Raw genomic sequence first — 72,089 nt, forward strand, 5'->3', positions numbered from 1 at the left:
ACTGAATACAAGTAGCATAATGACAGTTATTAACACGATATTCAGGAAGCTCCCACCTACATGTATAGATTGGATTTTCAGCTTTCCTGATCCAAGGGAAGCTACCTGGGAGAATCTATGCCTAGAATGAGAACAAATGAGACAATTATTTTTGAACTTAGCATATCAATAAATACTCCTGAACAAGCTGTGTCTCATTTCTGTGTTCAAATCCCTGCAGAAAGATCAGAAATTGCATGTAAACTGGTAAAATGTGCCAATATTGAGTTTGGGGAGGATGTGGGTTCTGTGGTAACACCTTTTTCCTCCCCAATTTAAAACCAAATCTCTACTCTCTAGTCTGAAAGTGGGGGGTGGTAAGTGGCTGTTAGGTTAACACCTTTTAAGTAGCCCTTTTAAAATCAAAAGAGCCTTGAAATAGAACACTAAGTATAATACAATGTCTCTAGACCTTACAATTTGGTTTCAGTATTGAACTACTGGGATTCATTCAACAACTCAGTTCTCAAACCTTGGTTAGAGACTTTGCAAGGTCAAGAGCCATACCTTTGCTCTTTTTCCACCTGAGGTAAATTACTTCTTCAAGAAATAACTTTTATTTTTTGGCATGTAACCCCCTGAGAGGCTAAAAAAACTAAAAACAAAACTGGAACTTAGAAATAGATAATTCACCTCAGATGGACTATGCTATTTATTTCCAGAAACCAGTTTAAATTTTTTTTCTTTACTCTGACTATTGGGACAAATCCTTATTAATAAAATGTGTGCTACTGGAAAGGAAAAACACCTTTGTTACTTAATACATGTGTGGCCATTTATATTTGGCACACATAAATGTCATGAAGAACAGGAAAAAATATAATTCATGACCAAAACTCATTTTTATGCTACTGTCCCCTTGCCAAATTAAGTATTTTGGTCGGAAATTTAGGGTGGAGGCTCACTTTGGAAAAAAAGAAATCAAATTGTCCTGAGAATTTGCTTTCATCATCAAAGGACTTTCATGCATTTGGATGGATCATCAATTCCTGATTTGCTAGTAAAGAATATTCTTACTTTGCACAACTACTATGGAATTGGTTAAAACTCCTTCTTTGACTAGAAACTTCTTTCTCATTTTTTTTTAATATTCAACTTTGAGGCAGTCAAAATAGAATGGAAAAATCCACTGTCTACATCAGAAACAAAGCTTCTTGAACTTACCTAAATGATGCTCTCTTAATGGGCTTTTCCTGTCCAAATCTATTTATGAAGATTCATTAATCTTCAGATTTTAAGACAGAGAGGAAAATTACAATAGTTGATTTTTTTAAGTGATGAGAAAATGCCTGAAATTTATTTGTCATTAGCTTTCTTATAAGGACAGTGTTGTTCTACCATAGGCATTTAGGAGCTGAACATAGGTACCAGGGGCCCTGTTGGAAAGTCCCACTTAGTTCAAAAGACAAACAAACAAACAAAAACCAACTTTTATTTCACAATTTTTTTTGCTGAATGTATTAAATATTAAAGTTGCTTTTTTTTTTACTTTGGAAGAAAAAAACAAAAGACATGATTTTATTTCTATACATGTATCCTATGGTGACAAAATTTGATATAGGACAACAAGAAATATTTATTAGATTTAGTAGTTGTTTTATATCTAAGTTAACAGCCTCTATTCATTGCATTTTGCTTAGTGAGTCATAAGGAATTTTCTATGATGAAAAGTCAACATAAAAGTATTTCCTTCAACTTGTTAGATTCTTCTTCTAAGTATATTCTCATCATAGTGCCATATAGCAAATTCACTTTTGAAGATTTCCCCTATGGTCAGTATTGGCTGTACATGTTGTGTGATTGAAGAGATTAAAACTCCATTCCCAATAAAGAGTATATCTTTACAGTTGTTCTGCAAGACAACAAAAAAAAAGTATTTCCTTCACTGTTCTCATGCGTTCTGCAGATATTCACAGACCTTTTTAGGCTCTTTAAAAGGAAAAGTATGGTGGGAAGTCAACAAATTCATCACTATTATATGATGTAGAAGTTGCCTTTCATCTACATCTATCTTTATGTCCAAGGTCAAACCACTCCCATTGAAACTCCCAAACTGCACACCAAAAAAACCAAAAAAAAACAAAAAACAACCCCAAACCAAACTCAAACAAACCATTGCAAGAGCTTGAAATGTGTTTTAAAAACATCTGGGTGGGGATTGCATTGAATCTGTAGATTGCTTTGGGTAGTATAGTCATTTTCACCATGTTGATTCTTCCAATCCAAGAACATGGTATATCTCTCCATCTGTTTGTATCATCTTTAATTACCAATGGCATTTTTCACAGAAGTAGAACAAAAAATTTCACAATTTGTATGGAAACACAAAAGACCCCGAAGAGCCAAAGCAATCTTGAAAAAGAAAAACTGAGCTGGAGGAATCAGGCTCCATGACTTCACACTATACTACAAAGCTACAGTAATCAAGACAGTATGGTACTGGCACAAAAACAGAAATATAGATCAATGGAACAGGATAGAAAACCCAGAGATAAACCCACACACATATGATCACCTTATTTTTGATAAAGGAGGTAAGAATATACAATGGAGAAAAGACAGCCTCTTCAATAGTTGGTGCCAGGAAAACTGGACAGGTACATGTAAAAGAATGAAATTAGAACACTCCTTAACACCATACACAAAAATAAACTCAAAATGGATTAAAGACCTAAATGTAAGGCCAGACACTAAAAAACTCTTAGAGGAAAACCTAGGCAGAACACTCTATGACATCAATCACAGCAAGATCCTTTTTGACCCACCTCCTAGAGAAATGGAAATAAAAACACAAATAATGGGACCTAATGAAAACAGATGGGACCTAATGAAACTTAAAAGCTTTTGCACAGCAAAGGAAACCATAAACAAGATGAAAAGACAACTCTCAGAATAGGAGACAATATTTGCAAATGAAGCAACTGACAAAGGATTAATCTCCAAAATTTACAAGCAGCACATGCAGCTCAATATCAAAAAAACTAACAACCCAATCCAAAAATGGGCAGAAGACCTAAGTAGACATTTTTCCAAAGAAAACATACAGATGGCCAACAAACACATGAAAGGATGCTCAATCTCCCTAATCATGAGAGAACTGCATATCAAAGCTACAATGAGGTATCACCTCACACCGGTCAGAATGGCCATCATCAAAAAATCTAGAAACAATAAATCCTGGAGAGGGTGTGGAGAAAAGGGAACCCTCTTGCACTGCTGGTGGGAATGTAAATTGATACAGCCACTATGGAGAACAGTATGGAGGTTCCTTAAAAAAACTAAAAATAGAACTACCATATGACCCAGCAGTCCCAATACTGGGCATATACCCTGAGAAAACCATAATTCAAAAAGAGTCACGTACCACAATGTTCATTGAAGTACTATTTACAATAGCCAGGACATGGAAGCAACCTAAGTGTCCATCGACAGATGAATGGGTAAAGAAGATGTGGCACATATATACAATGGGATATTGCTCAGCTATAAAAAAAAATGAAATTGAGTTATTTGTAGTGAGGTGGATGGACCTAGAGTCTGTCATGCAGAGTGAAGAAAGTCAGAAAGATAAAAACAAATACGATATGCTAACACATATATAGGGAATCTTAAAAAAAAAAAAAAAAGAAGTTCTAAAGAACCTAGGGGCAGGACAGGAATAAAGATGCAGATGTAGAGAATGGACTTGAGGACATGGGGAGGGAGAAGGGTAAGCTGGGACGAAGTGAGAGAGTGGCATGGACATATATACACTACCAAACGTAAAATAGATAGTGGGAAGCAGCCGCATAGCACAGGGAGATCAGCTCAGTGCTTTGTGTCCACCTAGAGGGGTGGGATAGGGAGGGCAGGAGGGAGACACAAGAGAGAGGAGATTTGGGGATATATGTATATGTATACCTGATTCACTTTGTTATAAAGTAGAAACTAACACACCACTGTAAAGCACTTTTACTCCAATAAAGATGTTAAAAAGAAAAAAAAAACATCTGGGTGACCCTTTCTCTTCTCCCCAGCTATGCTCTAATCTTGTCACTTATTATTCATATAAATTGTGACCAAGGTTGGGTGTCTAATATTTCTTTCTGGGCCCTGTGTTATGCACATATGATTTTTGCCCAAGTATTCATCACCATAGTGCTGTATGATAAGAAAAATACATTTAAATTTGCTATGCCTCAGTTACATTTTCTATTATACAAGATGATAGTACCTGCTTTAATTATCTTAGGGCTTATTATGAGGATAAAAAAATTTCTTTTTAAAAAAGAAGCATATAGAGAAAACAAACACAAACACCAACCCATTAAGCAAATTTTTATTCATGGCATGCAAAATTGTATCCGATGAGCTTGGACTTAATGTGATCATGCTTTTACCACCAGAACTCTCATTGTCATGGGTAATGTAATCCAAATATTTTAGTTCTCAGCGAAAGAGTCAGGAATAAATAACATAAACACTGCATGTTAATTCCGGCCATGGAGTCTCAGCATAACAGACATTTTAATGAGAAAATCTGGTTTGGTGTGAAGCCCAATAAAATGAAGAGATGTTTGTTGATGCGATGTGTTCCCTGCTGAGAGAGTAGTTTGATTTTGGACAAAATAATATTCAGCTTCAGTTTCTTTTTGGATTTGTTATTGCTCCTGGATTCTCTCTAATTTGAACCTTGTAGGGGTCATTTGTGCCTTTGTCATGTCTAATACTCTGCACTTCAGGGAATCATACTTTCATGCTGCCAGGATGACCACCCAGAAGTCCTGCTTATGTAGCACTTGGCTTTTGCAGAGAAGTTCGTCTTAAGTCCTGAACAGCTGAGTTGGGAGTTCCACAACGGTCTCCTGTTTGTTTCTGGGCATGGATGGAAAAATGGTCATTCCGACTGATAACCAGCCGGAAGTTCATCTGTTGGAATTCTCTTCTTCTCGCTGCATACACTGGATGGTGCTATAGTGGGCACACATTTTCTACATCATGCAAGCCAATCTACATATGAATAAGGGAGTTGAGATGTAAAGGCTCCAGAAATAATCCATCAGCCAATTTCAACCTCTAATTTACACCTTGTTGCTGTTCCTTCTACTCTTTCTATTTGATTTTATAGCCTTACTATTTAAACCACTAAAATATTAGAGAACAAATGGGCCCTGATTGGTTAAGTCAATCATGATGATACTTTAAGATCTGGGGAAGAGTGTAGAAAATTTTGAAATGAATAGAAGAGATTATTGAATATCCTTTCAATGAAATGCAAGAGCCTTTGGAGATTATGTAATCCTAGAGGGGAAGTGTGTCTTTATCTTTAATTATGTTCTTTTATAACTCAGTAGAGATAGAATCTAACTTGTATAAATTAATAGAAATGGAAATAGATCCTGTCCATGAAAATGCAGATTGTGTTCCTTGTAATGCAGTTGATGCCCCTGTAGATGTTGAGCAGTTTTGCCAGTTTGCACCCATTTGTAAATTTATTTCAGCATTTCTACCATAAATGTGTGGTCCTCTGAGTTCTTTGAAACTGTTATAACATCTAATTTGTTCCCTCATTATTTTAATGAGTTAAATAAAATCTTTGACACATATCCATTTTATATTTGTATGGGAATCATAATTTTATATTATTTTAAATTTCATCCTTATAAAAAAATATATATATATATATATCTCAAGCTCTCCATCAGTTTTCTATAACAGATATTAATTTATTATAACAGTTATTTGATAGTTTCAAGATGAGGTTCAAGATAAGTGTCAGAGGGCTTCCCTGGTGGCGCAGTGGTTGAGAGTCCACCTGCTGATGCAGGGGACACTGGTTCGTGCCCCGATCCAGGAAGATCCCACATGCCACGGAGCGCCTGGGCCTGTGAGCTATGGCCGCTGAGCCTGTGGGTCTGGAGCCTGTGCTCCGCAATGGGAAAGATAAGTATCAGGGAGATAAAGATGAGAGAAGGATAACATGACACTGTCAGCCATGATTGTCAGAAGGCCACCTTCAGGGGCAGAGATGATGAAGCTTCTAGAATTGACCTATAGAAGTTTTGAGGCCTGAAGGGGAATAGCTGGAGTAGAAGAAGGGACTAGTAAATTGATAAGGCACCAAAAGTAAATTTAATATCATAATATCACTTTTAGCAGACCCCATGTATTCAAGTATGATATACATTTTAAATTTAAACAAACTTAACTTTTAAAATTTGATTTGGCTGTATTTCTCCTTTATAATATCTAGGGTAGCAGACTGTATTTTCCCAAATGACTTCAACGATATCTCCTATTTCACGTGCTTTGCTCACAATGTGATGCTGACAACTGTCCCATTGAGAGGTGGGGGATCTATTTCCCTTTCCTTCCTTTGAATCTGATCTAGGTGAACCTATGACAATGACTTCCAAGGCTATGTCGTAAAAGGCATTCTCTTGACACTATTACTCTTGAAATCTAACTACCATGTTGTGAGGAAGCCCAAGTAGCTAGACAGAGGCCCAGCTGGAGAGGTCCATGTGAAGAGGAATAACCCAAGGCCTCAGATGAGTTCCCAGCTGATAGCCAGCATCAGCTTCCCAGTAGTTTGGGTAATCCGTCTTGGAAGTGGTTCCTCAGGTTCTGAGTATTAGCTGACACCTCACAGAGCAGAGATGAGCCTGTCCTGTGAAGATTTGCCCAAACTGCAGATTTATGAGCTAATAAAATAATCGTTGTTTTAAGTCACTACATTTTTAGGTGGTTTGTTTGTAGCAACAAACAACCAACATGTCTTGCTATATCACATTTCTGAAAATTTGCATTTTGAATCTTTCTAATGAATTAAAACTTCTCTAGTAAAGTATTAGGAAATGACTATAATGTATCAAATTTACCCATATGAATTGAGAAACAGTATACTTCTGAGTTCAGTTGGAGTTCAATAAATGTTTTTCTGACTATAATCATATGGCCATTTAAAGAGCAAATTTGGAAGGATTGTTTGCAGTCACCACTATTATTCATGAATAAATATTTAGTGGAAAATTCTTACGCGTGTTTTTGTGTGGGTGTATCCTCTGCGGGGCTTATGCTACTCACTACGATGTGTACTTTGGCTCACCTAGTTCTTACTGGCTCAGCATACAGATGCTATCATTGTCCTGAGACCCTCAAGGTTCTCATTCAGCAAATTTCTTTATCTCCTTCCAATATTAGCCCCGGTCTAATCATCTTTCTCTTCCTAAATTCAGGAAGTCTTTGCCTAACTCTGATAGCTACTAATTTTCCTCAGTCCCTATTGCAAGCTCACTTGCCTGCCCAGAAAATAGGTACTTTTTTATGGTGGTAAAATATACCACACAAAATTTACCATTTTAATCATTTTTAAGTATATAGTTCAGTGACATTAAGTACATTCACATTATTGTGCAAACATCCATCTCCAGGACTTTTTAATCATCTCAAACAGAAACTCTGTACCCACAAAGCAATAACTCTTTGTTGCCTCCTTCCCCCTATCCTTAGTGACCACCATTATACTTTCTATCTCTATGAATTTTTCTGTTCAGAGTACCTCACATAAGTGGAATCATACAATATTTGACTTCATATCTGGCTTATTTCACTTAGCATTATGTGCATAAGGTTCATCCATGTTGTAGCATATATCAGAATTTCATTCCTCTTTGTGGTTGAATAATATTCCATCATATGTATACACCATGTTTTGTTCATTTGTTCATCCACTGATGAACGTTTGTATTGTTTCTACATTTTGGCTCTTGTGCATAATGCTGCTATGAATGTTAGCGTACTAATATCTGTTAGAGCCCTTTCTTTCAATTCTTTTCAGTATTGAAGTGGAATTGCTGGATCATACAGCAAATATGTCTGGTTTTGGAGGAACCATCATACTGGAAAAGAGGTACTTTGAAGAAGGAGCAGCCTCCTAGTGAATATATTATTTGGTGACACAAAAATGATGTAGTTTTTCTTTTTTTTCTAATGGTTGTGTTTTATCCACCTTATGTTAATGTCTAACATGAATTGTTTGATCCTAGACCAATCCATCAGTACCTGTATTAGAGCTGAAGACTATTTGCTCACTAGTTTCCACTTCCAATTAACTTTATTTCTGATCATGCTTTGAAATGAATTTTCCATTCCAAGGAAAAGAAGACAAAACAAAAAACAGCCCAACCAAACACATCTGAACATTTGATGAAGTTCTTCACATGCGGAGATTTGTTTGCTGCTTCCATCTGTCACAACATTCTCTATATCAACCTAGTTCATAGTTGTGTTAGTCAGGGTTTCCAGAGAAGAGAACCAATAGGATGTGTGTGTGTGTGTGTGTGTGTGTGTGTGTGTGTGTATGTGCGTGTGTGTATTTTTCATATATAGAGAGAAAGAAAGCCAGAAAGACAGAAACAGATATTTTAAGGAATTGGCTCATGTGATTATAGAGGCTGGCACTTCCAAAATCTGCATAGCAGGCCAGCAGGTTGGAGACCCATGGAAGAGTTGGTGTTGCAGTCCAAGTCTGAAGGTGGTCTGTAGGCAAACTTTCTTCATCTTTGGGGGATGTCAGTCTTTTTCATAAGGCCTTCAGCAGATTGGATGAGGCCCACTGATTTAAATGTTAGTCACATCTAAAAAATACCTTCACAGAAGCATCCAAGTACGTATGATCAAATATTTGAGTACTGTGGCCTAGCCAAGTTGACACATAAAACTAACCATCATAAAAATGCACTTCCTTAAAAAAACAGGATGGATTTATAGAAAACTTAAATTCTGCAACTTCTTTGGTTCATCATTTCCCAGCTTCTGATTTATCTTAGCCATTAATCAGGTTTCATATTACTCTTTTTTGTATGTGTTTCCAAGTATTTTGAGCCTAACTTTTATCTAGACAATTATCTTGACACTTTCCTTTAAGCTTGGGTCAAGATTTATTTTCTTTTAATATCCTACCAATACCACCTTATAGCTCTCAGACAATAGTCAGTGTTTAGCAAATACTGATATGCAGCCCCTGAAGCCTCAAGTTAATGCTGACTCCCTTCCTGTTGTCTCCAGGACACCGCCTATGGAATCCATCAGGTTTTCATGCAATCCTTATTGCTTTCAGTTATTATCTCCATTCTATCCCAAGCCTAGAATGGTTTAATGAGCTACTTTTTACCTTTTCTCTTCATGATTTCCCTAAAAGAAACTCCTGTCCTAAACTCATTTCTACTTCTAAGATCTTGCTTCAGTTTCTGCCATACCTCTAGGAATGACTTTCTAGGCCTATCCCAATCCCACCCATAGTTTAGGGCATAGTTCAAATTCCTTTTCTTCTGCAAAGACTTTCTCAAGCATCCCACTCTGTATTAACTGTCTCTTCTCTCCAATGTCCATTTTATCTGTTTACTCTAATGCCCATTTTATCTGTAACTCTTACTGTGGTAGCAAAGCGTGTACTACATTTTATTGTTCGGCGATTTTATCTGAAGTTGACTTCCCAAAGGAGAACAGAAGTGTGGAGTAACTCACTCTTTTGTCTGCCTCTTCTATCCCTTAAAAGTAAATCAAAGGCTTTATACAGGATATAAAATTAGTAAATATTTTCAAAAGGATGAATAAAATAAAACATATTATAATCCTGCTCAGTCTAAGATCAATCCTGTGTATTTCTTAACTTTATCTTGATTTTGTAGTAAAATGTATGTGTTAGGTAAGTGCTTTAGTCTTTATGTTTATGTGTGTCTTTGGGAACAACTTTTTCTCATTTTGAATTACTGCCGTTTTAATGGCCATGTCAAAACCTTATCTTCTGAGCATTTTTTCCCACTTGAATTCAGAGCTGTTTCATTTGAACACAGGGTTTACCAAGCTAAAGAGTCCATGTCCTCTTGGACAATCTCCAACCAGAGTTATCTATAAATGATACCTTAGGGATCCTCTTTACAGACTCAATCTGGTTTTTGTTCTACAACACAAATAAAGCCATAAATTAAAGTATGTGGAAAAACATGTGATCTAAAGTAATTCGGCAGAGAACTCATGTACAGCTGCAGACCTTAAATCTCTGCAGACCTTTAGGTTCCGTTCACTGTCTTGTTATTATTATTTTGTATAACCTTCCTCCAGCCATTTCTTCTTGTCAAGTTGGCCTCATATTTCAGGCAGTACATTGCAGTGTTTATCATTTTGTTTGTGGCTGGGATAATGATACAGCACTTCAACACTGCTTTCATGTCCCAGGATGTCAAACAATGTATAAATGTCAAGTATTTTTAGTCTCTGCATCATCCTTGTTACAGGATTCCAGAGTCCCAGTGCACATTTCATCCCCAGGGTACAAAATCACAGTGAGTCATTTCACTAGGGAATAAAAGAGTTTTTGATCCAAATGATGATTTAGTTTTCAAACTGTATGTTAAATTCCCTAAACCATTTACAATCAAAACAACTGTTTTTTTCAAATTTTATGTATGTATCATATATATATTCATTTTCATTGCTAAGTATTTAATATAAAGAGGTAGTGAAAGTTACTAACTGCTCAAGAGGTAAATATGCAGGTTTTTAAAAGTTATTAAAAACCCCTACATTTTCTAGGAAAGAATTGGTTAGTGTGATGAAGTTAGAACAAGGAATCAGGGGGACAGTTCCCACTTTCCTCCACTAGAGGTCTCAGTTTATATTATTATTTTTTTTTCAGGGAAAGCTAAAACACTGCTGTTGTGGATGCTTTGATAGCAAAATATTTCTAAAAGCACAATCACCATAGAAATAACAGTACTTTTTAGAATCCAATATAAATAAAAACAATTTCTAGTAGCTTTCTTTCTTCCATGGTTTAAACTTTTGCTGTACATTTCCCCTCACAATAACATCATCATCATAAAGACAAAACAAAAAAACCTTTTAAAAAAATCACAATACTTTTTGTGTATATGAACAAATAGCGATAACATTATTTTGTTGTATGTGAAAAAATTCACAATAAGTGAGAAATGTATTTTGGGTCATTTCTAATGAACTTAAAAAAATAAACCACAGACTCACTCTTTCTTATGACTATGACTTGATATTTCTAGGAGCTCTGGCTTTCTGTCATCAGTCTGATTGATTAAGAGTGTGTGCTGTTTATTTCATAATTTATTCTGAAGTGTGAACCAAGGAAAGGGGGAACATGGAAATTTTATTTCAAGCACTTCATATAAGTCATAGTTCAGGACCTTGGTCATCTAAGACAACCATTGCCACCATCAAAATAGTCCCAATTATAAGGAAAGTAAGATTCCACAAAAGGTTGTTTATGAAGTTGGGAATTGGTCAAGTTTAATAGTAAAGCAAAAATGTTTTTACTCTTAATTTAATACCTAGAAAATAGATTTACCCTGTATAGTAGAACTTGCCACTCATATTGCTTGTTGTCAATGTATCACACTCCAGGGCATGGATAACTCTAATTTGTCTATGCTTTGTTTGGAGCTGAGAAACTTGTTAGTTTCTAGAAGCTTCCGAAGGCCAATTTAAGTCAGATCAGTTCTTATTACAGAGGAACTTTCTGAAATAACTGAGTTGTTGTGTCCAACAGTCAGGTTGGAGTTGGAGTCCAGCTGCTCCAGATATTAATAATCAATAAGAATAATAATATTTCTTTGGTGTGCTAGAAGCTTTATGTATAAAATCTCATTTATTGAAGAGCCATCCTTAGATAGATCTTCATTTACAAATGAGGAAACTAAAACTCAAAGAGCTTAGGTAATATGCAAGCTTCCAAAGAAATTTAGAACCACAGGTAAGTCCACTTCAGTAGCAGCAAGGGTGCAGAGTCCCCTGTAAGATTACTTTAGCCATAGGTGCTGTAAATATTTGAAACCATGGCTGCTCTTTGCAGGAAGTCCGTATGTTTGCCAGTGAGTAAAACTTTAACTGAGTTTCTATTATGTGTGGACTACAATTCTAGGAACTCTATAGGAAGGAGAGATATAAAAGAAAAAGGTGTGGTTAAGAAACAGAGAGAGACAGAAAAAAGCATAAAATCCAGATGAACACTTTTATGGGGAATGCATGCCTGCTAGAGGGCTTAGCCCATGAAAAACGATGTAACTGAAAGTGAAAACCTTCAAGTAATTCTATGCTAAGTAAAGGTCATTTAAACCCAATCTGATATTTCTATGTTAGTACACAATTAAAATGACAGTATAATGGGGAGAAATTGGATTAAAAAAACAAAACAAAACAGGGTTTCCCTGGTGGCGCATTGGTTGAGAGTCCCTCTGCCGATGCAGGGGACACGGGTTCGTGCCCCTGTCCAGGAAGATCCCACGTGCCGCGGAGCGGCTGGGCCCGTGAGCCATGGCCGCTGAGCCTGCGCGTCTGGAGCCTGTGCCCCGCAGCGGGAGAGGCCACAACAGTGAGAGGCCCGTGTACCGCAAAAAAAAAAAAAAAAGACAAAACAAAAAAGCTTTAAAGGAAATTGCCTGGGCCGTCACAGTGATATCTCCCTCTGTGTGCATCTTTGTGAGTTGAAGCTCAGTATCAGGATATAATGAATTACAGATGGCTTTCCAAGTCGTCCTCCAGTGACATGAGATATTAAGAGAGAAAAAGATTTTAGACCACAAAGATAAGCTAATCCAATGCTCTAACCTTGTTGAAGAAATAACTGAGATCTGGAGTAATTAAGTGACTCGTTCAAGGTCACATATTTAATGAATAAAAGATCCAGGACTTCAAACCCATTGACTGCAAACAGAAAGGAACTGAAGAATAGCTTGTTTTTAATATGTTAAATTCTAGCATGAAAGTGTGGCAAGATCTTCATGATGGGAAACTGTACTAGCAGACAAAGTAAACTAGTACATACAAGGACTGACTGTTTCTTTCTAACTAGATTTTGAGGAGATTGTGCATTTACTACCTAGAGCTTTAATAAGCGCCGGGTTATAGGGGAAAACAAACAATTTAATGCATACATCTAAGGGTCTCTGGGTTCTTTGTGGCTTCTACCTCCGTCTCCTTCTAGTGCAGATACAGCGATATGCGTGTATATTATGCATTCTCTAAATAAACTCTCTCTGTCCACAAATTTATACTGTTATTTGGTTGGACCAAAGAGATGTTTTAGATGTAGATTTTGTTGTCAAGCTGAAACACATCAGTCAGTATGGAGAGCATAGTCCAGAAATGCAGATGGTTCCTTGAGAAGAAGCATACAGTCAATCATGGTGAAAAGAGTTGTATGTAACTGGTAACAAAGCTGGTGTCAAACGTCTTTGTCAACAGGACAGAGTATGTACATCATTAAGTACTCCACTGTCTTCACATTAATCTTTTCTTGGAAATACTTTCTGATGCCATAACTGTTACTTTAATATCTACCACCACCTGAGGATTAGTACTGTTTACTATGTACCAGGTACCCAATTCTGTAATTTTGCAGGTATTACAGAATTGCATCCTTATGCAAACTGTGTGAAGTTAGTTACTTTTACCATTTTATAGATGGAACATTGAGGTAAGGCAGTTAAGGGTAAGGCAAGTAAATGGAACAGCTGAGATCCAAAGCCAAGCAGTGTGATTCCAGATTTTGCATGTTCAGCCAGTATGTCAAACAACCTCTCAATATGACTGAATCTTTTTCAACAGACAAAACAGTATGCTCACTCCAAAGCACTCTGGCCCTTTAAGGCTGTTATTTGGGAAGTACATACTCCTTTCCTAGTCATGCTACCATGCTTTAATATTTCTGGAATGGATCCATTGGAATTACCTTTAGAGCCTGCAGCTCATTCTTCAAATATCTCTTGTGGTGGCAAATCTCTCTTTGCAGGAGGATTTTATTTTGGATGCAACCAAAGTCCTTTCCAGACAAGTACCATGACTAAGGTGGGTGTCGAAGCTGGGTGATGCCATTTTTGGTCAAAAATGAAACATGGCTGGGAGGCAATGAGACAGGTTGCTTTTCTGAATTCGATCTGAAGACTGTTCCAAGGAGGAACTCTAGTCCTTGAAGCAGTGGCTGCTCTGGGCTCATGACTTGCTGTCCAAAGTGATTAGACTTGGGGGAGGAGGATGTCAATTTAGATATGTGAGTTTAGGCATATTTATCTTCAAAGATCACATCATTTGCCTCTGTAATTTGGATTCATTTTTAAATTTATAATATCCAAATATTTAATAATTTCCCTAGGTAACTTTTTAACAAGTTAAGTTGACCTATATAGTTGAGTGAATTAGAATGAAGCTACAAGGCAGGAAGCATTTTTCAGGGTCTACTACACACAGTTTTTATTCTTTGCTCCATGCTGGAAATGTTTCCTGCTCTTCACTCTACCAAATCCAACTAGTGGTATTAGGTATGCATGCCACTTGCCATTATGAGGAGCTGGAACAGACTAGAACACATGGATCTGGAGTACATCTGCAATGGTCCGAATGTTTATTTCTACCCATGTTAAAATCCTAACCCTCAATGAGATGAGGCTTTCAGGAAGTAATTATGTCATGAAGGTAGAGCACTCAGGAAGGGATTAGTGACCTTTTAAAAGGGACCCTAAAGTGTGCTCTTGCCCTCTTGCTGCCATGTGAAAATACAATAGGAAGCTAGTCTGCAACGCAAAAGAGAGCTCTCACAGAACTCAATTGTGCCGGCACTCTGATCTCAGATTGACAGTTTTCAGAACTGTGAGAAAAAACTTTTTGTTGTTATAAACTATGCAGTGTATGGTACTTTGCCATAGCAGCCCGAACTAAGACAAGGTCCCCTGCCTGTTTCAATTCCATTCATCCTGTTTCATGTTTATGTCTCCATTCCTTCCCTGAAATCTTCCTTGACCCTTTGACCTGCAGTAACCTCTCTCTTCTGTATTTCTGAACCCAGATTGTGCATACAGCTCATTGGACTCACTTTCTTGTCTTGCTAATTAACTTTTCACATGTAAACATTTTATTTCTCCAGCTATATTGTAAGCCTGAAGGTAAGGTTGTCTTTTCTTCTATCCTCCCTTTCTCCCTCCAGCCCTTTCTTCCATCCTTTTATCTTTTCTTTCTCTCTTTTTTCTTTCTTATGTGTCTTTCTCAGTTCCTCAGACAGGGCTTTGTTCAAAATAGGGGCTCAGGGATATTTACTGATTCTTATCTGCATTTATTATAGCAGCAGAATGATGATCTAATACCACTTATTCTGCAGATTTGTCTTTTTATTACGTTTCTTAAGAAAATATGGTTGTTCTTTTCTTCTTTTTGTTTTTGTCTTTTTTTGAGCATATACATCTTGAAGGATGTGTAATCATATTTCAGGGAATGATGGCCTGAATTAAACATTTTTATTATTTGTTCAAAGTGATTAAGTCCAAATATATTGCTGAGAATGGACTCTATATTCTTTTTTTTTAACATCTTTATTGGAGTATAATTGCTTTACAATGGTGTGTTAGTTTCTGCTTTATAACAAAGTGAATCAGTTATACATATATCCCCATATCGCCACCCTCTTGCGTCTCCCTCCCACCCTCCCTATCCCAACCCTCTAGGTGGACACAAAGTGCCAAGCTGATCTCCCTGTGCTATGTGGCTGCTTCCCGCTAGCTATTTTATATTTGGTAGTGTGTATATGGCCATGCCACTCTCTCACTTCGTCCCAGCTTACCCTTCCCCCTCCCTATGTCCTCAAGTCCATTCTCTACGTCTACGTCTTTATCCCTGTCCTGCTCCTAAGTTCTTCATAACCATTTTCTTTTTTTTTAGATTCCATGTATATGTGTTAGCATACGGTACTTGTTTTTATCTTTCTGACTTACTTCACTCTGCATGACAGACTCTAGGTCCATCCACCTCACTATAAATAACACAATTTCATTTCTTTTTATGTCTGAGTAATATTCCATTGTATATATGTGCCACATCTTCTTTACCCATTCATCTGTCGATGGACACTTAGGTTGCTTCCGTGTCCTGGCTACTGTAAACAGAGCTGCAATGAACATTGAGGTACATGACTCTTTTTGAAATATGGTTTTCTCAGAGTATATGCCCAGTAGTGGGATTGCTGGGTCGTATGGTAGTTCTAGTTTTAGTTTTTTTAAGGAACCTCCATACTGTTCACCATAGTGGCTGTATCAATTTACATTCCCACCAACAGTGCAAGAGGGTTCCCGTTTCTCCACATCCTCTCCAGCATTTACTGTTTGTGGATTTTTTGATGATGGCCATTCTGACTGGTGTGAGGTGATACCTCACTGTAGTTTTGATTTGCATTTCTCTAATAATTAGTGATGTTGAGCATCCTTTCATGTGTTTGTTGGTAATCTGTATATCTTCTTTGCAGAAATGTCTATTTAGGTCTTCTGCCCGTTTTTGGATTGGGTTGTTTATCTATTTGATATGGAGCTGCATGAGCTGCTTGTAAATTTTGGAGCTTAATCCTCTGTCAGTTGCTTCATTTGCAAATAATTTCTGCCATTCTGAGGGTTGTCTTTTCATCTTGTTTATGGTTTCCTTTGCTGTGCAAAAGCTTTTAAGTTTCATCCGTGTACACTATATTCTTAAGGAGCGCTGTTTTTCTTAAAGATGTGCTGTTAGAATACAATGGCCTGTTCCTGCTCCATAAAACCTTTGGGGTTGACAGTTTGATACTTCAGCAGAGTCGCTGTCAAAATATGACTTAAAAGTAAGCATTTGTTTTAACAGTATTAGTTTCCTTTCTCCTCTGGGTTCTGAATATGAATAAGTGTAATATCCAGCAACCTGAAGACAGACTTTATTATTATTGAGGCTCTGTAATTAACAAATTTTCACATTTTGATTGTATCCTTTTTGTGGTTATTGATAATTTAAGTCAGATATGTTAGAAAGAATTAATGGTATGTTACTTTTCTCCCCTGAAGTCCCACCATTATGGATGGCAAAATCCCTCAGAGAAATAAATGTTCAGTTCTCTAATTCTGGACTCTCAACAATGCCTTTATTTTTCTTTTGTAAAATTATATGTTTTGCCTTCTTCCCATCATGCTTAGAACTGAGTATTACTGTGTTGCAATTGTCCCTGCAATTTTTAGTGTAGCCCAGTTTTTTGACTGTTTACAACTCTATGGGATCAAAAGCTTTTCCATGTGTTCAGCTTTGTTTACAGTTTAATCTTTTAATGTTTTACATGCATATGGTTCTTAAAGAAAAAAAATACAAAACTGTTATGAGTTTTGGTAGAAAAGCCAATGGCTTTTGTCTTAAGAAAGGAAAAAGGGAGCATAGACTCAAAAATAAACAGGATATTCTGTGATTTCTTTAGCAATCTTGCATAGTTGTGTCTTCAATTCAGAGTTCCAACCTAAAGTTGCACTGAAGGTCCATACAAGGAAATTCTATTATCACTACTGCTTTCTTATAGGATATTAAAAATGTAGAGTATTAGAATATTAGTGCTAGTGTAAGAGCATTTTAATTAGAAAAGCACAGGATTTAACTAATACCCAACTTCTGAAAGAAATTGTCCTAGTGCCACGGAGAACACTCCAGAATACCTTGTACTTTGATAACTAGATATCACCTCTGTGATCTGTAGCAGCAAAGGACCTTGCCCACAGACTCGGAGATCTAGCTTTTCAGATTGCATGTCCTTATTGTTTGTGTGTCCTTATTGTTTGAGATAGAAGCCTCCAGCCAACTTCCATTTATTCAGAATTTGTTTATCTAGCTGATGGATGGTCCATGCCCCTGCTCGTCTTCCCTTTCCCCTCAAGGTTCCTTTGGAATGAGTCCCATTTTTATCATTACCTCTGGCATGCTCTGAGAAGTTGGGAGATGAAAGCCAAGCCTGACAATTCTACTCTTGTTAACAACTTTGGTGAAAATTTTGAAGGTGAAAGGTTCTGGAACATTCAGAACTGAGTAAATCAACTTGAAATAAGTGAAAAACCAGAACAATATTATAAAGGCCCTTACTTCTGGCAGCTGCTCAGCCCCTCTGTTTGTTATTTGGTCAGCTTCTCTGCTTTTATGCAAGATGCAGCAGGGAACTGGTAAACCCTTAGCTCTCTTTAAAGAAGAAAAATGGAGAGAAACTCTGTACTCAACTAATCTAATACATCTGGTGAAGAGCTTCAGCTAGAAATCAGAGATCTTTGATCCTTGCCTATTGATCTAATCTTTCAGCTGAACTCCCTCATCTGCAACTTCAAGGTTGCCAAATGTGACCTTTATCTGGGCCGACCATTGTGTTCCTGCTTCACCAATGGTCCTGTCTCCCTCAGCTTGAGGAACTGAGAAATCCCTGAGTGTCTTCATATTAATTCCTTTCTCTTTACTCAGCTTTTCTTTCAAATATACCAAAAAAAAAAAAAAATATATATATATATATATGCTTTACATATGTATATATATACATTATATATTTAAAATCCTTTGGTATGTACTTCATTAGCCATCATAATTTTTTTAATCCTTAATATTGAATTCTGAATATATGCAATATATGCATTTTCACTCTCTCTGCTTAGTTTACTTCTTGGTGCAAAATAGAAGTTCTAGGAGTCTATACTATAAAGTAGTAAAATTTTTATAGCCTATGATAATATTTAAATCAGGCCTTTGTAGAAAAAGTGAAAAATTCACAGCCTTTTATAACAGAAAACTCATTTAATTGTTCTATTTTTTATAGCACTGCAAATAAAAAGAATGCCTTTCTCCCCCACTCCCCAATTCCCTCCTTCCGTCTTCTTTCCTTCCTTCCTTCCTTCCTTCCTTTCTTTCTTTCTCTCCTTCTTTCTTCCTCCTTCCCTCCCTCCCTCCCTCCCCTCCTTCCTTCCTTTCTTTCTTTCCTTGCTTCTTTCTGTTACAGATTTGCTCTTGTGTTCCGTATCAAGCTGTTTTAAGGAGTGCTTCTGTGTTCTTAAGTGTGGGTACTTTACATACATTTATTCTCTGTCCCCCCAAACATGTGGAAGAGTAGAAAAGGACACTAATGTAAATCATATCTTAAATTATTTCAAGTACTGACATTGATTTGTAAGTCGGATAAAAGAACTACAACTTCTCTTCAGTTTTTCGGTTTTTCTATTTTACTTTACACAGAAGCAGAGAACAAAGTATAATGAGTCTCTATCCATCACTCAGCTTTAATGATTATCATCATTTTCCTGACTTAGTTTCTTCTATCCCCACCTTTTCTATTTTTGCTTGAAAATTTTAAATTCCAGATGTATCATTTTACTTCAGTACCTAGCTTGACTTTTTGAAAAAAGAGACAACTTTAGAAATATCTACCCTGGTTATGAGGTGACAGTACCTTTTTACTGATGTGCTGTTCAAGGAAATAAACACCACTGCATTCATAGACCATTATTCCATCCTAACATGTTACTATGTTAGTGCTTATTAGACATTCTCTCCTTCTTACTTAAAGGAAAAGCATTTCTCTGCCCCTCTGGCAGTTTCCATAAGGAAAATGAGAGCAACTGGAAAGGACAGTTGATTTTAAAAAGTAATTTTCACAAAACTTCCGTAATAAAGAGGAATAACATTGTCACACCTTGGCTTTATTCTTTATACATTTATCTACCAGGAAGATGGTAGTTTATTGTTTTGCTCTTCGTTTTGGTGAGTCCTTTTGTTTCATAGATAGTCTCAAAATACTGAGAATGTCAGTGTGGAGCTTGGGTCCAGCCTTTCCTCAGTGCTGACATTTGGCTACTTTTGCACCCTAGACAGCTATGAATTACAGGACTTAATAATGCAATGAACCTCACATATGTAGATACACAATCTCTGTGGCTTTTATGCCTAATAGGAATTTATGAGTTTGATTCTCCTGGCTCTCCTCTGGTCGCTAGGTACACACTTTAAAAAAATAAAATAAAGTGTTAATAACTCTAAATTCTTAAAGATTTACTGTTCATTTATACTTTTCACTGAGAATAGGGACAGAGAGGTAGAAAAATATAAAATGTTGGAAAACTCAGATTTGAATTTGAAATGTGATTTTAGTACTTTTAGTGATAGATAGTATATATATATATACATATATACACATATATATATATACATATATACACATATATATATATACACATATATCCTCGGAAAATAATTTGTATACTTAAATTAGAATATGAAGTTGCTTAGTAATCAACAGACCAATTTATTCATCTTGACTTCTGTCTCCATGCTTGGAAAGGCCATCATCATACAAACACCAACAAAACTGACTTTCTTTTATGATACGGTGCTGCAAAAGTGCTTCAGCTTTTTAAAGTGTTCTTACTGGGGACAAATTAAACAAAAACAGAAGCTGTTTATAATTTCTGGAAATTTCTGGTTAGGAAGAATTCACCCAGTGAAAACCACTCTAATTAGGATTTTCCTACCCTTTAAAAGTCATTTTTTTCTGATTATAAAAATGATATGGTTGTTTTTTTGGTAAAAATTTGGAAAATACATAAACGTACAAAGAAGAAAATAAAAATAGCCAGGTAGGTTATTTTTGTGTATATACATTGTTAAGTGTGAGTGTGTGTGTATGTGTGTGTACAACTTGGTAGCATAATATGGCATAATGCTTAAGAGTGTAGAGGCTACAGGCTCTCAAGTTTGGATGTCTGGGTTGGAATCCTTGCTGAGCTGCTTGCTAACTGTCCTACCTCAACCAAGCAGTTCAATTTCTCTTTGCCAAGTTTCCTTACCTATAAAGTAGGAATAATGATAATACCTACATCATAGTTGGGGTGGGGGTTGAGTATTAATTGAATTATCATGAAAAATACACAGTGAACTTCCAGGACTGTTGGTCCTCATTATCACTAATCTGAGATTCAAGTTTTGCTTGTTATTAAATTTTTTGGCCACACTGCGCAGCGGCACATGGGATCTTAGTTCCCTAACCAGGGATTGAACCCGTGCCCCCTGCAGTGGAAGCCTGGAGTCCTAATCACTGTACCTCCAGGGAATTCCCTGAGATTCAAGTTTTGTTATGTCATAAGTAGTCGTCAGTGTACTTCTTTTGTGGCTGCATTCAGATTTATGTAACATTCATATACAAATCTTTGTGAACTTTCTGGATTATTTATTTAGCATGGATTCTTAGGGGTAGAACTATCTATATGCAATAGTTTGACTACTTTTAAGGGTTATTCATTAAATAAATATAACATTTGCACACACACAGTTCTAAACGCTGGGAAAATAATATCGAGCAAAACAAATGCAGAGCTAAAAAGAGTATATGATTTCTGTGAAAAGTGACAAGACAAGAAAGTGCAGGGTGTTTTAAGAGCTAATCTAGCCTGAGGGATTTAGGAAGGGTTTCCCTGGAAAAGTGACATTTACTTTGAGATCTAAAGGATGACCAGCGGTTAATTGGGTGGCCATTTGGAATCCTGGAGTGAAACCAATGGCCTCTGGGAAAGCTCTGAGGGAAGCTTGGTTGTCTTTTGTGTTTCATGAAAATACTCTTTTTTTTTCTCACATTTTTTAAAAGACTCTTCTGAAACACAGAAGTCTGAAGTTTTTACGCCAATCAAAGCAATTCATTTATGTGTGTGTGTCTTGGTTGTTTAATACCTTTCATTATTTCTGTGTTCAGATTTCCTCTCCCATTCAGAGATCAGATAAATATTTCTCTATATTTGCTAATCAGGGTTGCATTTAAATCTTTTAACTTTTTGTATATCTGGAATTTAAGTTTATAAATAATCTGAAAGAAAGGTCTAAAATTTTTTTTTTCCAAGTAAATTTCTAGTTTTTAATTTAAGGCTCTGCTTGGAATGATTATTTTTTACTCACAGACTTATGTTGCTACCTTCATTATATTCTAATATTTTGTAGTTATGATTACTAAGGTTTATTTGTGACCTATATTTCTCACATATAAATATACTTGTCAATAATTCTACAAGTACTGCTTTTTTTTTTCATTGTAATTTTACGGTGCATTTTCAAAGCCAGTTGAACAGGTATCTTACATTACACTGTGTTTTTCAGTTGTATTTCCCTTTATTTTATCTTCACCAAATTTATTTCTTCAGAACTTTAGAATTATGTTATCAAGTTCCAAAAATTTATGAATGGCTAATGATTGGAATTTCATCAAATCTACTACTTATTTTTGGACAAAATAGGTGGTTTATGACTTACTGTAAAAGAAATTTGCATGTCTCTTGCTTTACTCAAGTCTTTTTTTATGTCTTTGTAAAGTTTTACCTTTTTTAATTTTCTTACATTTTTGGTCTTCCTTGACCTAGAGAGAGGTTTTAAAGACAAATAGAATAATCCTTACATGTTGATAATTCTTTGTATTTTTAACAATTTAAGATTGATATATAGATGTTCTATTACCAGGGACACATATTTCTTATTGTAGATTCTACCTTTTTTTTTTTTTTTTTTAGATTCTACCTTTAATCCACAAGATATGTTAATTTTTATTTTGCTTAGTGCTTTTCCATCTTAAATACATTTTTGGCTGATTTCATATTCTATTCCTACTTTTTTACTACTCTTTGCCTGATAAATCTTTGGACTTCTTTGAAGAAATGTCATTTTGATTTAGTTAGTTCCCTTTTATTTATCATGTCAATGGATTTTATTTTTAAACACATCCTGAAGATATTTGTCTTTTAATAGGAAAGTTTAAACAATGTGTTGTCATGATAATGTGGTTGGAATTCTGTTACCTTATTATTTGCTTTCCATTCTTTTATTTATGAGTTATATTTTGCACACATCCTCTCTCTATGAAGAGACATTTTTTGGGTTTTTGTTTTTAAGAAATATCATTCATCTATACTTACGCTATTACCAAGTTCAAGAATAAGATGATGTCCTTTAATAACTCCTAACATAAGAAATTTCTATTTTACTCTTATGATTTTGTCAATATGACATACGGTTTTAGACTTGAATTATTTTTATGAAAATATTTTACATTATATATCTTCTCTTTAACTACTATTCTACATTTCCAGTTAATTTTGAAACCATAATTTCAACAATTACTTATATTTACCTATAGGTTTAACTGGTTTCAATACTTACGAAAAATCCTGTATTTTTAATTTACGTTGGTCTTTAAGTAGAGTGTAGTATGCATCAATGTTGCACAGAACACTCTTTCCCCACCAAAAAACAGAAAAGCAAAAAAAAACCCAGACTCATTCATGACATTTTTTCCCCCATTCACATCTATATCCATCTGCAAATATCAAAGTCCTGAACTGCAGAATTTGACCTCCTTCACCTCCTCTATGGCTATCACCCTAGTTCAGACCATTATTATCGTTCATTGCAATTATTGCAATAGTTTCCTATCTGGCTCCTGTCTGGTCTCCTTCCAGTTTAAAATGTTAAGTCAGACCATGTTTCTCCTTTGCTCTGTTCCTTCCACTGGCTCCTCGTCTCACTCAGAACAAAACCCAAATATACTTCCTACTTTTGCTGAGCAAGCTCTCTGCCCTTCACTGGCCTCTTCCCTTTCCCCCTCTCCTTAGTGCTCCAGCCACACTGACCTCTTGCTGTCCCCTCCAAGAAGTTGAGCTTACTCCCACCTGTGCAGACCCCTGTCTATTGTAATCTCATCCCTTGAGAGCTGTCCCCTTGTGTCCCTCTTTCTCCCAAAGATCTCATTGAAAAAGCCTTCCTGTATTATTCTACATAAAATTGCCCTCAATCTCCTTCTGACCCCAGCAAGTAAATGGTTTATAACTCCTTTTAAGAGATGTAGAACATAAAGGAAAAGAAATTCTTTTTCTTTTTCCTAAAGGAAAAGATATTAAGATAGCTAACAGAATATGCTAAATTACAAATGGCTGTTTGTAATTATACAAACTTACCCTAAAACAAGGGCAATGTGATTAATAGAAGGGGCTGTAAGGAAAAGTTCAGGCTTTTGAATTATGAATACGAGAGCAAACTGAACACAGACCACATTAGGAACTTCCAAGATGCAGACCAAATGGAGACAACTGGCATGAGTGGAGATTCTGCATAGTTCTGTATGCCTCTGTGCCACGCCATGTTCATGACTTAGTATATTTTCTGTTCCGCTGCTCTTAAGAGAAGGCACTAAACATTTATTGGCTGGGAAAACTTGTTGATGAACCAAAGCATCTTCTACATTGTACTGTTTCCATTCTGCCAGTGTCCTATGAACTCATTCATGTCACAGAAGTATGCATATGACATAACACACGACACTTCTATACTGGAGTAGCTTTGGTCCATTTCTTTGGTAGGTCTATCACACCCAACCTTTATATTAACGTTTTTGTTTTTCTTTTTTTTTTGGAAAACCAACGAGATTAGCAAATTGTAGCTGTTATCTGTTGTTCCTAAGTTACCTTAAGATCTACAGAACCCTCTTCTGGAAGACAAATTAAACAAAAGCGAAAGTTGGAAACGATTTTTGCTCTGATGCAAATATTGTGCTTGCATGGTGGTTATTGAAATACTAGAGAAAGAAAGTGCCTGCAGAATGTTCTGAAAATTAGATGTTTGAATGAGTCCTCAATATCACGCCAGCTCATCATTTGTACCTGCAACAGAAGTGAGCACAAAATCTTTCCTCTTTTAAGCAGGTCAAGCTCACAGAACCGGATGTGTATTTTAAGCTAAACTCTCTTTGCTGCCAAAATAGAGTATTTTAAACAGATCCATTGATTGATAAAAGGGAAATCTCCCCAGCGGGTGGCTGAAGAAAATAATGTGGCAACTTAGAAAGTTGTTTGGCATTACCTTGAGCTGAGAATAAAGAGAGTAGTGGAAAATCTTTCTGCTATTTTTATCACTTTGTGTCCTGAATTTCATTCTCCTTGCTTACTACATCAAATCAATGTAAGCCTTTGAAAAGGAAAAAAACTCATCAGAGATTTAGGCAAGATCTGAAAATGACTTCTTTTTATTATGAGTTATCATTCTAGGTACATTTATCTCATTTTATCAAATAGCTTATATAGTAATTGAGGAGAAGGGCCTTTTGAGTGTGCATGTGTGTGTGTGTGTGTGTGTGTGTGTGTGTGTGTGTGTGTGTGTCTTCCATGTCACTTACTGTGGGGATTTGTACCTTAATAATGTGGCCAAACAAATAATTATGGGAGAGGTTATTGGTGCAAAGAGCATGTTAGGGCACTGAATTGCATGACCAAATTCTATGTTTAACTGAGTTATATGGGGCCATTGCCCATGGTGTGAGATTTGACTTTCACCTTTCAGTCTGGTGGCCAATAGGTAGGAAAAAACTTAACCACAGACTAACATGCCTTTCCTCTCTTCTGCCCCACTTTCTGCTCCATGCACCTGGCTCCTGAATATCTTAAATTCAACTGCTCAGGGGAAGAACACTGAGTAATTCTGAGGGCAAATTAGAATTATCGTTGGAATCTAAAATTAGCATATTATATAGAACTACTTGAGAAAGGAGGGTGAAAACAAGGATGAAAATATAAAGTTGGAAATGTCTGTGGTTAACCACATAATCCGAGTCTTCTAGCAAATAAGCTATTTCCTGAGAGAAATGTAGTTACTTTGGAAGCGGTCTGAACTTCTAAAGTCACTGATGTACCATTACTATTTAAAATAGAGTGACTTACAAAAGGCTACTGAGAGGGTGGCCTGGGTGCTCCGAGGTTTCTCCAAAACACCCCGTGTATTCCTGAAGAGCACATGAAATATTTGGAGGGCTTGGCTCACCAAGCATGTCTATCCCAAATGTAATTTATGAGGCATTGTTTTCTACTCATTAGCTTAAATACTTTCAAAAAACTTTACTTACGTGATATAATTGAAGAAGAGACATGAATTCAAAATGTATCCAGAATCCCATCTTTTTCCATTTTATATGTTATACATCAGAGGTTGGCAAACTATGACCACAGAACAAATTTGGCCCACTGTTTCATAAGTAAAGTTTTATTAGAACACCACCATGCCCATTCATCTCTGTATTGTCTATTGCTGTTTTCATGCTACAACAGCACTGTTCAGTAGTTGTGACAGAGATAGTATGACCCACAAAACCTATTTACTATTTGGCTCTTTACAGAAAAATTTGGCCAACCACTGGTGTATATTATTACATTAGTAACAAACCTATCTATCACCAAAGATATAATAGATTTCTTTCTTTGTAGCAATCACATACCCCAAGGATACATAAAATAATTTCATTAGAATGAAATCATACTTCCAAAGAATTGAAGAAAATATTCTCTCTTCAAATTCAATATCTGTTCCATCGACAGATGAATGGATAAAGATGTGGCTCATATATACAATGGAATATTACTCAGTCATAAAAAGAAACAAAACTGAGTTATTTGTAGTGAGGTGAATGGACCTAGAGTCTGTCATACAGAGTGAAGTAAGTCAGAAAGAGAAAAACAAATACCCTATGCTAACACATATATACGGAATCTAAAAAAAAAAAAAATGGTTATGAAGAACCTAGGGCCTAGACGGGAATAAAGACACAGACCTACTAGAGAATGGACTTGAGGATACGAGGAGGGGGTAGGGTAAGCTGGGACAAAATGAGAGAGTGGCATGGCCATATACACACTACCAAATGTAAAATAGCTAGCTAGTGGGAAGCAGCCGCATAGCACAGGGAGATCAGCTCAGTGCTTTGTGACCACTTAGAGGGGTGGGATAGGGAGGGTGGGAGGGAGACGCAAGAGGGAGGAGATATGGGGATATATGTATATGTATAGCTGATTCACTTTGTTATAAAGCAGCAATTAACACATTATTGTAAAGCAATTATACTTCAATAAAGATGTTTTTTAAAAAAATGTATGCAATGAAACATTTTTATCAGTGTTAAAAAAGTAATAAACCAGACATTTTTTAAACAAAACAAACAAAAGTTCAACATCTGAGTTTCAGATTTCCTACCCAGGAATTAATTCCCATTAAAAAAAATAGACACATGTTCAAAAAGTGTCCTTTTATTATTTCCTAGTAACATATATTGTATAAATACTCTATTTTTATATGACCTTTTACAAAAGCGATATAACTTAAAAGTTTTATCATTAGAAAGAAATGTATAAAAATAAATATGTTATTATAGGCATTTATTACAAACTATAGTCCTTCTTAGAAGGAACACACAGACCAATACTTATAAAGTACATAGAATTTATAGTAACATATTTTACTATATACATATGGAAAAAAGTCATTTTCTTTCATAGTAGAAGAGCTGAACAGACATTCACCAGGATATGACTGTTGGACCAGCTGCTGGGGATGGACCCGCTACCCCTCAGTAGCCTCCCCACCGTGAGATGTGTGATCTCAATGTCCCCAAACACTGGGGACCCTGTTGTACACACCCCATTCTTGTTCTGGCATTACATTCTTTTTGTGTGATCTTACTGACTTTCTTTAGACACAAACTGTTTTTTGTTTTTTTTTCCACATCCACATTCCTTAAGTAGGCTTACCTCAGGAGGAAAGAAATGTAGGAGGTACCCAGATCAACGGGCCTCCCCTAGCTTTTACCAGCATCTGATACATCACTGCTTTTCTTCCCCTTGTAGACTTAATGCTGTTTTTACAAATACATGGAATTGTTTCTTCGTCAAAATGAATTCACAAATAAAGACACAATAACGGCACAAGAAAGGAAAGATGGAGTCATTTGAGTCACTGGATGTTGCTAAGCATTTCTCATGCTGGACTGAATTCTTAACTCTCAGCAGAAGAGATGGCATAAACATTCTCTGAAACCACAGCAGTTAGGAACAGTGATGGTCAAAGATCCTATGTGTATTCCTTTCTCCCTCCATAGGTAGTGAGGTAAAGTAAGCCACATCTTAAACCAAAAACCTCATCTTCCTCCTGCTTTTCATTTCCCAACCTCCATGATACAAAGCATTTCATCTGTACCAGGAAACAGGGATTGTAGTATTTCTCACACTTACTTTGACAAATGTTTCTATTTTTGTAAAAACTTGTCACAGACTTAACAAAAGAAATAATAACGCCCTGGGGCTTTCTCATGCTATATTATTGGTCAGCTATTAATGATCCTCATAAACTACCCTATCAATTTTGTAACTGGCAGGAAATTCTGATGATCTAACTTCTTTTCTACCTACCTGTACCTCCCAACTCATCGGCACACCTCATTGATCACCGGCAAGGTGCACTGGATTCCTCCAGCCTTCTTGATTTCAGTGCATCAGCCCTTCCCCACTGCCCTTTTCCCTCAACACCGCCCCTGCTTAACTGCATTCTGCCATTGTGCAAAAGTCTATGTAATGTTTAGGTTTCTTTAAAGGATCGCAGCTCTCATGAGACAACACACCCCCATCATGGGACAGACACTGCAAGGTTCTCTTTTTGTAACCCTTCCCGCAAGTCTTGGAACATGGCGACCAATCCCCCAGCTGCCAGAGGGGACAAGGCAGGTCCGCACAAGGTCTGGTGCTGGCTGGCTTCACTTCCTTTGCACACTCTGAAGCGGGCTGCCCGTTGAGGTCTCGGCACTCCACCAGCCTTCTCTGCACACCCTGTCCACATGACTTGGAACATTCGCCCCACTCTTCAATGACCCATTCGGAGAAAGTAGGGATGGCGTTGAAAGATTCCTTCTTCTTCTTCACGAAATAGGTGTATTTAATTTTCGGTCGAAGGGCATTGCCCACTGTCAGGACTTGGATGGTTAAGGGCTCCTTGAGAGGGCTAAAGCTTCTAATTCTTTCCAACGCTGCAGAGGAGCCACTGTATCTCAAGACACTACCTTTGTACGTGATGTCTTGCTCTAAGGTGGACAAGGTGAAGTCGCCATTCAGGATATATGTGCCATCGGCAGCTTTGATGGCAAGGTAGCTTCCATTATTTCTGGATCCCCTCTGATTCCGTTGTTTCACTTCAATGTTTGTGGCTCCGGTTGGAATTGTGACGATATCCTGGTAGCCAGGTCTGCAGACAAGGAAAACAGATATAAAAATCTCTCATTCACCAGCTAATCATATAATCAATACTTAGCTTAAAACACCAGGTAATCATTTAAGAATGTAATTTTTACCAGACCTGTAAAAAGTTACATTGAAATGATAAGACCTTCAGGATTATGGCATTTTAACACTTACTTTGCACTAGTAACTGATCCTGATATTTTCTTGCATGTAGATCCATTTCCTCCACAAATGCCACATTTATCGAACTTCTTTTTGGAGTCTATGATGCGATCACAACCAGCTTTTACACACTGTCCTTGCACGCAGACAGAGGTGGAATCTGGGCTACAAGGAGTGCCATCTACCACCTGAAAAAGGAAGGGCACGTACCTGGTGTTACACATTAACAAGGGCAAGAGATGACGCTAGGATAGTTCTGAAAGTTTTCTTTGTTAACATTACATCTTTGCTTTCCTGACTATCAAAATTAAAATAGTACTTTATAACACGGCACACACTATCCTTCTCTTTGGCTTTTTTTTCCATCTGAAAATATTATAAATTTTTTGATTATTTGTATCCTATCTCACTTTTACCTAAGGTCAACAAAAGCAGAGCTTTTTGTCAATTTGTTTACTGCTGTATCCCCAGTATCTAGACTACTACCTGGCAATAACAGGTGCTGAATAAATCACTTGAATGTTGAATCTGCAACTGGAGACTGTTTTCATAGCCTACAGTGATAATGACACATGATAATTTCAACCAAATTCAATTCTATTTTCTACCTCAGAGCCAGATTTATCTCCTCAGCAAAACAATGCTTCCATTAGTTCAGTATATGTTCTCAAACACAAGAGTTCTCAATGCTCAGACTTTCATTTTAATAAGTCCATTTGCACATACTACTGCTAGTCACCCAGTAACAAGTACTTCGGGCCACACCTAAACTATTTTCCAAAACCACTGGATGGTTTCCATGTTAACACATAATTTACCTAACCATGTGTAAAGGGCTTTTCTTCGCATATAGGAGTAATAATAAACCATTGCAAGAATCATAAGCACTGGATTCAAGCTTCATTCATAGCCCAAAACAGCACCAAACTCAAAGCAAGCAGTTGCCAATGTATCTAGAAGCAAAGCAGTTCTAACTTGAAATTGAACACGTTAATATATAAATTAGGGCTTCCCTGGTGGCGCAGTGGTTAAGAATCCGCCTGCCAATGGAGGGGACATGGGTTCGAGCCCTGGTCCAGGAAGATCCCACATGCCGTGGAGCAACTAAACTTGTGCGCCACAACTACTGAGCCTGCACTCTAGAGCCTGCGAGCCACAACTACTGAAACCCGCATGCCACAACTACTGAAGCTCTCGTGCCTAGAGTCCATGCTTCGCAACAAGAGAAGCCACTGCAATGAGAAACCCGCGCACCGCAACGAAGAGTAGCCCCTGCTCGCTGCAACTAGAGAAAGCCCGCGTGCAGCAACGAAGACCCAACGCAGCCATAAATAATAAATAAATAAACTAAAATCTCAGCTTTATATATATATATATATATATATATATATAAAAATTAAAGGAAGTACAACAGAGCTGGCATGAAAAGGGAGCAAACTAAGGCCTTGTTTCTTAGGCAAAAAGTCTGAAGAAAAGTCACTACCTTGGGCTGCAAAACGAAGAAGTAGCCAATGCCTTTGGCTTGACAGATGAGCTTGCACCTGTCCTTGGGTGAGACTCCTGCGTACTTGGGTGTCCACTCCACTGCGGGCCCGCTCCCAAAGGAAGCTTTGGAGAATTCATTGTGTGCCTCACACTGTTCCTCTCTAAAGGTTTTTCCTGGAAAGAGAAGGAGATGATGATGTTCTCCGTTTCCGGCCTTCAACCACCCATTTGCAGTGCATCCTTTTCACCTTCTCTCTACTCACCATTATTCTCTGGACAGTCCTCAATATTGCAGGACCTGTAGCGCACGCGCTTGCCCTCGCAGTACTTCCCTCCGTTCTTTGGGACTGGGTTGTCGCACTCCCTCATCGTATACTGAACTCCTCCACCACACGTTCTTGAACAGTCTCCCCAGGGCCCCCACGGACCCCAGCTTCCGTGAACAGGAGTCTAAATGGAGACACAAATGATCAGCGTTAGAAACCTCTACGGAGATCTTTTCAGGAAATACAAGAGAAAGACATGGAACAAAGAATCAATAATACGACTCTATCCTGTATCCCTGCGAGAGCCCACAGGTCGGGATGCTAACGCGGTATCGCACGTTTTAGCATCACTTGGTCTCCTTCAATTCTGAATCTTAAAGGAGCGTGTGTTGCAGTGGAAAACTCACATCAAAATGCTTCTTGTCAGTCTTGTTCACACACTTGCCGTTGACACACCATTTCCCTTCTCCACAGCTGGTGCCGTCGGCCCAGGGGAAGTGTTTGGTCTGGCACACCAGCAATCCGCCAGAGGTGCCTGTGCACCAGAGGGTCGTGCACGTGCTGGCCGCGTCCGGGCAGTGTTTGGACTCATCCCCAAATGTAAACTGGCACTGCCGGTTGGCATCGTACAAGGTCCCGGGGAGATCAGAGGGGAGCTGTATGGGGCTCTGGGGCTTGTCCATCAAACATTCGCCTGCAAGGAAAAATGCCAATGAATATTAAGAAATAGCAAATTAAAGCATGCGATTTCAGAAAATACTTACCAAAAGTGATAATATATAGCAAAGCAATTTGAAAGCTGAAGAGTTTGGGGGGAAAATGCCAGAGATATTTAAACTATCATTAAGATATTATTCTTAATGGGATATTTCTGTATTAACAATGACAGGAAATCATTGTCCTGCTAAAAACTCAAGTTAATGTACTCTGGGAGCTACCTGACCAGAAGCACCATCTTCTACTGGAAATTAAGATCTAAAAATGCACGCGGTTGACAGTGAAAGTCATTTTGAAGGAGGGAAAATAAAAAGAACAGAAAAGAAAGAAAGAGCTGGTTTCATTAGTACCCTACATGTGGACGGTTGGGTAACATCTAGAAAGAGTAGCTGGAGCATCTTACCATGACCATTATCCAGAAATGATGTAATCATGTAAGCACTGCAAGGAGACCAGGGCTGGCTGCGGTCCAAGTTGGAAAGCATTGACGCCATCATGTGGGAATCCCGGTCGACACCATTAATGCTGGCACATTGCTTTGCATCATCATGTGGCATGTTAAACACATGGCCTAAGAAGACATCCGAAACCCACATTAGAATACAGGTCATTTGCAGCATTTTTTTTCCCCAACAGGGATTCATTTGCCTCAAAGTGATATTTCTAGAGGAAGAAATGTGTTTTAGAGATAATCTATTTTAGAGACAATGTCTACTTTTCACAGGGTGTAAGCAAACGTAAATTTCCAAATACATCCATAGCTCCTACTACCTTACTTTGAATTCTAATAAAAAGGACCATGTTGAGAAGAGTGGAAAAATATTTTCTGCAGTTGCTAGGGAGCTCTGGCACCTTAAAATAGCAATATAACCTGAAGACTCTGCCTCCTAAATTAATACATAGTTTATCAATTTGAATTCATGAATTGGGCTAACTCTCACTCTAAAACAGACTTACCTAATTCGTGGGCTGTGGTGAAGGCAGCTTGTAAGCCATCATCCTCTATGACCGAGCAGCTTCTGCTGGGATCACATACAGTTCCAACATCTGCCATCCCAAGAGTATCACATGTCTGGGCGCCACACAGGTCCTACAAGGAGCAAAGGTATGTCCGTATTAACAGAGACAGAGCACGAACCTTGTGATCTCACTTTTTGGCAGGGTGTAACTTCACATGTGCTTTAGGGCATCTACATTCATTGTTGTTGAGTAGTTCTTTTAGGAGTACTTTGTGTGACTTTAAGATTTTCCCTAAGGCCATTCAAAAAAGACTGTGAAACTTGAGATATTAAAATATTAAAAGAAATAAGGAAGATTAATCATGCTAGCCAATTAAAAAATATAAGTGCCAAAATATTGGTAAAATGCCTTACATACATCTGCTTATTACAAAACTGATTCCCAAGAGAATACTCTCATCATTGGCAATGTCTTCCTCTCACCTGTCTGGTGAAAAGAATCGCAGTGTCATAGTGCTCTGCATCCCGGTCACTGGGCGGGTTGTGCTGCTTTTGCCAGTTGCAGAAGTTCCGCAGAGTGAGGGCAGCGTTGGAAGTCACTTCTGGCCCCTTCTGTTCCTCATAGATGACCAGGATCTTCACTACCACCAGGCTAACTGAATTCCGAATGCTGGGGTGTTTGTATAACCGGGCCGCCACCGAGAACAAGGTGAGAAGGTAGTGCTTTAGCCCACTGCCGTGGAACTCTGCCATGGACTGGTCGGCCACAAGCATAGTTTCCACATAGCGGGGGCTGGACACAAATCGCTTCTTTCTTAGGCTTCTAGTTCCTGTAAAGACACAAGGAAGATAGTTTGTTCAGGGGCAGTCTAGCCAAGGATAGTTACCTTCCCAGAGTATATAAAGAAAGCCTAACCAGTCAAAGAAAACAATACAAAAATACACCCGGAGCAACAATAACAAAAATATTTGCATTTCTTTTCACTGAAAATGTTATTTTTAAAGTTTTCTCCTTTACTGTAAATAAAAAAAAGACCATGTGCTCCTGTGAGGGGTGTCAGGCTTTTTTTTTTTTTTTTTTTTAAACAGGATTTCTTTTGTCCTCTCTGAGATCACACAATCTGAAAAAGGCAGTGTGCGCAACCATTCTCCCCAGCTGTAGTAAAATCTTGGAGCAAGGGGGGCAGGCAGAGCCCTGAGTCACTCTTTCACAGGCCAGGAATCAAATCCTGAATGAGATCATCGGGCTCCACGTGGAAGGCCCAGGGCAGGGCTGTGGCCTCTGCCGAGGGGCCGGGCCTGAAGAAATCTCAGCCTGCACTGCTCTGCTCGCTCGTTCCACGGGTCCCTGCGGTGCTCTGCTCTTGCCAAATCCGGGCACAAGGACCACCCAGTCTGCCAAGAAGCCGACTGCCCCACTCCCACCGCCCCAGGGAAATAAGTTCCTGCTTCGGACCACGGGGCCACGGCTGATTGTTTCGAAAAGAGCCCTCTGACTCCTGACTGAGACCCGGCCCCCAGGGAAGTTCTACGCTGGGCTCTGAGCACGTAACCGCTTCAAGGAGCGGACGTACAGGGGAGAAGAGGAAAATTTTACAAGCCACGTGAGAAAGTTCAAAAAAGAAACAAGGCACCCCAGTGAGTGACAGAATGAAAAGAACTAGACAGGAAGCACTGCGCACAACAGAGAGAAACAGGGGAAGGCGGAGCAGGAAGGATCACCGGTGACTAACTTTCAACAGTGCTTCCGAGCGGAATTATGGCCGCGAGGGGGAGCGCAAAGTGGGAGGCTGGTGGGAGGCGCGGAGAGGCGGGGCGAGCTGGGCAGAGACCTCCCAAGCAGGTTCTGCAGAGGGGCCCCGCCACTGCCAGCCGGTCGGGGTCAGACTCTTAAAGGGGGGAAGGGAACAGAGGCCAGCAGAACAGGAATCGTAGCGCAGCTGTCCAGGCTCGCGGGCTGCACATTCTGAGGTCACTATCCCTCCTCCGCCCTCCATCTCTGCCCTCCTCTGGGCTCAGGGTGCGCGAAACAGGCAGCGGTTACAAAACTAAGCGCGAAGCTGCAACTCGACCAAAGGACACATGCATAATTGTTAAAAAGAAATTAACAAAGTGGAAATAAGTCGCACAAGCTCACATTCAACTAAAGTGGGAGGCATTGGGTTACCAGCTCTCCCTTCCGGATCGGAACGCTTCTCCTTAGCAGAAACATCATTGATAACGTCTGTCCTCTCTTGATCATTCATTATTAGGGCAAATGGAATTAACTGCTCCAGCAGGCTTTGGTTAGTTCACCAACCCAAATCTTAAGCCGCATTCCCTCCACACCACGTCTCCGTCCTGTCCGCAGACATAGGCTTGCGTCTGCGAACAGGACTCTACCCTCAAGTCGCGCAGCACAGAGAAGGTAGGGAGAGGGAGATGAATGGAGAGACAAGTGGGAACCACTCTTCTGGGAATGATACCTGTTGGCTGTCCCATGCGCTGTGTCGCTCGGTCCCGCGGCGGCCCCTGCGCCGTGGCGTGCTCGCCCTCCGACCCCGCTCCCCCCGCGAGCTGCGTCTCGTCGTCCAGGACCCCGCACCTGGCGCCGCCGCCACCCCGCCGCCTCCGCCGCAAGAGATGGAACTGGGGCCGCGTCGGAGGCTCCTCCTCGGCTGCGGCGGCGGGCGCAGGCTGGATGAAGTACTCCTCGCCCTGCAGGTAGAAGGCGCCGCGCACGCCCTCGCAGAGGCTGAGAGCGGCGGCGGAGCTGGGGTCGCCGTTCACCGTGCCAGAGTAGAAGCAGTGCGCCAGATCGCCAACGGGATCAGAACGCGACGCGTCGGGCCCGGGTCTGCGCCCCACCGTTTGGAGCGTGAAGCCGGGGGCCAGGAAGCCGCGGTCCGGCTGCAGCTCTAGCAGCAGCTGCCGGCCGAAGGCGTCCAGGCGGAGGTGCGTGGTCCTGTGTCCTGGGTCGCTCTCCGGTGCCAGCAGCACCAGCTCCTCGTCTTCCTCGGTGGGGCGCCCGCGCACGCCCGGCACGACCAGCAGCGCTGAGGCCGCGGCGAGCAGCAGCCGCAGCAGCACGGGCGCAGGCTGCGAGCCGCGAGACCGTCGCGCCGTGTTCCCCATGTCGCCTCCTGCCGTGCGCCTTCCGAACCCCGCGGGGACCGCTCGCGGCACCCGAGTCCCGGGAGGCACCGCGCGCCGCCGCGCACTGAGCGAAGGGGCTATTGTTCGGGTCTGGAGCGCAGAGCCTCGCTGGCCTGCCTCGGGATTGTTAAAATTAACAATTACTATGATTCTTGGAAAGTGCGCGCAGAGCCAGCCGCAGATGGGGCTCCCGGAGTCACTAGAGAGGAGGCGCTGCAGTTCTGCCGGCGCGCGGGAAGTTTTTCTTCTAGCGAAGAGCTGGAGGCACCGCGCAGCAGGCTTTGGTGGGGTGGCTGATGCGGAGACACGGAGCGCCCTGGGACGCCTCCGGGAGAGGGGCCTTGAGCCACACGAGGATCGGCGCCTGGAGCTCCCCGCTTCGGTCTCCGCCTCGGTCGCGGTGCACCTCGCTCTGCGCAGGGCTCTGTCCTCTCGGCCCTACTGCGCGCCCTGGCTATGCAAAGGCCCCAGGCTCTGAGCCGCTTTCCAGCGAGTGCAAGAACGGGGCAGCCCGGGCCGCCTTTTTATAGTCTTTAAAAATGTCTCCGCCCACCTCCCCCCCCCCTTACCCCCTTTCTCCTCCCTCTTGGCCGCCTTTCTATCCCCGGGACGCCGCCCCCTGAACTCAGTCGGAGCGAAACCGCGCTATGCGCCGCGGGCCTGGGCGGGGGGGCGGCCCCGCTCTGGCTCGGCGCCACTGGCTCGTCAGTCTGGGGGCGGAAGGCGCAGGAGAGGCGCTGTGAGCAGCACTTTGTACGTCTGGGGCTGCTGCTGGGAGAAGGTACTCCCTGCCACCGCGCTCTCCCCCCGCCGTCTTCCCGGACTACCGTCCCTTCCCACCGTCCCTCTCTTGCGGGAGCGCAGTTCGCGCGTGGGGCTGCATTTTCCAGAAGGGACGGTCGGGGTGGAGAGCGGAGTCCTTTCTCGAAGATTTCCCTGCCGGGGTCTGTCCCTATGCCGGCCCCCTCTCTCACCGCATCCCACCCCCGCCAGCGCCCGCCTCTTCAATCTGGGAGATGAGCCAGGGCTCCCCTTTCTAGAAAAATACCCCACTCCACCTCTCCATCTCCCTGGCCTGCCACAGGCCGGTTTGCTGCAGCGTGCTCTCTCTTCGCCCCAACTTTTCTCGGGAAAGCTCGATAGGGCCCGCGCGTCCCCTAGAAAGCGTGCCTGCGTGAGGAAGCCAGGAGACACATTCCAGGCCATTGACTTTAAAATGGGTTTAAATTTTAAACCTTCGCCCTTCCCCCTTCCACCATCATCTCCCCACCCCACCCCCCGACCCCCTCCGGCCCCAGCCTTAGAGACTTCTCAGTGGGAACCCGGGTTCACACTTCCGGAATAGGTGATCTGGAACGCGCGGTTCAATTCCCCGGAGCCTAGGGAGGGAACTGCGCATTCTCTTCATTCGAGAAATAATCAACTCCCGCCCAGTTTGCCTTCTTCCACCCACTAGCAGCTGCAGGACGTAGGCCAGGTTTGGCACAAACGTCAAGGAACCCCACTTTTGCACCCAGGGAGCGGCGGCATCGATGGGACTAGAAAGTGTACAGTGGGGAAATTAAGCAGTCGGTTTCCTTCCCCGACCCCTCCCTCTTCTTCCCCGAGGAAGGGAAAAGGCTGCCTCCGCGTTAGGAAAGCGAGAAAAGTTGAACCTTTCCACCTAGATAGGTCCCTAAGCAAAAGCGGAGCAGCTCTTCCATCGAAAAAGAGGGAGGGGTTCAATGACACAGAGGAAGGAAATGTTTCATAACGTTTCCCCAGGCGGAAAACCACGGGGACAATGGTGAGAACGACCGCCCCAAACCCGGGGCAGACCCGTGTCCCTCACACTCGCGCGCTCCCACTTCCTCGCCCGGCCCTGTCTCCTGCCTCGCCGCTCCCGCCCCTCAGTTTTCACCAAGTTTGATCTCGTCCCTTTCATTACTCCTCCCCAGATCTTCCCAACTTCATTCTTTTCTAGCCAAAAGCGTCCCCTGCAAGTCCTCCAACGCGTCCTTCTTACAACTTTTGCTTTCAGAAAACCTCTCCAACTTCCTCTTTTCTCTCGGAGTTCTAGATCGCCGACTTGAAAAACAAAAACAAAATCTTTGCTTCCCACTCTTTAGGAAAGATCAAATCAGAAAGAATGGCACAGAGAAGGAAAGCGTTTAAAACAACCCCTGGTCCCCATACACTTAGGTGTGGATGCTTTCTTAAGCGTAATTGTCCTTTCCTAAGGTCATTGTAATAGATAAATGCTGAATGAGTAACCGAGAAATTACATATATTTTAACAGCAGGTTAAAGTAACTCAATGACTAGTTTTTTTCTTTGCTCCTCCATTCTCCCACCATCTAACCATTTGACCCTGTTTCTGCCCACCCCCTTTCACCCAGTCTCTCACCCCATTCCATTATTCCTTCCAATTTAATATTGACATACACATTAATGAGTGGCCCCATTCATTTCTATACTGTCTAGCCTAACTCATTCTGCTGTTCTTTGAACTAAGATTTATTCCTCTTTGCTTCACAGGTTTCATTTCCCAAATATCCCTACTCCTCAGTTTGATTTCCAGACCTTTTTTTTTTTTACATACATTTCCCCCCTCTGTTACAGTATTTTTTAATGTTATTATTACTATTATTTTTTCATTTCATTTGTTCTTTCTGTCCAGCTAGATGAAAGATGAGATTCTTAGGGGAGCATTTGAGGAAAAGTCACTTTGCACTTACAAGATCTTGACTATGGAATCATGGAAACATGACGACAAAGCCATCAATAAATTTTCACATTTCTTGCTCAGAAGAGGGTTCTGGAAACAACACACGGTGACCAGCAGTTGGGTCCTCAGACTTGCTTTGAGATGGAGATTTCAAACACTTGAGGTGGCCTAGGGTCTGAGAGGCCTAACACATCCATAAGGGAAAAATGTGATTCTCTTGAATTGGTACAGGATGGGAAATTCAAAAGACCAGCAGAAAATGTGTAGTTTTCTAAAAACTCATGTAATGCATTCCAATCTGTCAACTCCCCTACATAAACTTTAGCTTTTAAAATGTATTAATGCAAGTTTGGCCTTTAGTTCATTTCTGCCTCCAGTGCATTCTGGTTGGAGTTTGTTTAATTCAAGGCATACATTGCTAATCTTGAATGGCTTACTTCAACTCTATTATAATTTTTACGTATTTCATGTTGTATATCCAAATAGAGCTGAAAAAAACAGAGAGCTAAAGGCAAAAGTGGCCAGGAACATGGCTTTTTTTATTCACTGGGTTTCTCTCCAGATTTCTGTTCTTTTGCATAATGATTCCAATCTGTTGTGCACCTGTAGTTCTGGGAAATGATTCTTTTTTAATCACTTCAACAGAGGCATGGATGTAGGAGTTGCCAATTACTAAGCTTGAAAAACTTCATCCATGCTCAGAAGAACATTTAATCTGCTTACTTTTTTTTTTTTTTTAAAGATCGGCACTCTTTATACATTTGTGGTAACACACAACTATATACACATAACATATATGTATATTTATAAAGAAAATAGTGAATTGAAAAAATAACTCGCTGTAGAAACAAGACCAACAGAGCAGAATTTGTGCATGGCACTAGTAAAAGTGATATGAAATACTGGGTCCTTGTAAATAAGTTTCACACTCTCACACTTATAAAATGATTGCTCTTTGATTTAAACATGCATCCAAAAGATCTCATGCTGTTCTAAACTCTGCCGTATTTCTGATTTTCTTTTTCTAGACTACGTATAAGTTTATATAAATGTAAATCTTGATATGTTTTAATATACTGACCTTAACCAATTTTGATTATTTGTAGAGATTACCTAATAAAAGTTAAAATATTTGACATAAAAATATTCTTACAACAAACAGTTTGACCTTTTAAAAGCTTTCTTGTCTCCTGTTAACAGAGAAAAGTTTCACACATTTTAAAGACACAATACTGGATTGATAATTCTCGAGAATTCTATGCCAAGTATTCAACAAGTAGCCATGAAATGAGAGAATCTGGTCATATACATGAGCTGTTAGCATTGTTTTAGTGTAAACATTGTGTACAGAAATGATTAATGTACCTGTTTCATAAACATGTAATGCTATTTATTCATATTTTCATGCCATGGGATTTACCAATTAGACATAGGAAAACTGTTTACCATTAGTGCTTCTTCTGGGGACATATAGCCTAAAATGATGGACAAATGGATATTTTATTTGATTATAAATGAGAAAATAGAAAACATCTCTTTCAAGCAGGTTATAAACCCAGAACTATAACAAATATTGAAAACAGAAAAATGAATGTATGTTGCATTTGGACTTACAATTGCTATGATCCCAAAGTCCTGCGTTTGCAAGAGTCTGTCCAATCCACTTCCTTTGCTTGGCAGATGTGGAATTGAACCTCAAAGTGGTTGTTATTGCCTAGGATGGTATAGCCAAATTGGGGGCTAAGAAATGACTCTGACTCATATTTTTTAATCAAATTCCTTTTGGAATTTAATTATCTAATTGTTTGGTTGGTAAGTATGTTGTCAGACTTGTTATTGATGTTGTTTCCAATTATTGCATTTAATTTAAATTCCGAGTAGGAGTTTTCTATCAATAAAAAATTCCACCTTAAAAGATTCACAGCCTATAGCACTTCTTTCTCAATCCACGAGGTGGCGATGGTCTACAGCAAATGATGTAGAGCTCAGGTTTTGCTCTTTTGTTTTTTTCCCCTAATACAGTAGTTCTTCAGGAATTTGCAAAGGTTTTACACTTTTTCAATCATATTTCATAAATTTTTACCAAATCTTAACTTTTGTGTCATAGAAAATATCTTTTAAACGTTGTAACTTAAATGTATTTGCATTCTTAAAATAATAATAAAATGCCTTAGCCGACTTTTTCCATTCATGTAGTTCTATTAGCTTAAACCAAAAATCAATTAAACTTAAGAAAAGAAAGAAAACTACCTCTAAGCTAATACTGTGGATCACTTTTATTCATCATATGAGAGCTTTATGTAATTCAAATGAAAAAAATCATACATTACAATTCACTAAAACAAATTAGAATTCATTCATTAAATATATTTATTAAGTGTTTACATGCTTAGTCTGCATCAATACTTGACTTCAATGCTAAAGTTTAATACTTGACTACCAATGCTAAAGTTAACTCATTTTCTCGGTTAAGAAATTTTCCTTACCACCAACAAAAGAAAACTTAAAGTGCAAAAAAAAGAGACGTGAGAAAATGTTCTACCACCAGGTGGTGACAAAAGATAAAATTTTAAATGGCTCTTAAGTGCGTGTACTTGTAAATGTTTGGCTGCTCTCAATAAAAGTGACTTCCTAGAGTCATGTGAATTTAAAACCGTATTCTGGGGATAACTTAAAATGAATTAACACTATATCTTTAGCTTAATAAAGTCTAAAATTGGAAGTGGACACTTTTAGGCAGCAGGAGGCACATGAGACCACAGAAGAAGAAATTTGAAACAAAATTTCTCCCACTTAGCTCACAACATATTGAATAGTTGATTGAGAGAGGAACTGGTCCTTCCCCCTCCTCCCCTCCCTCCATAATGCAGCTGTTTGAACAGAGGCTGGAAGTCAATTTTCCAGATATTTTGGAAGTGATTATTGCAAATGGTAAAGAGCAGTATCTGATGATTTCTAAGCTTCCTCCCTACAAGAAGAATTTAAGACTACACAAAGCTCCTTTGTATCTATGGATAGGGAATGACTGAGTTACTATATTTTGCAGTTCATTGGCAATCCACTAGGACAATTAGAATGGAGAGCTCAGAATCTCTGACATTTGCGTATCTTCAGAATCCAGGGTCATGTTTCTCAATCTTTCTCACCCATAGAAAACTATACTTGCACCTCCTACTTGGGTCAACGGATAAGGATTCCTGCTGTCCAGAATACTGGCTCAGGGAAATTTCTCATCCCAGATGGCTCTCAGGCCATCCTGTGAGCTGAGGAGAGAGCTATCTCAGCACACCTCTAATCTGTTGATGGTAGACTAGTATATTCATGCAGTATCTGTTGCGAAGCTGTGACCTAGGCAGTCTCTCTAAGTAATAGGCTGTTGAGAACATGAAATTTGGAAGTTATTCTAGAGAAGCATGATGTCCAAGTGTGGGAAGCCTTCCTATCCCCTGCACTTAATACACTGATAACTGAGAGGTAAGTCCACACTGATAATCTGCATTCTCACGTGGCCACGTACTTATCTTGTGGCTTCAGGGAATTGTTTTCCCTGAGCCTCAGCATCCCGATTGTATAAACAACCCAGTGTTCATAGCAACACTAGTGACAATAGCCAAGACATGGAAACAACCCAGGTGCTCATCAACAGAGGATTGGCTTAAGAAGATGCGGTATGTGTGTGTGTGTGTGTGTGTGTGTGTGTGTGTGTGTGTGTGTATGTATATACACACACTGGAATGTTACTCAGCCATAAAAAACAATGAAATATTGCCATTTGCAGCAACATGGATAGACCTAGAGAATATTATACTTAGTGAAGTTGTCAGACAGTGAAAGTCAAATATCATATGATGTCACTTATATGTGGAATCTAAAAAATAATACAAGTGAATCTGTATATGAAATCGAAACAGACTCATAAACATAGGAAACAAACTTATGGCTACCAAAAGGGAAAACGGTGGGGGGAGAGATAAATTAGTTTGGGATTAAGAGATACAAACTACTATATGTAAAATAGATAAGCAACAAGGTTTTACTATATAGCACAGAGAACTATATTCAATATCTTGTAATAACCTATAATGGAAAAGAACCTGAAAAAAATATAATGGAATCACTTTGCTGTACACCTGAAACTAACACAACATTGTTAATCAACTATACTCCAAGATAAAATAGAAAGTTAAAAAATAAATGAAATAAAAATAAAAACAAAAATCACAACTGAAATATAAGAATATAGCACATTCTTATATATTCATGAAACAGGCCATATAATAAATTCTATTTCTGTTATCCTGAAAAAAATTAGATAAGCAGCAAGGTTTTACTGTATAGCAGCGGTCCCCAATATTTTTGGCACCAGGGACCGGTTTCGTGGAAGACAGTTCTTCCACAGATGGTGGGGGGGATGGTTTCGGGATGATTCAAGTGCATTACATTTATTGTGCACCTTATTTCTATTATTACTACGTTGTAATACATAATGAAGTAATTATACAACTCACCATACTGCTGAGAGCAGGTGGAGCTCAGGCGGTAGTGCGAGCAATGGGGAGCAGCTGTAAACACAGATGAAGCTTCGCTCGCTCACCCAACGCTCACCTCCTGATGTGTGGCCCAGTTCCTAACAGGTCACGGACCGGTACTCATCCATGGCCCGGGGGTTGGGGATCCCTGCTGTATAGCACAGGGAACTATATTCAATACCTTGTAATAACCTATAATGGAAAAGAACCTGAAAATTAAATATAATGGAATCACTTTTCTGTACACCTGAAACTGACACAATATTGTAAATCAACTATACTTCAGTTAAAAAAAAAAGAGATAACAACAATCCTTGACTTGAAACATCGTTGCAAGAATTAGAGACATGATTGGCATAGAATTATCAGTGGAAAATGGGACTAATGATTACGGGAGACTTTGAAAGTGTTGGGGAAGGAATGTCAAAGAGATCAGTGAGACTTCAGGTACTGAACTCTGACCAAAAGTTTTGTCTCATTGCCACAGAACACTCAATTCAGAGATGAGCAGGAGGTGGGCACACATTTTTAAATAAATGAAGCAGGCTAGTCTTCTCCATTTAGTAAGATCACCTTGATTGTTGAGTGGCACACCAATGCAGAGAAATGGCTGGTGAATGCAGTTTGAGGATGTTTGTGGTGGAATCATATAGAACAATAAAGGGAAGTCAAAGATCATTGGGGATGTAGGAGAAAAAACAAGGTAAGAAGAACTCAGCCAAAGAGTTTCAAAAGTGCACGCCAACAGATTAAAAAAAGGACATGCAAGATGGCTTTCCAGGGTTATCAGTTAATGATTTGTCTCAAAACTAAAGTTGTTGAGTTTTGTATAGATTTTGCCTTTTTGCCATTGTTTTTGCATCTGATCAGTGTATAAACCAACTTACTCCAATGGGTGGACAATTCTTAATACCTGTGTCAACACCTTGCTGCCCTCTTCACATGTACTCTGGTCATTGCGGTTCTAAACATTCTCAGGCAGGCATAGCCTCATAGTAATTTCCTTCAGTCACACCCTGTATTTTGAATGCTTTCTCATCTGGGGCTCCTTGAAGCTGCAGAACACAATCCTTCAAGTGTAACTGGGAAGCTCAGTAGAGTTGATTAACAGCCATGTGGCAGTCCTTGACCAGAATAGGAGTCAGTGATTAAATGGGTCCTTTTCTGCTCCTTGGGAAACAGTAGAGAAGACTGTGATACATGTCTGTTCCGGGAATGTTGATAGAATCAAGCCCCAATTTTCCCTAACAAGGACCAGCTTGAGAATGTACCCTGGCATTGACTCCTTCTTTCTCTGTATTATTCTTGCCAGGCCCCCTCTCTTTTAAAAAAAAAAAAATTTATCAGAGTGTAGTTGTTTTACAATGTTGTGTTAGTTTCTATTGTACAGTGAAGTAGAGTTCCCTGTGCTATACAGCAGGTTCTTAGTAGTTATCTATTTTATACATATTAGTGTACATATGCCAATCCCAATCTCCCAATTCATCCCCCCCACCCCACTTTCCCACCTTTGTTCTCTACATCTGTGTCTCTATTTCTGCCTTGCAAACCGGTTCTTCTGTACCATTTTTCTAGATTCCACATATATGAGTTAATATACAATATTTGTTTTTCTCTTTCTGACTTACTTCACTCTGTATGACAGTCTCTAGGTCCATCCATGTCTCTACAAATGACCCAGTTTCATTCCTTTTTATGGCTGAGTAATATTCCATTGTATATATGTACCACATCTTCTTTATCCATTTGTCTGTTGATGGACATTTAGGTTGCTTCCATGACCTAGCTATTGTAAATAGTGTTGCAATGAACATTGAGGTGCATGTGTCTTTTTGAATTATGGTTTTCTCTGGGTATATGCCCAGGAGTGGGATTTCTGGGTCATACGGTAATTCTATTTTTAGTTTTTTTAAGGAACCTCCATCAGACCCCTTCTCTTGTTCCTAAATTTACTTATCTGCTCCTTCCACTGCCTAAAACCTCAAGGCTTTCTGCACACAAGTTTTTTTTTTCTTTCTTTTTTTCTCAGGCTCTGCCTCCTGGGCTCAACTGAGTCTAAAACAATGAATATCAGAGGATCTTTTAGGTGGGACCACTCACTGATCACACAACGATGAGGGTTCCTTTGCTGGTGGTCAGTAGGTGGAACAGCCCACAGCAGGCAGTGGCATTACAATTGTGAAGACCCTTGCTATGGGATGAGGTGCAGGTTTATGTAGCAGCAGTGGCACTTAAACAGAATGAGGAGAAGAGCAATTTAAAAAGTGTGTAGTTGGATGGCTTTGATAGTTGCTTCGGAGCAGGGGTTGGTGAACTGCGGCCTGAGGGCTTGACCATCTGTTTTTGTGAATAAAGTTTTACTGGAACGTTTGTTTATGTATTGAGTATCATTGTGCTACCAGGCAGAGTTGATCACACAAGTCCAAAATATTTATTATCTGGCCCTTTACAGAAAAGTTTATTGACCCTGGCTTTAGAAATCTTGAAAAAAAATTTAAAAGAGAAGGTATATATTTTTCTAACTCTTTGTTTCAAGGCCTGCCATTGAAAGTCACCATTATCTTCTGCAGCCAGAGAGCAGACTGTGCTGAAAAATCTGAAAATGCATAATCTCACAGTTGCCTTATTCCAAATCAGGGTCCTCAGAAAAAGTGTGGAACCTGCGACATGAGAGGAGGTATTTGGGAGGATGAGCCTGAGAATCTTGAACTCCCAGATTCTCCTGGACCCTCCAGATGTTCAGAGACAGATATCACCCCCTTGCTACAGTAAGACAGCTTCCTCTTGCCTGTAAAGTTCTCAGCAGAGTCAAGAGCTTCTCAAAAGTAATCTTGCCCTCCTCAATATCTACCCCATCTCCTTCATTCCCAGTCTCTTATGCAAAGTTCAAAATTTTTCTTGAAGAAATTTTTTATTATTTTTTTACATCTTTATTGGAGTATAATTGCTTTATAATGGTGTGTTAGTTTATACTTTATAACAAAGTGAATCAGTTATACATATACATATGTTCCCATATCTCTTCCCTCTTGCATCTCCCTCCCTCCCACCCTCCCTATCCCAACCCTCCAGGTGGTCACAAAGCACTGAGCTGATCTCCCTGTGCTATGCGGCTGCTTCCCACTAGCTATCTACCTTACGTTTGGTAGTGTATATATGTCCATGCCACTCTCTCGCTTTGTCACAGCTTACCCTTCCCCCTCCACATAGCCTCAAGTACATTCTCTAGTAGCTCTGTGTCTTTATTCCTGTCTTACCCCTAGGTTCTTCATGACATTTTTTTTCTTAAATTCCATATATATGTGTTAGTATATGGTATTTGTCTTTCTCTTTCTGACTTACTTCACTCTGCATGATAGACTCTAGGTCTATCCACCTCATTACAAATCGTTCAATTTTGTTTCTTTTTATGACTGAGTAATATTCCATTGTATATATGTGCCACATCTTCTTTATCCATTCATCTGATGATGGACACTTAACCTGTTTCCATCTCTGGGCTATTGTAAATAGAGCTGCAATGAACATTTTGGTACATGACTCTTTTTGAATTATGGTTTTCCCAGGGTATATGCCCAGTAGTGGGATTGCTGGGTCATATGGTAGTTCTACTTGTAGTTTTTTTTTAAGGAACCTCCATACTGTTCTCCATAGTGGCTGTACCAATTCACATTCCCACCAGCAGTGCAAGAGTGTGCCCATTTCTCCACACCCTCTCCAGCATTTATTGTTTCTAGATTTTTTGATGATGGTCATTCTGACTGGTGTGAGATGATATGTCATTGTAGTTTTGATTTGCATTTCTCTAATGATTAATGATGTTGAGCATTCTTTCATGTGTTTGTTGGAAGTCTGTATATCTTCTTTGGAGAAACGTCTATTTAGGTCTTCTGCCCGTTTTTGGATTGGGTTGTTTGTTATTGAGCTGCATGAGCTGCTTATAAATTTTGGAGATTAATCCTTTGTCAGTTGCTTCATTTGCAAATATTTTCTCCCATTCTGAGGGTTGTCTTTTGGTCTTGTTTATGGTTTCCTTTGCTGTGCAGAAGCTTTGAAGTTTCATTAGGTCCCATTTGTTTATTTTTGTTTTTATTTCAATTTCTCTAGGAGGTGGGTCAAAAAGGATCTTGCTGTGATTTATGTCATAGAGTGTTCTGCCTATGTTTTCCTTTAAGAGTTTCATAGTTTCTGGCCTTACATTTAGGTCTCTAATCCATTTTGAGCTTATTTTTTTGTATGGTGCTAGGGAGTGATCTAATCTCATACTTTTACATGTACCTGTCCAGTTTTCCCAGCATCACTTATTGAAGAGGCTCTCCTTTCTCCACTGTACATTCCTGCTTCCTTTATCAAAGATAAGGTGACGATATGTGCGTGGGTTTATCTCTGGGCTTTCTATCCTGTTCCATTGATCTATCTTTTGGTTTTTGCACCAGTACCATACTGTCTTGATTACTGTAGCTTTGTAGTATAGTCTGAAGTCAGGGAACCTGATCCCTCCAGCTCCATTTTTCATTCTCAAGATTGCTTTGACTATTCGGGGTCTTTTGTATTTCCATACTAATTGTGAAATTTTTTGTTCTAGTTCTGTGAAAAATGCCAGTGGTAGTTTGATAGGGATTGCATTGAATCTGTAGATTGCTTTGGGTAGTAGAGTCATTTTCACAATGTTGATTCTTCCAATCCAAGAACATGGTATATCTCTCCATCTATGTGTATAACCTTTAATTTCTTACATCAGTGTCTTATAATTTTCTGCATACAGGTCTTTTGTCTCTTTAGGTAGGTTTATTCCTAGATATTTTATTCTTTTTGTTGCAATGGTAAATGGGAGTGTTTTCTTGATTTCACTTTCAGATTTTTCATCATTAGTGTATAGGAATGCTAGAGATTTCTGTGCATTAATTTTGTATACTGCTAATTTACCAAATTCATTGATTAGCTCTAATAGTTTTCTGGTGGCATCTTTAGGATTCTCTATGTATAGTATCATGCCATCTGCAAACAGTGACAGCTTTACTTCTTCTTTTCCGATTTGGATTCCTTTTATTTCCTTTTCTTTCTGATTGCTGTGGCTAAAACTTCCAAAACTATGTTGATTAAGAGTGGTGTGAGTGGGCAACCTTCTCTTGTTCCTGATCTTAGTGGAAATGCTTTCAGTTTTTCACCATGGAGGACGATGTTGGCTGTGGGTTTGTTATATATGGCCTTTATTATGTTGAGGAAAGTTCCCTCTATGCCTACTTTCTGCAGGGTTTTTTATCACAAATGGGTGTTGAATTTTGTCAAAAGCTTTCTCTGCATCTATTGAGATGATCATATGGTTTTTCTCCGTCAATTTGTTAATATGGGTTATCACATTGATTGATTTGTGTATATTGAAGAATCCTTGCATTCCTGGCATAAACCCCACTTGATCATGGTGTATGATCCTTCTAATGTGCTGTTGGATTCTGTTTGCTAGTATTTTGTTGAGGATTTTTGCATCTAAGTTCATCAGGGATATTGGTCTGTAGTTTTCTTTCTTTGTGACATCCTTGCCTGGTTTTGGTATCAAGATGATGGTGGCCTCGCAGAATGAGTTTGGGAGTGTTCCTCCCTCTGCTATATTTTGGAAGAGTTTGAGAAGGATAGGTGTTAGCTCTTCTCTAAATGTTTGGTAGAATTCGCCTGTGTAGTCACCTGGTCTTGGGCTTTTGTTTGTTGGAAGACTTTTAATCACAGCTTCAATTTCAGTGCTTGTGATTGGTCTGTTCATATTTTCTATTTCTTCCTGATTCAGTCTTGGCAGGTTGTGCATTTCTAAGAATCTGTCCATTTCTTCCAGGTTGTCCATTTTATTGGCATAGAGCTGCTTGTAGTAATCTTTCATGATCTTTTGTATATCTGCAGTGTCAGTTGTTACTTCTCCTTTTTCATTTCTAATTCTATTGATTTGAGTCTTCTCCCTTTTTTTCTTGATGAATCTGGCTAATGGTTTATCAATTTTGTTTATCTTCTCAAAGAACCAGCTTTTAGTTTTATTGATCTTTGCTATCATTTCCTTCATTTCTTTTTCATTTATTTCTGCTCTAATGTTTATGATTTCTTTCCTTCTGCTAACTTTGGGGTTTTTTTGTTCTTCTTTCTCTAATTGCTTTAGGTACAAGGTTAGGTTGTTTATTCAAGATGTTTCCTGTTTCTTTGCGTAGGATTGTATTGCTATAAACTTCCCTCTTAGAACTGCTTTTGCTGCATCCCATAGGTTTTGTGTTGTCATGTCTCCATTGTCATTTGTTTCTAGGTATTTTTTGATTTCCTGTTTGATTTCTTCAGTGATTACTTCGTTATTAAGTAGTGTATTGTTTAGCCTCCATGTGTTTGTAGTTTTTACAGATCTTTTCCTATAATTGATATCTAGTCTCATAGCATTGTGGTCGGAAAAGATACTTGATACAATTTCAATTTTCTTAAATTTACCAAGGCTTGATTTGTGACCCAAGACATGATCTATCCTGGAGAATGTTCCATGAGCACTTTAGAAAAATGTGTATTCTGTTGTTTTTGTTTGGCATGTCCTATAAATATCAATTAAGTCCATCTTGTTTAATGTATCATTTAAAGCTTGTGTTTCCTTATTTATTTTCATTTTGGATGATCTGTCCATTGGTGAACGTGGAGTTTTAAAGTCCCCTACTATGAATGTGTTACTGTCGATTTCCCGTTTTATGGCTGTTGGTGTTTGCCTTATGTATTGAGGTGCTCCTATGTTGGGTGCATAAATATTTACAATTGTTATATCTTCTTCTTTGATCGATCTCTTGATCATTATGTAGTGTCCTTCTTTGTCTCTTCTAATAGTCTTTATTTTAAAGTCTATTTTGTCTGGTATGAGAATTGCTACTCCATCTTTCTTTTGATTTCCATTTGCATGAAATATCTTTTTCCATCCCCTTACTTTCAGTCTGTATGTGTCTCTAGGTCTGAAGTGGGTCTCTTGTAGACAGCATATATATGGGTCTTGTTTTAGTATCCATTCAGCCAATCTGTGTCTCTTGGTGGGAGCATTTAGTCCACTTACATTTAAGATAATTATCAATATGTATGTTCCTATTCCCATTTTCTTAATTGTTTTGGGTTCGATATTGTAGGTCTTTTCCTTCTCTTGTGTTTCTTGCCTAGAGAAGTTCCTTTAGCATTTGTTGCAAAGCTGGTTTGGTTGTTGCATTTGTTGTAAAGCTGGTTTGGTGGTGCTGAACTCTCTCAGCTTTTGCTTGTCTGTAAAGGTTTTAATTTCTCCAGCAAATCTGAATGAGATCCTTGCTGGGTAGAGTAATCTTGGTTGCAGGTTTTTCTCCTTTGTCACAAATATGTCCTGCCAGTCCCTTCTGGCTTGCAGAGTTTCTGCTGAGAGATCAGCTGTTAATCTTATGGGGATTCCCTTGTGTGTTATTTGTTGCTTTTCCCTTGCTGCTTTTAATATGTTTTCTTTGTATTTAATTTTTGAGAGTTTGATTAATATGTGTCTTGGCATGTTTCTCCTTGGATTTATCCTGTATGGGACTCTCAGTGCTTCCTGGACTTGATTAACTATTTCCTTTCCCATATTAGGGAAGTTTTCAACTATAATCTCTTCAAATATTTTCTCAGTCCCTTTCTTTTTCTCTTCTTCTTCTGGAACCCCTATAATTCAAAGGTTGGTGAGTTTAATGTTGTCCCAGTGGTCTCTGAGACTGTCCTCAGCTCTTTTCATTCTTTTTTCTTTATTCTGCTCTGCAGTAGTTTTTCCACTATTTTATCTTCCAGGTCACTTATCAATTCTTCTGCCTCAGTTATTCTGCTTTTGATGCCATCTAGAGTATTTTTACTTTCATTTATTGTGTTGTTCATCGTTGCTTGCTTCATCTTTAGTTCTTTTAGGTCCTTGTTAATTGTTTCTTTCATTTTGTCTATTCTAATTCCAAGATTTTGGATCATCTTAACTATCATTATTCTGAATTATTTTTCAGGTAGACTGCCTATTTCCTCTTCATTTGTTAGGTCTGGTGGGTTTTTATCTTGCTCCTTCATCTGCTGTGTGTTTTTCTGTCTTCTCATCTTGCTTATCTTACTGTGTTTGGGGTCTCCTTTTTGTAGGCTGCACGTTCGTAGTTCCTGTTGTTTTTGGTGTCTGTCCCCAGTGGCTAAGTTTGGTTCAGTGGGTTGTGTAGGCTTCCTGGTGGAGGGGACGAGTGCCTGTGTTCTGGTGGATGAGGCTGGATTTTGTCTTTCTGGTGGGCAGGTCCACGTCTGGTGGTGTGTTTTGGGGTGTCTGTGGACTTATGATTTGGGGCAGCCTCTCGGCTAATGGGTGGGGTTGTGTTCCTGTCTTACTAGTTGTTTGGCATAGGGTGTCCAGCACTGTAGCTTGCTGGTTGTTGAGTGAAGCTGGCTGCTGGTGTTGAGATGGAGATCTCTGGGAGATTTTCGCCATTTGATATTATGTGGAGTTGGGAGGTTTCTTCTGGACCAGTGTCCTGAAGTTGGCTCTTCCACCTCAGAGGCACAGCATTGACTACTGGCTGCAGTACCAAGAGGCTTTCATCCACATGGCTCAGAATAAAAGGGAGAACAAGTAGAAAGGAAGAATTAGTAGAAATAGAAAGAAAGAAAGAAAGAAAGAAAGAAGGAAAGAAAGAAAGGAAGGAGGGAAGGAGGGAGGGAGGGAGGAAGGAAGGAAGGAGGGAAGGAAGGAAAAAATAAAGAAAAGATAAAGTAAAATAAAATAAGATAAAATATAATAAAGTTATTAAAATAAAAAATAATTATTAAAAAAAAAGAAAAACAAAACCAAAAAAAACGGATGGATAGAACCCTAGGCCAAATGGTGGAAGCAAAGCTATACAGACAAAATCTCACACAGAAGCATATACCTACACATTCACAAAAAGAGGAAAAGGGGAAAAAATCATAAATCTTGCTCTCAAAGTCCACCTCCTCAATTTGGGATGATTCGCTGTCTATTCATGTATGCCACAGATGCAGGTTACATCAAGTTATTTGTGGAGCTTTAATCCGCTGCTTCTGAGGCTGCTGGGAGAGATTTCCCTTTCTCTTCTTTGTTCTAACAGCTCCCGGGACTCTTCTTTGGATTTGGCTCCGCCTCTGCGTGTAGGTCGCTGGAAGGCTTCTGTTCTTCGCTCAGACAGGACGGGGTTAAAGGAGCCGCTGATTTGGGGACTTTGGCTTACTCAGGCCGTGGGGAGGGAGGGCCACGGAGTGCGGGGGGAGCCTGGGGCGGCAGAGGCCTGCGTGACATTGCACCAGCCTGAGGCACGCCGTGGGTTCTCCCGCGGAAGTTGTCCCTGGATTCCAGGACGCTGGCAGTGGCGGGCTGCACAGGCTCCCCGGAAGTGGGGTGTGGATAGTGACCCGTGCTTGCACACAGGCTTCTTGGTGGCAGCAGCAGCAGCCTTAGCATCTCATGCACGTCTCTGGGGTCCGCGCTTTTAGCGGTGGCTTGCGCCTATCTCTGGAGCTCCTTTAAGCAGCGCTCTTAATCCCCTCTCGTCGTGCACCAGGAAATAAAGAGGGAAGAAAAAGTCTCTTGCCTCTTCGGCAGGTCCAGAATTTTCCTCGGACTCCCTCCCGGCTAGCCGTGGTGCACTAACCCCCTGCAGGCTGTATTCACGCCGCCAACCCCAGTCCTCTCCCTGCACTCGGACGGAAGCCCGAGCCTCAGCTCCCAGCCCCGCCCACCCTGGCAGGTGAGCAGACAAGCCTCTCGGGCTGGTGAGTGCCGGTCGGCACCGATCCTCTGTGCGGGAATCTCTCCACTTTGCCCTCCGCACTCCTGTTACTGTGCTCTCCTTTGCGGCTCTGAAGCTTTACCCCTCCGCCACCCGCAGTCTCCGCCCGCGAAGGGGCTTCCTAGTGCGTGGAAACCTTTCCTCCTTCACAGTTCCCTCCCACTGGTGCAGGTCCCGTCCCTATCCTTTTGTCTCTGTTTATTCTTTTTTCTTTTGCCCTACCCAGGTACGTGGGGACTTTCTTGCCTTTTGGGAGGTCTGAGGTCTTCTGCCAGCATTCAGTAGGTGTTCTGTAGGAGTTGTTCCACATGTAGATGTATTTCTGGTGTATTTGTGGGGAGGAAGGTGATCTCCGCGTCTTACTCTTCTGCCATCTTCCCCTCGTCCACTTGAAGAAATTTTTTGAAGAAAAACTGTCCATGCAAATTATTGTCCCCCGATATTTTCTAAATTAAAAAAAAAAAACCAGTAACAATAGTATCCAAAAGCATTTCACTGATAATAGTAATCTCGTCAAATTATATCAATATTTGTTTAAGACAGACTTAGGCAGTATATAACGGTTTATTATACTGTTGTGAAAATGTTGCCATCATGAACAAAATATCCATTGTGAAAATGCATAGTTGCATTATTTTAAGGGTAATAGTATGAACTGTTGGAGTATCTGCAGCTAGCTAGTAGGAAATTCTGGTGGTCTGGAAGTGATGGCCAAAACAGAATGGTTCTAGCTGCTGCCCTATATGAGGACTTGGTGCTGCTTGTCCATTATGAAGTAATATCAGTGGGGATGATTCTTGTCAGCTTCTCAAGGAAGTAGTAATGATTCCAGGAAACTTTCTGTTCGTCCATCTGGCCTAAGGAGGTTGGGCTGGGAGCATGCATGTGGGTGTGTGTGCATGCACGCATAGGTGGGTAACTCATACTCTGTGTATCCCCAATTCCCTGTTTTCTGAGCAGTGGCTTCCTGCTGTCCCCTGCCAGACTGTACCTTCTCTTTCATGCTGCTTCTAAATTAAGAACTTGGGTCCACTCCAGAGAACTAGGCAGAAGAAGACTGCCAATTGTGAATGAAGTTACATCTGAATTAATATTTTTCTAGGAAAAATTTAACATTTTTCTGCGACAATTATAATGTCCATTTATTGTGTGCTTACTATATGCCATATACACTTTACATATATAAGCTAATTAATCCTTACATGTAGATTTATTGTTATTTATATCTCTATATCACAGATGAGGTAACTGAAGCACAGAGAAGTTAAGAGATTTGGCGAAGCCCACACAGCTTGATGGAGTGAGGTAATCTGATCTTTTAACCTTTAATGCAATATGTATATATAATTATATGTACACAAGCATATAGAAGAAAGCGGACTGGGTTAAGAGTCAGGGTAACTAATTTCAGATGTGCCACCATCTGCTAGAAACCTTAATCACAGACTCTCCAGAACTGAGTTTCTAAATCTATAAAATGAGCAGGTTGGAGAGCTCCAGTTCAAATTTTCTATCAGTTTTAAGGTGATTTTAGCACTTTAAATAACTATAGATGTACAAATTGCTGTTTGTGTTAATGGTATATCTCTGCTGTATAAACAATTTATTATATGTTGAGTAGTTGGTGAGGTAGTTATTCCTCAATGAAACTTTGCCTCAACTAGAAAATTGTTTATTAGAAAATCAGACACACTATTTTCTGTTTCTAGAAATCTACCGTGGCTAATGGTGTTATTGTCACCAGTGTCTGAAAACAATGAGGTAAAATATCAAATAAGGCTATTTTGTTTTATGTTATTCAGCCTATAAAAGAGCTGGAGAATATGATGGTGTAAAGGGGTTTCGTTTACAAAAGGATTCAGTGCCACAGTTTGTAGATTCTATGACTTAAAAAGTTATATATATATATATATATATATATATATATATACACACACACATATATATGAAGGAAAAATGGATTCCAAATTTCCATATTGTATCACTGAGGCAGGAAATATAAAATAAAGACTTCAGTTTTATGACTTTTTAACTCTTAAGTAAGTATATCTGACTCTGAGTAGGTATGTATAATGTTTTCTGGAACTCATCAACACCATCCAAACCCTAATATTTATCGAGCACTTATTATGTACAGACACTGACCTACACATTTCCCAAGTATTACAACTTTGCCAAAAAACCATTCCTAAACTTATAAGGGAAAGTTTCAACTAAGAAAGGATAAATATATGGCAAAGTTTACATTAGAATAAATTGACTTTTCTACCTTAAAGAAGAATGTGATGCTTGTCAAACTTGCTGAGCAGCTGACATTCATTCAAACTCAAGGCAACTGCACAGGCTATATATATTTCTCATTAGAAATTAGAGATGAAATAAAAGGAAGCAAGAGAAGCCAAAGGAACATTACAAGAGATCGGCAGAAATGTGCATGTTAAACACAAGAGCTCTGCTCTGAACACCTGTGCAGCAACTGAAGCTTCTAGAGAACACATGGGGTATAAGGATTAGAAATACCATAGTGAGAGAGAAGGCTCAAGTAAAGCATTTAAAAAAAAATTGTGCAAATTTAGGAACTAAAACAAAAGGAAATTAGTGACATTGTAGGTAATAAGCTGAAAGTATAAAGCAAATCCTTATAATAATTTTTTTAAGAGAACAGAAAAGAATTTTAATGAATTAGCTTTCTAATTCAGATGTCATTTCTGAGTGGCTGGGATTCAGGATATGGCTTTTGAGAGAAAATTGAGACTGTGAGTCACCCATTCCCTGTCTTAAGCCATGGTGAAAAGTAACTCTTTAAGAACAGATTTGATGATTTTAAGGACAATGGAAAACCCATGTCATGAGAACCAAAAACACAGAAAAAAATTAGGGTTTTGCCCATCAGCTCTTGTTAAATCACACACCTCTGTTAACTTAATTCAAACATAGAAAATGAGTGCACATAAGAAAAACCTCCCTTAAGATGACAATATGATTTCTCAGCCATTTCTCTCTTAAAGTTTAGGATTTTCTTATGTGATTTTTTTCTTTCCTTTTCTCCATTTGATACTATTAGGTAAAACAAGCACAGCAGTCTTGCTCTTTTGCAGGAATATTATTTACTGCAAATGGCTGTCGAAAGCCTCAAGTGATTCTCCATAAGCATAAAATCTGTTTAAAAAAATGAGAGGAGAAGAAACATTGTTACCAATTGAAATGACTTTTAAAAAATTGTATCAAGGTTTTCCTCTGGGGCTTTTTGTAGATCTTCTTCCTCCCTCCTTACTTCCTGTCTTTCATTCCTTTGTTCCTCCTTTTATATTTTTAATGCTTATTAAGTATGTACTGTGTCAGGTGCTATACTGGGCACTAATGATATATACACTGCACCTTGAAATTTCAGTCTTGGCCAAGATTATTTAAATACTTGCTCCTGAGCATCTTCTACAGATGTATTTAAGTAGTTGCTCCTGAGTGTATTTAGGGCTATACGTGGAATATGGACAAGGAGGATGGGATGGAAAAGACAGAGCCATTGACCTGTCCAAGGGCAAGAGGTGCGGGGCAGTGGTGAAGGTTTCAAAAAAAGAGGAGTTATTTGATCTGATTTTCTTCTTTTCATTATTTTGAAACTTCATAGATACACCTTGTATGTGATTAGTATTGCCATTTCTGTTCCTTTTCTAAGAAGGTAAGAATATGGAAAAATTCTCTTGTCTGAAAATGGTCATATGCTTCAGAAAATATTTTTCAGTTTAATTTTTGTCATTTGGCTTATTCTGTACAGCTCAGTTTGTACAGTCTACTAAATTATCATTATTCTGTGTAGAAGCAACATAGGGTCTATATGATAACTCATAGATATTCACAGATGAAAGGACTTAGTTACTGAGAAATACAGTTCAGATCCATTCAACAGTTTTAGGAAATGAGGAAAAAATATGCTAAAATCTAATATTAAAAGTCTAATGAATAGCTTTTACTGTTTAATTCCTTCTGCATTTCTATGAAAACTTTCTTTAACATCATTTAAGAATTGTATCAATGTTTCTTTGTTTTTTGAAAAAAAGAAAAATTAGGGATGCCTATAAAACTAAAGCACTAAAATGTTATTATTTAGTGTAAAGAATGACTCTGAGGCATTGTAAAAACAAAACAAAACAAAAAACCTTAAGCTTGAAGCTTTCAACTTAATATTAAAATACTTAATATTTTCTTTTTAATATATGATTAATTTTTTCTTTTTAAAGGAATGGCTATAAGTAATAGGAATAGGTTTTAGGGCTTCATACGTGTTATCTTACTTTTTCTTGTTAATGGTGGTACAAAATAGTGAAGCTATAAGAAGAATCTTATCTTCCTAAGAAAAATAGATTCTTTTGCATTCTGCTCTCAAATTAGAGGAAAATGTTTATATTGAGAAGTAAAAATGACAGGTGAAAAAAATTTAATTTTTGTCTTATAATTTCTGGTAGGATATTATACACACATTAGAGAACTCAACATATGCCTTCAAGCACATTTTTAACAAATTGTGGTAATACTGCAATTTTGAGCATATTGTCTGCATTGGCACTTTGAGTAATATTCTATGTTTTTAATGTGTAATTCTTCTTTTGAAGTATTGAAAAGTCCCATTTAAATGAAACACTTATTCAACCTGACTTATTTTCTCTCATTCACTCTCTGGTAGATACTGAAGTAGACATCAATGTACAGGCCCAAAAAGGTACTGAAGTAGTCAAAAAGAATTGAAAAAATAATTATAGTCAAATGTAGGTTTTTCTGATAGTCAAAGACATAAATATCTCAAAATATTTGATAATCCAAGACAAACATATATAAAATATTTTTTAAATACTTGAATAAAATTGATTTGGATATGTGATGATGATGATGGTGGTGGTGATGGTGATGATGATAACTCACATTTATTGACAGCATTTTGATTGCCAAGCACTACACTGAAGACTTTCCATGTATTAGATTATTTATCCTCAAAGTAGCCCTGTGAAGTGTATTCTATTATTATCAGAAGCTTAGAAAGGTTAACTGACCTGTCCAAGGTCTCATAGTAAAGAGAGAGTTTATGTAGTGCTGTCAATCAAATACTGGGTTGACCAAAACATCTTATGGAAAAACCCAAATGAACTTTTTGGTCAACCCAATATTTCTGGCTCTCTTTCTAAGAACATATTAACATTGCACTTTCCTAACCGCTCAAAATTAGGTGTGTCTGTGTGACTTCCTTTAATACACTGTGAGCAGAGTGACTTGTTCTAGCCAATGACATGAGAGCAGAGTGTTACCTCCAGTTGGAAATTCTCAGAGCCAGTGTGATTAGCCATATTCTCTTTCTTTTCCTCTGTAATGACAATGGTTATGTTGAATTAACTGGCTGCTCTATCAGCCTGGGTGGTAATGACAATGGGGCAACCAAGTATAAGGGCATATAGTATAAATAAGGAATAACACCTTGTTTTCAGCCCCTGGAATTTGGCATTATACAGCCATATAACCTAAATCATCTTGACAGGTAAAGTAGTAGAACCAAGGTGACCTTGGAATTGGTGACAACAATAAAACAGCAAATTATTACTCTGGAAAGCTGTATTTGAATTATTAACCACCTCTCTTTTATGATCCTTTTTTAATACAATGTACCATGCCAAGCTGATTCCTTACTTTATATCTTAAAATTTGGGAAACATATTAAGGGAATAAGAGCTATCTTTATTCCAGGAGCTCAAGAATGGTTTATTATACAGATATCTATTAATATAATTAAACCTATCTATAAATAAAAATTTAAAAAATCAAATAATCTTTATAGATGCTAAAAATGAATTTTAAAATATTTGATCATCTATTCTTGAATTAAAAAAATTATATCTGCTTATCATCTAGAAACAAACTAAAACTCTCTTAATATGATAAGGAATAACTAAATACACAGTATATATCAAATTCCTTTGAAAAGCACTAGAGTTATTCCCATCAAAATAAAGACAAAAATACTTATTAGCATTGTCATTCAACATTTTTCTGGGAATTCTATCAAATGCCTTATGAAGAGAATATTAGAAAGAAGAATGTGGAAGAGAGGAGGAGAAAAAGCTATAGTTTATTTATACGTTCAGGAAAAGATTTCATATAAACTTAAGTCTGGGTTTTCCATGTTCATAGTGTGTCTGGATCATTTACTCTGGAAAACTTAATCTTTAACTTCTCTAGCATCTCCGTAAGAATGTTCTGGGGCTTTTAACAGAAGTTACAGGTGGTAGGCAGGCATACACATGACATAGCCAGTCTCTGACAGTTGAGAGGAGGCAGGAGGGTACATTTGGCATCCTAGCACCCATGGATTATGCTGATGAGAATGGTCAAAGGAGCTTCTCAAAGGACCTGTGCCAGACCGTGCTGGATCATCATCAGCAGCTGCTGGCCACGTTGTAGAGATGTAAAGGCCAGTTAGGCTTGCCTGTCTGTGTGCAACAAATCATGAAGTTTCTTATGTTATAGTAAATTGTATCCTATGCCGGTAGTGTGCACAATTTTCTGTGAAATATATCCCTGTTCCACTGTGATAGTCACAATGTAATATGATGCCCTACTACTTGGAAAACCCAGGAGAACAAAATGAAAAATATAATGATCATCAAGTAGTTTTATGAAGTTAGACTTAAGGTAACAAAATGATTACAAAACAGAATTTTTATATACCTCCCAAAACATAAAATATAATGGAAAAATTTTATTCTTAATAGCAAAAACAATATAAACAACTTAAAATATATAAAAGCTGTGCTGGACTACATAAATAAAACCTACCTTTATTCAGGGACACAAAATAAAACTTTAATAATAGGTTAAAAAGCAATAATCTAGGATAGAATAATTTCATATTGTAATCTTAAAAATACTTTCCAAACTAATTTACATTTTACATACAATTCCAATAAAATTCCAATGGTGGCATATAATGTAATTCCTTCAACATATGGAAATGAAAATGAGAAAGGGAATTTAAACAACTCTTGGGTCACAGAGACTATACAAAGTAAAATTATAGGATATCGATAAAATATTAATGAAGAAAAGACCATGTAGCAGATCTTATAAGAAAAAGTAAAAGTCTGCTAGGAAGCCTACATTTGAATTAAAAAAAAAAAAGAACAAAATAACCCAAAACTCTACAGAAGGAAGAATGCATTTATAACAGAATAATTTTGAACATATTGGGAAAAAAGGAAACATTAGAACTAATAAATAAACTCAAAATCTGGCTCATGTTAAAAAAAAATCAATATACCATTAACTAACTTAAGGAGAAGAAGCACACATGAAATAACAAATACTAAGAGTGGGGAAAAAAACACAGGTACAAACAAAATTAGAAGATAATTAAGTTATATATTTTCTCAAGTTTATGCAAAAATATTTGAAAATATGAGTGAAATGGAAAATATAATTTACCTAAAATGACCCGAGAGGAAATGGAAAAATCTAACATAAGTTACCACAAAAGAAACGAAGGAAAGAATGTGACTAAAGACGACCCCTCCACCACAAAATACCAAACTCTTAAAAAACAGACAATCCCAACGTTAAGCTTTCCAAACCATTCAAACAGAAAGAAAGGAACTAAATTCTTTCTGCAAAAATAACATAAAGTTAATAATGTTCACAAAGTTTTCACAAAGAAAGTAATAATATTTAGACCAGTTTTACTTAGTCTATGAACAAGATCATAACCAAGTATGTTTTAATCCAGAAAACCAAGGGCAATTCATTATTATGAGTTATTAACATAGTTTAGTATTAATAGATCTAAAGGAAAAACAGGCAAAACTAAATCAAAGGAGTGCTAAACTTTTGCTCAGGAGTTTGACTTTTGTTGAAAATGTATAAAACCGCAAGAGAATATCACTCTCAGAAAAATCTGGGTAATCAACAAAATCATAACTTTTTTTGAACTGTTCAAGGAGCAGTAGTCACAAAAGACTAGGTATAGAAGAGAGAAAGGACACAATTTATTTTTCACTATTGATAGAACACTGAGAAAAGAGCTACTGTAAAAGTGAATTAGGAGAAGACAGATAAAATTTTTATAAATTCTTAAAGGAAAAGTGACGATCAGCATGTCAGTGAGCCCAAGCACTAGGGGACTCTGCACTCACTCACAAGCTAGTAGCCCTCGTCCTTAGAGACTCACAGGGACAAAACCCCAGCCATCTCCTAGACTCATCTCTCATATGAAGCCAAAGGGACAGAAGAACTACTAATTCTGGGGCATGGAAATAAAGAAGGAAAGGAAAGAAGACATCCCACCCCTGGTCCCAGGCAAAGGTAGATTGCCACTGAGGATAGAGTAGAAGTAAAAAATGTGTAGGGAAAGAGTGGGAAACTGCCTCAAACCCAAGACTCTGCACTCAGACAATGAAAAAGTCTGCTACTAGTAGAAGAGGTGCAGGAAACTCTCTCCCAGCTACTGCCCACACATGTGAGTCAGAATTCTGCTGCCATGGAAGGGAGGGATAAGAACCCTGATGAAACACCATCTCCAAGACCCAGGCTAACAGGGATTGCTCAAGACCTAAAGGCTGAACCAAGACAACAGAAACACCCAACCGAATGCATATGGTGAATAACGAGCAATATGGCAGAACACTGCTTGGAGAGGAATAGAGGATGGAGAGAGACACCGCTCTGTGGTGGAGGCATGCAGAGACTGCTGAACTTCAAAGATAGATCAGGGATCTGAGAAAACCCTTTGGCACTCCAGGCATCACACTGAGTACAAGGTGTGTGGTGCTCTGAAGGTAACAAAAGCTAACCCAGCTTGACTCAATCCCCCATAAAATGGAGTGGACGAAAGAAGAGGTGTACCCATTTCTGAGAACAATTCCTAGTTACCACAGTTTCTACTCTTCTTCTCCACACAGCTGCCATTGTTCAACAAAAAATTAAAATGTCCCCCAAAGAGCCAGGGACAAAACATCCAGAGGTAAGGCAGTCTACAGAACCAAAACTTTGGAAAACGATATTCCTGTTGTACAAATCTGTTTTGTCCCTTTTCCGCTTAAACCAATGTTTCTGAGTCATCTGGGGATAGAATTCCACCTCCTTTCCTATGGCCCATGACAAGGCATGCAGTCTCAAATCTCACAAGCCCATCTTGCCATTTAAATCCTCATCGTACCAGACTATTTGTTGTTTCCTGCACACACAAAGCTGCTTTATATCTCTGTATCTTCACCTATTCTACTTTGCCCTTCCTGAATTCCAGAACATTCATTACTTTCTTGTGTGCCTGAGGAACTTTTCAGTACTCTGCTCCTATGACGACTCCATAGTGAAAAAATGCCAGACGATGCCAGCTCCTCCCCCACATACAAAGAGACAGGCTGAAGCAATAACAAGTTTCTTTCTTCTATTTTTGTTGCTGTATCCATAGTGCTTTTTATTACCTTTTATATCTATCAAACAGCAGTAATTGTTTGGTTACTTATATAGTTTTCCCACTGGATTGTAAACTTCTCTAGTGTAGGGATGGTCTTATCTCTACCTGCAACGTAAAAAATAAAATTCTAGAGAGCCAAATATTTACTTCAAATCAATTGAACTGAAAATTATTAAGACTAATGTGCGAATGATGCTTGCCCATGATGGGATTCAAATGAGAGTATAATCCTTTAAATGAATTTGTTGTGATGAAGAAATTATTTGGAGGCAGATTTTTTTAAAAAAATGCTTTCCATCATGGTTCAAAATTTAAAACAATTATTAAGTTATGATTTAATTTTTATAGATGAGAACTCTAATATGACTGATAACTGAGAGCTGGTATTTAATTTATAAAAAGGATTTAAAAATGAATAGGCTTTTATTTCTGTTTCAGGCAGTACTATGAATAGATTGCCTTAAGACCCCTCCTGTTGAAAACAATTAAAAAACTGGAGGAAATATTAAAAATAAAATTTTTATGAAAGCATCTATGAACAGACAAGAAAGTAAGGAACTGGAAGCCAAGGCATCACGAGGGAAACACAACTCAAAAATCAGTTCCCCTTGAAGGAATTTTCTGTGTGGAAAAGTTTGTTTTCAGAGACTGTCTGGAAGTGTGGAACCTAGAAAAACCTCAGGTCTATACAAGATGGGATGCTCATGAGGAATCATCTCTCCACATCCCATACATTCACCTCTCAAGAAAGGACAAGAAAAATAGTCTCTCTTGAATTTGATACTGTATGGAGGGAATGAAAAGCTTTCTTTTAGACTTCATAACCACAAGCCATCTGATTTCAGTTTTACTGACTGAATTCATACTTCCTGGGTGGTCTTAATATTCAACATACAAGTATTCAGTGTAAAGTGGTCCTTGATTAGTAGTGCCCTAGGGACCTGGCAGGACCAGACAAAAGCCCTCTCATAAAAATCACCGCAGCTCAGGGCTCAATATCTACAGTAATATGAGCTCACAGTAAAACAAAAACAAAGTAAAACAAAACAAAACAAAATAAGCAAGCATGTTGAGTGAGAGCCGGCAGAAAAAAACAAACCCAGAATCAAACCTGCAAAAATATTAGATATTGGAACTAGACACAAAATCTAAAATAATGGTTTGAAAATAAATTTCAAAAGTGAGAGTCTATAAAAATAACCAAGCATAAAATCTGAATAAAATGGGTTTATTAGTAGATTAGACAAAGGTGAAAAGCAAATTTGTCAACTGGAGACAGACAGTGGAGAAATTTCCAAGAATGTAACAGAGTCCATTGGATGGAAAATAGAGAAAATAGGTTAAGAAAAATGGAAGATGGAGAAAGCTTAAAAATAAGAAATTCATACCTAAACATAATAGTAAAAATTCAGATGACCAAAGATAAATAGAAAATTTAAACCCCAGCAAGCAGTACAGATAGTTACATTTAGAGACATGACAATTATTCTGAAAGATTATTTCTCCACATTAACAATAAAAGCTTGAAGAAAGGGAAATGATATATTTAATATACATATTGAGAGAAAATATCTGTCAGTGAAGAATTGTATGCTAGAAAAATGACAGGAATGGGAGCAATAGAATGAGCTTTTAAGATAAAGAAAACCTGGAATAGTTTGCCTACAATAGACACCAGGAAGGAAAACCTCAAATGTGTAGTTTAGGAAGAAGAAACATCATCTCGGATGGAAGTTTTTTTCTGGGGAATCGATTAATAATTTCAATATTAACATCAATGATTCCAGAGTATATAAAAAAGAAACAACATTCTAGTTGCTTATATGAGAATAGCATAAGTTTGATACCAAAATCTCTCAAAAAGAGTGAATGAGGAAGAAGATCTCAGGCCATCTTAGCCATGACACTGATGCAAAACATTTTTTTTTTTTTTTTTTTTTTGCGGTACGCGGGCCTCTCACTGTTGTGGCCTTTCCCGCCGCGGAGCACAGGCTTCGGACGCGCAGGCTCAGCGGCCATGGCTCACGGGTCCACCTGCTCCGCGGCATGCGGGATCCTCCCGGACCGGGGCACGAACCCGTATTTCCTGCATCGGCAGGCGGACTCTCAACCACTGCGCCACCAGGGAAGCCCTAATTTTACCTTTTACATTTAGAGTCATAATCCATTTCTAATGAAAGTTTGGAGATGTGAAGTGTATTAGGGACTACATTTTATTCTTTCGCATCATGATTATTTGGGTCAGGGATCCGGAAGGGTTTGGCAAGATGGTTCATTTCTGGTCTATGTTATCAGCGAGGGCCCCAGAGCCTGAAGAATCTACTTCCAAAATTGCTTCTTCACTCATGTGTCTGATGCTCAGGTTCCTTAACCTAGGTCTAGAAATTGTCATAATGTCACTTCCTTCATACTCTACTGATGAAAGTGGTTACAGGAAAGCTCAGATTCAGGGGAAGGGATCACATCTTGATGGAAGGAGTGCCAATAAATTTGTGGCCATCTTTTATCCACCACAGAGTGATATTGTAAAGATCATTCTTTCCCCATTGAATTGCATTAGCACAGTTATGATAATTTAAGTGAACATTTGTATGTGAATCTATTTCTGAAAGCACTATTCTATTCTTATAAAGTTAAGTATATACTTACCATATGACCTAGCAATCCTATTTTTCAGTTTCTTCACAAGATAAATGGAAAACTGTACTAATATAAAAGTCTTTCCATGAATGTTTATAGCAACTTTATTCATAATTATCCAAAACTAGAAACAACTCAGATGTCCTTTAACCAGTGAATGGATAAAGAGACTGTAGTACAGCCACACAATGAAATATGTATTTAGCAATATAAAGGAAAAAAAACTATTGATTTATACAATATAGATAAATATTAAATACATTTTGCTAAAAAGAAGAAACCAAACTCAAAATACTGCATATTGCTTGATCCCATTTATATGGTGTTATTGAAAAACAAAGTTATACGGACGGAAAACAGATCTGTAGTTGCCAGGGTTAAGGAATGAGGGGAGATGTTGACAACAAAGGGGCAGCATGGGAGAATTTGGGGGGTGACAAAACTGTTTTGTATCACAGCTGTAATGGTGGCTTCATGACTGCGTTTTTCAAAAGCCTTTGAACTGTGTATCACAAAAAGTGAGCGGATAATTAAAAGCCAACTACAAAACAGCATTATACAGAATACTGCACTGTAATTAGTAAATTTGTTTCTCATAGAGGTGTGGGTTAGTAATTCTGAAACTATTTTCTGTGTCTATGATTGAAAAAAATAAGTAAATATTTTGTAGAAAATGAGAGCTGTTTCTTTCTTATTGAGAAAAAGGTTACAGAAAAGTGAACCCAGGCTTCCCTGGTGGTGCAGTGGTTAAGAATCCGCCTGCCAATGCAGGGAACACGGGTTCGAGCCCTGGTCTGGGAAGATCCCACATGCCGCGGAGCAACTAAGCCTGTGCCCCACAACTACTGAGCCTGCGCTCTACAGCCCGCGAGCCACAACTACTGAAGCCTCTCGCACCTAGAGTCCGTGCTCTGCAACAAGAGAAGCCACCACAGTGAGACGCCCACCCACCGCAACAAAGAGTAGCCCCCATTTGCCGTAACTAGAGAAAAGCCTGCGTGCAGCAACGAAGACCCAACACAGCCAAAAATAAATAAAATAAATAAATTTATGAAAAAAAAGTGAACCCTGTGGTATTGCATTGGAGTTGGAGATAGCTGTATGAACTTGTATACATATATATATTTAGCTCTCATTTTGTACAGTATATTTACTTATGTTTTCTATATATATGCACACAGATAAATAGATACAGAAGTAAATGTAATGTGTGTGTATGCATGAGTTAGTATACCTACACATATCTTCACAATACGTACTACACTGAGAGGATCTAAAAGTAATGAAAACCCAGTAGCAATAAGTACACTTGGAGCCCAGATCTTGATTTCTAAATACCATTCTGCAATAAAAGGAACCAAGCCTTCTTGATGAAGTAGTTGATTGGGCAGGGAAAATTTGAGATGTACTTAAAACATTTTGTGGTACCAGAAAATAAGATAGGTCTTTAAAATATACTAACATGGATTAATTATATAAATATAATTTTGAGCAAACAAAAGTATATTGCAGAATATATGCAATATCATTCTATTTATAAGAAGTTTAGAAACATTCAGAAGTGAACATATTGCTAAAGGATGCAAGTATATGTGGTGATTATCTAAAGAAAATCCAAGACATGATAAACATGCCATTTTGCATGCTAATTTAATTCGCTTAAAAAAAAATCATTGAACTTTCAACTGCTTAATAGCTTCCATAATCAGGAAGACTTTCTTTATCTCACGTACATCTTTCCACTGTTACAATTAATTCCATCTGTTTGGGTTCAGTAGCTCTAGCGAGTACATCCTCTGAGTAGTAGCCAAGCTTAAAATTGAATATTCATTTCAGCTTTCTTTCTCTAGAGTAAAAGATTAATAATTCCGTGTCTTAAAGATCATATTCTCTAACCATTTAACCATATTTGCATTTTTCCTCCGGTCTTCTCTGAGTTTTCCTTATGATATGGCTTGAAAACCTTGTTCTGTAGAATGCTGTGAAATTGACTACTCGAGTATATGAGTATACGGTGTTGGTGAACTCTTAAATCCTGTGTTCTATAACCTCTATGATATGTTTGCAACCCATATATAATGATTCCAAATTCAATATCCAAAAAAGTTTTTAATAAGGTAGCTCTCTATTCCACAACTGCTCAGATATACCCAAGCCTTGTACAGTTGAAATCTCTCACTCTCTCTCTCTCCATTTTCTCAAATATTTCAGAGTATCATCTCTATCTATGTAGACAGCCCTTTTTTTCCAATTCAGATAGTTTGTAGTCATGGACACATCTTTCTATAAAATGTGCAAATAATACTATAATAAATATATAGAAATATAAATTCTACTTTTTTAGAGCATGTAAGAATTCATTATTTCAATATTTTCATATAATTTTATGCTTATACAATAAACTAAAAGTAAATTAATAGATACTGAGAGCAAGATGAAAATAATAATTACACTAGAGGTACTAAAGTTACTAAAATCAGAGACACATTTAAAATTTTTCTCTAAGTTTTATAAAATCTCCTGGCAAATAAGTGTATTAGATTTCTACTTATACTATATATTTTGATAATAATTCAAAGAGTGTTTATTATATTGCTGATATTTATCTTCTTTATCCAAAATAAATGTAAACATGCTTTTATTCAAAATAATGTAATAAAAAATTGGTATAGATGATCTTATTTACAAAGCAGAAATAGAGACACAGATGTAGAGAACAAATGTATGGATACCAAGGGGGAAAGGGTGGGGGTGGGATGAATTGGGAGATTGGGATTGACACATATATACTATTGATACTATGTATAAAATAGATAACTAATGAGAACCTACTGTATAGCACAGGGAACTCTACTCAATGCTGTGTGGTGACCTAAATGGGAAGGAAATCTGAAAAAGAGGGGATATATGTATACATATAACTGATTCACTTTGCTGTACAGTAGAAATGAACACGACATTATAAAGCAACTATACTCCAATAAAAATTAAAAAAAAATAATATAATGAAAGGTAATGAAGCATCCTGGATTGGGTCCTGAGATAGAAAAAGATTATTGGAGAAACTAGTGAAATCTGAATGAAGTTTTTAGTTTAACAAATCAATGTCTCAATGTTAATTCATCAGTTTTAACAACTGAATCACGGTTGTGTAAGGTTAACATTAGGGAAATCTGAGTGAAGAGTATATGGGACCTCTCTGTATTTTCTTTGCAACTCTTCTGCAAATCTTCTAAAAATCTGGAACTATTTCAAATGAAAAGTTTGTTTGAAAATAATGTTATGTTATTCTAGAATAAAATCTTTATTCCATGTAATTGATATATATATTAACTTTTACTTTTTTTTTTACTTAAAAGGAGAAATTGAGTATGTTTCTAGAAATTCAGTTTCTAGGTGAATTATTTAATATTATAGCTTAATGGAAACCTTCATCTAGAGATTGTTCTATTGTTTAAACTTATCCTACATAGTGTAAGATAATGAGTAGGCATTTTTAGTTTTGAAATAATGCTTAAAAACTGTATTTTCTGAAAATTGGTTGACAGGTAATGTACTTTTGTAATTAGAAGTCATATGATATAAATGTTTCTTATTTCAGCAATATAGAACATATACTTGACTATGGAAGACCTAAATCTACTTTTGATGGAAAACGTATTAGGTGAGTCCAGTTATATATTCAGGATAAAGTTCCCTAAGTATCAACTAGATCCTCTATTTGGGGCCAAATGAGTGGTACAGATAAATGTTGATGTTCTTTACGATTTTAACAAATAGATATGTAAAATGTAAAAACAGCATATAATTTTAGTGTGATTTCCTAAAGCTTAATAAGCAAGTCATTTAAATGAACTTGGGAAAAATCAAGTAATTTCTGAGCCTGCGTTTCCCTATTTGTGAAAAAAGATCAACCAAATATATTGGAATTCTCTGATATGCTATGAAGATAAGTCCAAGAGGGTGTTTAATCACTGCATGAAGATTCTATTTAAGTATAAACAATAAACTAACTGATTTGTAGCATTTGCAAATAGAAAAGAGAACTAATATTTTATCACAAATGCTGTGTTTTTATTCTACTACTGGTAGTAATAATAATACTAAAAAAATAAAGAGAGGGCAATTAGATTTGCATGGTTTCAATGTGTGTTTATTTTTAAAATTAATACTACACTGAATTTAAAGCAAATAGACTCTGAAAACTTGTGAAGTGAAGTTTTTCCTATGTTTATGGACATTTATGTTGATTCACAAGCAGAGCTATTTTCTACTCTAGGGCGTGAAATGTGTAGCACATCACTGATTGGCTTTAATTTTTGTCAATGTACAAATCCCAAAGTGAACAACCTACACTTCCAGAGGACAAAGCCTTTGAAATAAATTTGTGTTCATCACACCCTGTGGCACAAGTAAAATAATCCTAAAGGTGAAAGAAGCTCAGTGAACATGATGTTCTCTTGTATGGAATGTATTCCTTTATATAACTGATTAGAGATTTGTACTGTTCCTTTACTCTGGTTACTCCTTTCTCACACTGAAGCAGTGTTTCTCAGAATGGCTATCCAATCAGGAGGGAAGCACTGGGCCCTTTCTTAAATGCTATTTCTACCTCTGGTTGGCCAAATCTGTAGTTCACTGCAATGAACTCCTCAGTATGTGACCACTTCCAATAAGACACCTCGACTTCACCTTGGTAAACTCCTGATAACCCAACTTTTCAGTCAGACCCAGGAAGCTTCCTAAGCCTTCTCTTAAGAAACTTTAACTCTGGTCATATCTCATTGCAAGTCTGCCTGCCTGTCATATCAGCATTTAAAAAATTAATTTTTAATTTTTTATTGAATTATAGTTGATTTACAACATTGTGTTTGTTCCAGGTGTACAGCGAAGTGATTGTTATACATATATAATTCTTTTGCAAATTCTTTTCCATTATTATTACAAGATATTAAATATAGGTCCCTGTGCTAGACAGTAAATCCTTGTTGTTTATCTGTTTTATATATAGTGGTACATATTTGCTAATTTCAAACTCCTAATTTATCATTCCCTCCCCTGCCTTTCCCCTTTGGTAACCATATGTTTGTTTTCTTGTCTGTGAGTCTGTTTCTGTTTTGTATATAAGTTCATTTATATCATTTTTTTTTAGGTTGCACATATAAGGGATATCATGAAATTTGTCTCTCTCTGACTCACTTCACTTAGTATGATAATCTCTAGGTTCATCCATGTTGCTGCAAATGGCAATATTCCATTCTTTTTAGGCTGAGTAATATTCCATTGTACATGTGTGCCACATCTTCTTTATCCATTCATCTGTTGATGGACACTTAGGTTGCTTCCATGTCTTAGTTATTGTGAATAGTATATAAGCATGTTTGATACATATCTTTCCTCTACTTACTTGCATTTGCCATCATTTGGTTTACCTCTCCTCTGGCAACGATTATCAATGACCTCAGCTAAGACCTGTGAAGTCTTGGAAGGCTCATGAGCAGTTGGCTCTTCCACGCTGCTCCTGTCTGGTACTAGGTCCAACAATCACAACCTCCTTGCTGGAATTCCTGAATTAACTCCTTACATTTGGCACTTGAACTTTATCCAACAAGATTTAAGACAATTTGTAAAAGAAAACATAACATAAGGAAGAACAATTTGGAATAGGAACAGAACAGAGGTCAACAACGAAGAGCAGAAAGAGTAAATGTGACAAAGTCCCTGAGTTGATCTGATTATTATAATTGGGCACAGAGTTTAATTTGCCTGGAAGCAAAGAGATTTAAGCTAGTTTTGTTTATATAGTCATAATAATTTAAATGCTACAAATTCACTTGTGGTGGATTTTTTCTTAGAAATCAAATGTAAAATAGGTGTTTGTATAAGGAACATTAAGTTTCAGTGGTGAACTACTATGATTTTACAAAAATCTCTAAAACATGCTTAAAGAGATGATGTTTTTACTGGCCTGAAGGCTGAAAATTATGTTATAAATTTGTTAAATATTTTCTATGTCAACTAAATTAATAACTTTTAGGTTTCTTATTTTTCAATGATCTAATTAGTCATAGAAACAGGACTTTGGGAACCTAGATGAATGGGTGGGTGACATGCTAAATAGACTCTTTAATGAATGACTTATATGAGTAAATGGCAGGTCCTGGGTCACAGTAAATGTTGTTTTCCAGTTATAACCTAAATCAGAGAGATCCTTGATATTGGTCAAATTCAGAACTGTAATTTTAAAAGTAACAAGATGTGAGTGAGCAATTCTGTTATTTTGTTGTGAGATTTTGAGAGCGGATTTCTCATCTCACTGGAGTTAAACTCACTCTGTCAAGATAGGAGTAGCAGAAGATGTTTGTTAGAGCAAGTATTTTCTTTGAAGTGGGTAAATGTAATCCATAGAATTAGAATTAGACCTGGGTTTGATTTTAGTTCCATACTTGCAGATCATGAAGCATCAGAAAAGCAGCTGTCTCTGGCTGTATCAATGAATGGTGCAGCTCCTGTAAACATCATTCCTAAAAGGGAAAAATAGACATAATTTAGATCAAACTTTATATGAATGTGAGTACTAGGATTTGTGTTGGGAGACAGGGATAAAATGGATGGGATGGACAGGGGTTGAATTTCATGATTCCATAAACTCTAATAAGGAAACATTACAACGCCTATTTTATTACAGAACATAGTGAATAATGTTTCCATTTAATAAGCTGTACAGTTAGGGTGAAAAACTAAGGGCATACACTTAATATGTTAATGTGCTACAGATTAACACACACACACAAACACACACACACACTGAATTTCCAGTTTTTTGATTTTGATGTTATGTAATAACAAGACCACCCAAAAGGTGGCACTAAAAAGCAGATAGTCATTATATGACCTTCAAGTAAACGTAATTTAATGAAAAAAAAAGACAAAAGAGATGGTAGATACACTTCAGTTTTGTTTTCTGTTTAAATGCATGAGTCATCTTCTTAGCAATTTATAGATAATAAACAGTAGAGATGCTGAGGAATGGCTTCTATTTTCAGTCCAACATAAAACATTTAAAATTGATTTATATTGTAGCTGTATATGTTTAATTCAATATCTTTCAGCTTTTGACTAGTGCTTTTTTTGGCATCAGAAGACATTGGCATTTGTAGGCTAATTTGATTTTCTTTGGAGTCATGCTTCTACTGTAAACTCCAAATGGAGAGATGCTCTTATCTGAATCCCAATTTATACATTACTGCATGTCTATGAGTTATAGAAAATGCTAGTAGAAAATGTTATCTTCAAGCTGATTTTTATTTTTTGCTTTTTGTTGTTGTTTTTGCCTGTGTGCAAACAACCAAG

The 72,089-nt window shown here is 38.2% G+C and overlaps 1 protein-coding gene across 1 annotated transcript; it reads right to left on the reverse strand.

Annotated features, from left to right (window-relative positions):
• Window positions 1–25,886: 25,886 nt before the first annotated feature.
• Window positions 25,887–36,066, reverse strand: ADAMTS1 (ADAM metallopeptidase with thrombospondin type 1 motif 1). The gene is made up of 9 exons (XM_060150797.1): window positions 34,974–36,066; window positions 32,992–33,338; window positions 32,507–32,639; window positions 31,953–32,120; window positions 31,240–31,526; window positions 30,830–31,016; window positions 30,565–30,740; window positions 29,094–29,269; window positions 25,887–28,923 (listed from the first exon to the last, which is right to left on the reverse strand). The coding sequence occupies exons 1-9, from the start codon at window positions 35,620–35,622 to the stop codon at window positions 28,224–28,226; spliced, it is 2,823 nt and encodes a 940-aa protein (XP_060006780.1). The 5' UTR covers window positions 35,623–36,066; the 3' UTR covers window positions 25,887–28,223.
• Between the last annotated feature and the right edge of the window lie 36,023 nt (window positions 36,067–72,089).

Source organism: Lagenorhynchus albirostris, chromosome 5 (genome assembly GCF_949774975.1).
Source record: "Lagenorhynchus albirostris chromosome 5, mLagAlb1.1, whole genome shotgun sequence".
Taxonomy (NCBI): Eukaryota; Metazoa; Chordata; class Mammalia; order Artiodactyla; family Delphinidae; genus Lagenorhynchus; species Lagenorhynchus albirostris.

Bases quoted from the DNA above. Each gene is read 5' to 3' on its own strand.
- ADAMTS1 (XM_060150797.1), bottom strand. From the start codon at position 35,622: ATGGGGAACACGGCGCGACGGTCTCGCGGCTCGCAGCCTGCGCCCGTG. The intron at 31,017-31,239 runs GTGAGTTTTCCA...GTCTCCATTTAG, and splicing joins CTGACAAGAAGCATTTTGAT to ACTCCTGTTCACGGAAGCTG. The intron at 28,924-29,093 runs GTAAGTGTTAAA...CCTTGTCTGCAG, and splicing joins GGATCAGTTACTAGTGCAAA to ACCTGGCTACCAGGATATCG.